The 59278-nt window shown below is 43.1% G+C and overlaps 3 protein-coding genes and 1 non-coding gene across 4 annotated transcripts; 2 read left to right on the forward strand and 2 right to left on the reverse strand.

The window, feature by feature from the left end:
- Positions 1-25980: 25980 nt before the first annotated feature.
- On the reverse strand, positions 25981-28060 carry LOC127327787 (uncharacterized). The gene is made up of 5 exons (XM_051354584.2): positions 27765-28060; positions 27579-27689; positions 27158-27475; positions 27029-27085; positions 25981-26286 (listed from the first exon to the last, which is right to left on the reverse strand). Exons 1-5 carry the CDS (start codon positions 27873-27875, stop codon positions 26176-26178), a joined length of 708 nt encoding a protein of 235 aa, XP_051210544.1. The 5' UTR covers positions 27876-28060; the 3' UTR covers positions 25981-26175.
- A 5074-nt stretch (positions 28061-33134) lies between these two features.
- On the reverse strand, positions 33135-34646 carry LOC127327695 (serine carboxypeptidase-like 50). Its single transcript, XM_051354487.2, has one exon. It carries the CDS (start codon positions 34578-34580, stop codon positions 33228-33230), a length of 1353 nt encoding a protein of 450 aa, XP_051210447.1. The 5' UTR covers positions 34581-34646; the 3' UTR covers positions 33135-33227.
- A 4031-nt stretch (positions 34647-38677) lies between these two features.
- Positions 38678-40639, forward strand: LOC127327788 (serine carboxypeptidase-like 50). Its single transcript, XM_051354585.2, has one exon. It carries the CDS (start codon positions 38693-38695, stop codon positions 40046-40048), a length of 1356 nt encoding a protein of 451 aa, XP_051210545.1. The 5' UTR covers positions 38678-38692; the 3' UTR covers positions 40049-40639.
- Positions 40640-43745: 3106 nt separating this feature from the next.
- On the forward strand, positions 43746-43880 carry LOC127327964 (small nucleolar RNA Z247). The gene has a single exon (XR_007868880.1). It is a non-coding gene; the product is annotated as a small nucleolar RNA Z247 (small nucleolar RNA).
- Positions 43881-59278: the final 15398 nt, after the last annotated feature.

Below are 59278 nucleotides of genomic sequence, written 5' to 3' on the forward strand. Positions count from 1 at the left end.
GCAATGATCACCAATTCTAACAGATAGCATAGGAACACTAGCTTGCTTGGGTTTATTAGGATGTGAAACAATATTAGAAGCATCTTCACAGAAAATAATATGACCATCCTCCAAATTTTCAGTCACAAGATCTTTAACTATTGCAACAGCAGGTTCAACTTTTATTTGTTCTTCAGGTTCTATAGGTTTCTTTTCACTTTTATGAACCGCACTATTTATAACAGAGTACTCCTTCATTTTAGCAGGGAAAGGAGTTTTTTCAATATAAGCTTCAGGAATAACATGATCAACAGTTTCAACTACAACGCATTTATTAATAGATGAATCAATTTTATCTTTATACGGTTCATGATACTTATCAAAATTCTTTTTAGGCAATTCATAATGAGAGGCAAAAGCTTTATAAAGATTTGCAGCAACTTGAGAATCAAGACCATAAGTAGCACTCATATTACGAAATTTATCAGTATCCATAAAAGCTTCAATGCATTTATAATCATAATTTATACCTGATTCTCTATCTTTGTCGTTCCCCCATCCTTCAGTATTTTCCTGGATCCGATTGAGAAGGTCCCTTTTAAACTCTTCTTTGTTGCGCGTGAATGATCCAGAACAAGAAGTATCCAGCAAGGTCTTGTCTTCAAAAGAAAGTCTTGCATAGAAATTATCAATAATAACATTACCAGGAAGCTCATGAATGGGGCATTTGAGCATTAAAGACTTCAATCTCCCCCACGCTTGGGCAATACTCTCTCCATCATGAGGCCAAAAATTATATATGCGATTCCGATCCTTGTGAATTTCACTTGGAGGATAGAACTTAGAATAAAACCGGGGCACAATATCATTCCATTCAAGAGAATCCCCATTATCCAGTAATTTATACCAATGCGCCGCTTTACCAGACAGCGATATAGAGAATAGTTTCTTCCTCACTTCATCCATAGCAATACCTGCACACTTGAATAAGCCGCATAATTCATGCAAGAACAGTAAATGATCTCCAGGGTGGACAGTTCCATCCCCTGTATAACGGTTACCCACTACGCGTTCAATAATTTTCATAGGTATTTTGTATGGTATCTCTTCCTTACCTGGCGCCTCATCCACTACCTTTGCAGTAGTAGCAGATTTCCCAAATAAACATTCAAAAGGAGATCTCTCCATAATGAATTATGGCAGCAGGCAGAAATAAAATCAGCACAAACAGTAGAAATTTCCCTTACCAATTCCACTTACCAATAGCGCTTCACTCCTGCAAGAACGGCGCCAGAAAATAGTCTTGATGACCCACAAGTATAGGGGGTGTATCGCAGTATCTTCGATAAGTAAGAGTGTCGAACCCAACGAGGAGCAGAAGGTGTTAACAAGCAGTTTCGATGAAGGATTCACTGTAAATGCTCACAGACAAGTATTCAGGGGGTTTTGATGTAGCAGTTGAATAAAGTACGCGTAAGTAAAGTGCGAGAGTAACAATTGCAGCGAGTGGCCCAATCCTTTTTAGCACAAAGGACAAGCCGGTTTGTTTACTTATAATGACCAAACGTTCTCGAGGACACACGGGATTTTAGTCTAGTGCTTTCGCTACATACGGCTAATTAATCTTCATTGTTTTGATAAGTGTTGTGTGGGTGAACCTGTGCTAATGTACCGCCCTTCCTAGGACTAATACATACTTGTGATTATACCCCTTGCAAGCATCCGCAACTACAAGAAAGTAATTAAGAATAAATCTAACCACAGCCTTAAACTCTGAGATCCTGCTATCCCTCCTGCATCGATATACCAACGGGGGATTAGGTTTCTGTCACTCCGGCAACCCCGCAATTGGCAAACGAGTACAAGATGCATTCCCCTAGGCCCATAAAGGTGAAGTGTCGTGTAGTCGACGTTCACACGACACCACTAGAAGAATAACACCACAACTTAAATATCATAACATTGAATATTACTCAACCATACTTCACTACTAACATTTAGACTTCACCCATGTCCTCAAGAACTAAATGAACTACTCACGAGACATCATATGGAACATGATCAGAGGTGATATGATGACAAATAACAATCTGAACATAAACCTTGGTTCAACGGTTTCACTCAATAGCATCAATAACAATGAGAAATCAATACCGGGAGAGTTTCCCCTATCAAACAATCAAGATCAAACCCAAATTGCTACGGTGGTGACGATGTCCAGCGGTGGAGACGGCGGTGATGATGGTGGAGATGATGATGATGGTGATGGAGATGATGTCCAGCTCGATGACGGTGGCGATGGCGTCGATTTCCCCTTCCCGGAGGGAATTTCCCCGGTGGATCTCAGCCCGCTAGAGAGCTCTTTTCTCTCTGGTGTTCTCCGCCCCGCAGAGGCGGCTGTAACTCTTCGCGAGGTACCCTCTGTGGCTTAGGTCTTCGGGACGAAGGATTTCGCGAAGAAAAGGAGGCGAGAGGGGCTGTGGGCCCCCCTCCTCACTGGGCAGCGCGGCCAGGCCTTGGGCCGCGCCGGCCCATGGTGTGGGCCCACCTCGGGTCTCCTCGGCTCCCCCTTCTGGCTTCCTTCGTCATCTGGAAAAATAGGATTTTTGGTATAAATTCCATCAGCTGTTGATCTTCCGAAATATTGCATTCTGACGGTGCTTTTTCCAGCAGAATCCTGGCTCCGGTGCTCGATCCTCCAATAATCATGAAACATGCAAAATAGATGAAATAACATAAGTATTATGTCCAAATATGAAATATATCAATGAATAACAGCAAATTATGATATAAAATAGTGATGCAAATTGGACGTATCACAAATCAGTAAGAGACATCATAGAACGAACCATATCTAAGAGAGTTCGATTACGACGTTCGGACACACCGTTTCGTTGTGGTGTTCCCGGCGGTGTCAATTGTGAAAGTATTCCGCATTTCTTTAAATGCATGCCAAACTCATAACTCAGATATTCACCTCCACGATCAGATCGTAGAAATTTAATCTTCTTGTTACGTTGATTTTCTACTTCACTTTGGAATTCCTTAAACTTCTCGAAAGTTTCGGATTTATGTTTCATGAAATAGATATACCCATATCTACTCAGATCATCTGTGAAGGTTAGAACATAACGATAACCACCGCGCGATGCTACACTCATTGGTCCGCACACATCGGTATGTATGATTTCCAATAAGTCAGTAGCTCGCTCCATCATACCAGAAAATGGAGTCTTAGTCATTTTTCCCATTAGACATGCTTCACATCTATCAAGTGACTCAAAGTCAAGTGATTCAAGTAATCCATCGGTATGGAGTTTCTTCATGCGTTTCACTCCAATATGACCAAGACGACAGTGCCACATATAAGTAGAATTATCATTCAATTTAATTTGCTTAGCATCTACGTTATGTATATGCATATCACTACTATCGAGATCTAACCGAAATAAGCCATTCTTTTGTGGTGCTCGACCATAAAAGATATTATTCATAAAAATAGAACAACCATTATTCTCAGACTTGAATGAATAACCGTCTTGCATTAAACAAGATCCAGATATAATGTTCATGCTCAACGCGGGTACAAAATAACAATTATTTAGGCTTAAAACTAATCCCGAAGGTAGATGTAGAGGAAGTGTGCCGACTGCGATCACATTGACCTTGGATCCGTTTCCAACGCGCATCGTCACTTCATCTTTCAGTAGTCTTCGTTTATTCTTTAGTTCCTGTTTCGAGTTACAAATATGAGCAACCGAACCAGTATCAAATACCCAGGTACTAGAACGAGAACCAGTGAGATAAACATCTATAACATGTATATCAGATATACCTTCTTTCTTCTTTTTGACAAGGCCGCTCTTCAGATCAGCCACATACTTGGAGCAATTACGCTTCCAGTGTCCCTTCTCCTTGCAGTAATAGCACTCAGCATCAGGCTTAGGGCCGTTCTTAGGTTTCATAGTAGGCGTGGCAGCTTTCTTGCCACCCTTCTTGAATTTTCCCTTAGACTTGCCCTGTTTCTTGAAACTGGTGGTCTTGTTGACCATCAACACTTGGTGCTCTTTCTTGATCTCAATCTCAGCAGCTTTTAGCATGCCAAAGAGTTCAGGTAACTCCTTGTTCATGTTCTGCATATTGTAGTTCATCACAAAGTTCTTGTAACTTGGTGGCAGTGATTGAAGAACACGATTAATCCCCAGTCTGTTAGGAATCACTATTCCCAAGTCACTGAGTTTCTTCGCATGCCCGATCATGGCGAGCATGTGCTCACTAACGGAGCTGCCTTCTTCCATCATACAGCTGAAGAAATGTTTCGATGCTTCATAGCATTCCACGGCCGCATGAGTCTCAAAAATAGCTTTCAGCTCTTTCATCAACTCATGAGGATCGTGGTGCTCAAAACGTTTTTGAAGATCGGATTCTAGACTGCACAGGATGGCACACTGAACTTGAGAGTACCTAATTTTCCGAGTCTCGTAAACAGCTTTTACTTCATCGGTTTCAGTTTCTGCAGGAGGGTCACCTAGCGGTGCATCAAGCACATATTGCAGATTTCCGCCAGAGAGGAAGATCCTCACATGACGGAACCAGTCGGTGAAGTTGCTACCGTTGCTCTTAAGTTTTTCTTTCTCTAGGAACTGGTTAAAATTGATTGGGGACGCCATCTCTACACATATATTTGCAAAAGTTTAGACTAAGTTTATGACAAATTGAGTTCAAATTTTAATTCAACATAATTAAAAATCTAGGTGAACTCCCACTCAAAACAATATCCCTCGCATTGTCTTAGTGATCACACGAACCAAATCCACCGCACCTAAGTCCGATCATCATGAGACAAGGTGTGATTTCAATGGCGAACACTCAAAGTGTTCATCATATCAACCATATGATTCATGCTCTACCTTTCGGTAACACGTGTTCCGAGACCATGTCTGTACATGCTAGGCTCATCAAGGCCACCTTAGTATCCGCATGTGCAAAACTGTCTTGCACCCGTTGTATGTACTTGTTGATTCTATCACACCCGATCATCACGAGATGCTTCGAACCGACAAGACTTGGTAATGGTGCTACTAAGGATGAACACTTTATTATCTTGAGATTTTAGTGAGGGATCATCTTATAATGCTACCGTCGCGATCTAAGCAAAATAAGATGCATAAAAGGATTAACATCACATGCAGTTCATATGTGATATGATATGGCCCTTTTGTCTTTGCGCCTTTGATCTTCATCTCCAAAGCACGGACATGATCTCCATCATCTTCGGGCATGATCTCCATCATTGTCGGCGTAGCGTCAAGGTCAATGGCGCCGTCTTCATGATTGTCCTCCATGTAGCAACTATTACAACTACTTTGAAATACTACTCAACATGAAATTTAAAGACAACCATAAGGCTCCTGCTGGTTGCCACAATACAATAATGATCATCTCATACATATTTATCATCACATTATGGCCATATCACATCACCAAACCCTGCAAAAACAAGTTAGACGTCTCTAATTTGGTTTGCATATTTTACGTGGTTTAGGGTTTTCGAGAGAGATCTAATCTACCTACGAACATGAACCACAACGTTGATACTAATGTTTTCAATAGAAGAGTAAATTGAATCTTCACTATAGTAGGAGAGACAGACACCCGCAAAGCCTCTTATGCAATACAAGTTGCATGTTGAACGAGGAACAAGTCTCATGAACGCGGTCATGTAAAGTTAGTCCGAGCCGCTTTATCCCACTATGCCACAAAGATGCAAAGTACTCAAACTAAAGATAACAAGAGCATCAACGCCCACAAAACCATTGTGTTCTACTCGTGCAAACATCTATGCATAGACACGGCTCTGATACCACTGTAGGATAACGTTGCATAGAAAACAAAAAATTCCTACGGCGAACACGCAATCCAAGCCAAGATGCAATCTAGAAGACGGTAGCAACGAGGGGATTATCGAGTCTCACCCTTGAAGAGATTCCAAAGCCTACAAGAGGAGGCTCCTGTTGCTGCGGTAGACGATCACTTGCCGCTTGCAAAAGCGCGTAGAAGATCTTGACCACGATCCCTCCGGCGCCACGAACGGGCAGCACCTCCGTACTCGGTCACACGTTCGGTTGTTGATGAAGACGACATCCACCTCCCGTTCCAGCGGGCAGCGGACGTAGTAGCTCCTCTTGAATCCGACATCACGACGACGTGGTGTCGGTGGCAGTGGAGAACTCTGGCGGAGCTTCGCTAAAGCACGCGGGAGCTATGGAGGAGAGGGGGGCGGCTAGGGTTTGGGAGGGGGTGGCCGGCCACTTGAGGGGTGCGGCCAGCTTGTGGTCTTGAGGTGGCTGGCCCCCTCCCCTTGTCCCTCATTATATAGGTGGAAGCCCCAAGGGTTGGACTACAAGTCTCCGAATAAGACCCGAACCCAAAACCTTCCATATGATAGGGAAACCTACCCAAGCTAGGACTCCCACTAGAGGTGGGAGTTCCACCTTCCATGGAGGGGGTGGCCGGCCCCCCTTGGGGGAGTCCACTTGGGACTCCTCCCCCTCTAGGGTTGGCCGGCCATGGAGGTGGAGTCCCTCCGGGACTCCACCTTCCTTGGTGGTTTCTTCCGGACTTTTCTAGAACCTTCTAGAACCTTCCATAGAACCTTCCGCATCATTTTAATTCACATAAAATGACATCCTATATATGAATCTTATTCTCCGGACCATTCCGGAACTCCTCGTGATGTCCGGGATCTCATCCGGGACTCCGAACAAATATTCGAACTCCATTCCATATTCAAGTTCTACCATTTCAACATCCAACTTTAAGTGTGTCACCCTACGGTTCGTGAACTATGCGGACATGGTTGAGTACTCACTCCGACCAATAACCAATAGCGGGATCTGGAGATCCATAATGGCTCCCACATATTCAACGATGACTTTAGTGATTGAATGAACCATTCACATACGATACCAATTCCCTTTGTCACGCGATATTTTACTTGTCCGAGGTTTGATCTTCGGTATCACTCTATACCTTGTTCAACCTCGTCTCCTGACAAGTACTCTTTACTCGTACCGTGGTATGTGGTCTCTTATGAACTTATTCATATGCTTGCAAGACATTAGACGACATTCCACCGAGAGGGCCCAGAGTATATCTATCCGTCATCGGGATGGACAAATCCCACTGTTGATCCATATGCCTCAACTCATACTTTCCGGATACTTAATCCCACCTTTATAACCACCCATTTACGCAGTGGCGTTTGGTGTAATCAAAGTACCTTTCCGGTATAAGTGATTTACATGATCTCATGGTCATAAGGACTAGGTAACTATGTATCGAAAGCTTATAGCAAATAACTAAATGACGAGATCTTATGCTACGCTTAATTGGGTGTGTCCATTACATCATTCATACAATGACATAACCTTGTTATTAATAACATCCAATGTTCATGATTATGAAACTAATCATCTATTAATCAACAAGCTAGTTAAGAGGCATACTAGGGACTCTTTGTTTGTCTACATATCACACATGTACTAATGTTTCGGTTAATACAATTATAGCATGACATATAAACATTTATCATAAACATAAAGATATAAATAATAACCACTTTATTATTGCCTCTAGGGCATATCTCCTTCAACAATATCATCAAAGTACCAATTACGGACACTAGGCACTATGCCCTAACGATCTTATGCTATTACATGACCAATCTCATCCAATCCCTACCATCCCCTTCAGCCTACAGCGGGGGAATTACTCACACATGGATGGGGGAAACATGGCTGGTCGATGGAGAGGCGTCGGTGATGATGATGGCGATGATCTCCTCCAATTCCCCGTCCCGGCGGAGTGCCAGAACAGAGACTTCTGGCCCCCGAGACGGAGTTTCGCGATGTGGCGGCGTTCTGGAGGGTTTCTGGCGACTTCGACTTCCTCTTCGCGATTTTTAGATCGAACCCTTTAAGTAGTCCCGAGGGGAGCGTCGGAGGCCAGCCGAGGGGGTCACACGCTAGGGCGGCGCCCCCCCCCCCCCCCGGGCCATGCCGGCCTGGTGTGTGGGTCCCTCGGGCCTCCACCTGGCTTGCCCTTCTGGCTCCCTAAGTCTTCTAATAAAATAGGCCCATTGATATAAATTCCGAGGATTTTCCCGAAAGTTGAATTTCTGCACAAAAACAAGACACCAGAGCAATTCTGCTGAAAACAGCGTTAGTCCGTGTTAGTTGTATCCAAAATACACAAATTAGAGGCAAAACAATAGCAAAAGTGTTCGGGAAAGTAGATACGTTTTGGACGTATCAACTCCCCCCAAGCTTAGCTTATTGCTTGTCCTCAAGCAATTCAGTTAACAACTGAGTGCGATAAAAGAACTTTCACGAACACATTTGCTCATATGATGTAAATATTCTCATGATATGGCTAACACTTAGGCAATTCATAATAAGGTACATGCAAATAAGATCATCTAACAGCTATGTCAATCATGGAAAGGTACCAACAATTGATAATAAGCATCATGAATCATGTCTATAAGCAGGATTGCAATGTTCATAAAAGAATATGATAAAGTGGTATCTCGCTTGCCCATATTTGATCAGCAAAACATAAATGCTCAGGCACCTCTGAAGTTCATAGAAAGACTAGAAATAGTGATTGTCAAAGATAAAAGCATCAAAGTTATACCGCAATCAATCATATTTTGGGACAAGCATATTATACTAAGAATGACAGTTGTGCTCTCAAGATAGTGCTCAAAGAAAGGATGGAGACACAACATAAAAGTAAAAGATTGACCCTTCGCAGAGGGAAGCAGGGATTAACATGCGCTAGAGCTTTTCATTTTTAAAACATGAGTAAAATAATTTTGAGAGGTGTTTGTTGTTGTCAACGAATGGTAATGGGTACACCAACTACCTCACCAACCGGACTTTCAAGAGCGGCTCCCATGAAGGTGAAGGAGATATGCCCTAGAGGCAATAATAAAGTGGTTATTATATATCTTTATGTTTATGATAAATGTTTATATACCATGCTATAATTGTATTAACCGAAACATTGATACATGTGTAATATGTAAACAACAAAGAGTCCCTAGTATGCCTCTTAACTAGCTTGTTGATTAATGGATGATTAGTTTCATAATCATGAACATTGGATGTTATTAATAACAAGGTTATATCATTGTATGAATGATGTAATGGACACACCCAATTAAGCGTAGCATAAGATCACGTCATTAAGTTATTTGCTATAAGCTTTCAATACATAGTTACCTAGTCCTTATGACCATGAGATCATGTAAATCACTTATACCGGAAAGGTACTTTGATTACATCAAATGCCACTGCATAAATGGGTGGTTATAAAGGTGGGATTATATATCCGGAAAGTATGAGTTGAGGCATATGGATCAACAGTGGGATTTGTCCATCCCGATGACGGATAGATATACTCTGGGCCCCCTCGGTGGAATGTCGTCTAATGTCTTGCAAGCATATGAATAAGTTCATAAGAGACCACATACCACGGTACGAGTAAAGAGTACTTGTCAGGAGACGAGGTTGAACAAGGTATAGAGTGATACCGATGATCAAACCTCGGACAAGTAAAATATCGCGTGACAAAGGGAATTGGTATCATATGTGAATGGTTCATTCGATCACTAAAGTCATCGTTGAATATGTGGGAGCCATTATGGATCTCCAGATCCCGCTATTTGTTATTGGTCGGAGTGAGTACTCAACCATGTCCGCATAGTTCGCGAACCGTAGGGTGACACACTTAAGGTTGGATGTTGAAATGGTAGAACTTGAATATGGAATGGAGTTCGAAGATTTGTTCGGAGTCCCGGATGAGATCCCGGACATCACGAGGAGTTCCGGAATGGTCCGGAGAATAAGATTCATATATAGGAAGTCATATTCCAAGTTTGGAAATGATCCGGTGCATTTATGGCAGGTTCTAGAAGGTTCTAGAAAAGTCCGGAAGAAAGGCACTATGGAAGGTGGAGTCCCGGAGGGACTCCACAAGCTTGGCCGGCCAAACCCTAAGGGAGGAGTCCTAGGTGGGCTCCACCTGAGGTGGCCGGCCACCCCACCTAAGGAAAAGGTGGGAGTCCCACCTTGGGTAGGACTCCCTCCTTGAGTAGTTTTCCCACCTTTGGGAAGTTTTGGTGTTGGGGTGTTATTCGAAGACTTGGACTACAACTCTTGGGGCTTCCACCTATATAATGAGGGGCATAGGGGAGGGGGCCGGCCACCACAGAGCCATAGCTTGGCCGCACCCCTTGAGGCCGGCCACCCCCTCTCCCAAACCCTAGCTGCCCCCTCTCTCCTCCTCTTCTCCCGCACGCTTAGCGAAGCTTCGCCGGAGATCTCCAGCGCCACCGCCACCACGCCGTCGTGCTACCAGATTCAAGGAGGAGATACTACTTCCGCTGCCCGCTGGAACGGGGAGAAGGACGTCGTCTTCATCAACACCGAACGTGTGACCGAGTACGGAGGTGCTGCCCGATTGTGGCACCGTGATCAAGATCTTCTACGCGCTTTTGCAAGCGGCAAGTGATCGTCTACCGCAGCAATAAGAGCCTACTCTTATAGGCTTTGGAAATCTTCAAGGGTTAGTCTCGTTCATCCCCTCGTTGCTCCCATCTTCTAGATTGCATCTTGGCTTGGATTGCGTTCTCGCGGTAGGAAATTTTTTGTTTTCTATGCAACGAATCCCTACAGTGGTATCAGAGCCGTGTCTATGCATAGATGGTTGCACGAGTAGAACACAATGGTTTTGTGGGCGTTGATGCTCTTGTTGTCTTTAGTTTGAGTACTTTGCATCTTTGTGGCATAGTGGGATGAAGCGGCTCGGACTAACTTTACATGACCGCGTTCATGAGACTTGTTCCTCGTTCGACATGCAACTTGTATTGCATAAGAGGCTTTGCGGGTGTCTGTCTCTCCTACTATAGTGAAGATTCAATTTACTCTTCTACTGATAACATTAGTATCACCGTTGTGGTTCATGTTCGTAGGTAGATTAGATCTCTCCCGAAAACCCTAAACCACGTAAAATATGCAAACCAAATTAGAGACGTCTAACTTGTTTTTGCAGGGTTTGGTGATGTGATATGGCCATAATGTGATGATGAATATGTATGAGATGATCATTATTGTATTGTGGCAACCGGCAGGAGCCTTATGGTTGTCTTTAAATTTCATGTTGAGTAGTATTTCAAAGTAGTTGTAATAGTTGCTACATGGAGGACAATCATGAAGACGGCGCCATTGACCTTGACGCTACGCCGACGATGATGGAGATCATGCCCGAAGATGATGAAGATCATGTCCGTGCTTTGGAGATGAAGATCAAAGGCGCAAAGACAAAAGGGCCATATCATATCACATATGAATTGCATGTGATGTTAATCCTTTATGCATCTTATTTTGCTTAGAACGCGACGGTAGCATTATAAGATGATCCCTCACATTAATATCAAGATAATAAAGTGTTCTCCCCTCGTATGCACCGTTGCCAAAGTTCGTCGTTTCAAAGCATCTCGTGATGATCGGATGTGATAGATTCAACGTTCATATACAACGGGTGTAAGCCATGTTGCACACGCGGAATACTTGGGTTTGCTTGACGAGCCTAGCATGTACAGACATGGCCTCGGGACAACGGAAACCGAAAGGTTGAACACGAGTCATATGGATGATATGATCAACATGTTGATGTTCACCATTGAAGCTACATCATCTCACGTGACGATCGGTTTTGGTATAGTGGACTTGGATCGTGTACCACTTAACAACTATGAGGGATGTTGTGTTAAGTGGGAGTTCATTAGTAATTAGATTAAAACATGAACTAATTATCATAAACATAGTCTGAGTAGTATTTTGAATTAATTTTGTAGTATTGGCATCCGTATTCTACCATGCGCTAGTCTTGTAATTGAGATGGAAATACTGTTATAATCTGACAAGAAACTTTACGGTTTGGTACCGTATTGTTAAAGAATCAAGAATTGATTAAGTCCTATTGCAAACTTTTAGTAAACCTCACATTGTTGATTCAAAGAGCTATGTTTTCAATTAGTACCTAAAGTTATCTTGTCTTCGTTCAAATTTGTTTGAAAAGTAAGGAGCTGAAAAATTAGTTTTCAGAAATAATCAAGGTATGAGATATATGTGATATCTAAGACCTTATTGCAAGATGATAGAATATAATTTGGTGAGACTACATAAACTCATAAGTTTTATGGGAATGTACGAAGGTTCAAGACGCAAGGCGTCCCAATCCTTCAACTATTGGGGCACTAACAATATTCGCATATCCATGAAGTTATCATCCTTAGTATGCACCGTTGCTAAGACTCGTCGTATCGAAGCATCACGTGATGATCGGGTGTTATAGATTCTACGTGTGCATACAACGGGTGCAAGCTAGATTTGCACATGCAAATACCAAGGTTAAAACTTTATGAGCCTAGCATGTACAGACATGGTCTCAGAAAGTCATCATGATACAATGGATAAAATTATGAGTGAAATTGTTCATCATATTACAAGGTTACTAATAGTGAAATCCGGAACACTTGTCATATGATGATCAACTTCAAAGTAAGAACCTCAAGGTTATTGGTATTTGACCAACAAACCGAGAAGTTATTGAAGTTGATGTGTTTTTCTGAATAATGAGGAAAGCTAAAAGAGAAACTACAAAAGATTATTGGCAGAAAGAAAGAAAAGACTAGAATGTCTAGCTCAGGTGTATATAAATGATATACATGTTATGGTTATATTCCTAGTTAGGTCACACAATGAAATTCTTGGGTATTTGTACCATATTGGTTGGTATGAAGTGTCATACAAAACAACGCAATACAAGAATACAATGGCCTAAGTGACTGACAAGGAATATGATAGGAATGCATGACTGGAACAAAATAAAGTGTTATTATGTTCGTCGTTAGCATTCTATCTAGCCCTTAGAATTTATAATAAAGAACTTAATAATTGTTATTTTGCTCTGGTCAAATGAAAACAATGAGTTGTTTAAATTATGACATTACTCCATGTAAGATGGATAAGTTATTATAAATCTTAATGGTGAAACACACATACATAACACTGACACTAAAATGCCATAAGGCAAATGATTTGAATTCCACTTATTTGTGGAACCGCCATTTAGGTCATGTTAGAAAGGAACGCATGAAGGAACTCCATGCAAATCGATTTTTGGAGTCATTTGATTTTTGAATCATTTGGCGCTTGCAAATCTTTTCTAAAGAGAATGATTAAAATACCGTTCATAGGCCAAGAGTTGAATGGGCAACTAACTTAGTGAAAACATACATGATGATATATGTGGTTCACTGGGCATAGTTGTGTGCGGGAGATTCTTGTACTTCATGAAAACTTTCAACAATAAATTGAGTATATATAAGTGGATATATTCGATAAGGAAGCAGTTTGAAACATTTGAATGGATTCAAATAAATTTCAGCATGAAGTGGAAATCATCGTAATAGAAAAATCAAATATCTATGATTGGATCATTGGGAAAATATTTGAATTACGAGTTTTAGCGAACATCTAAGAGAGTCATGAAATTGTTCTACAACTCACATTTCTTGGAGTATCATAATGATGATGTAGTATCCGAGAGACGTATCCAAAACTTGTTGGATTAATGATGAGATAAAATATTATGACGCCATTATTTTTTTGTGGATTATGCTTTAGTGACTACCGCTTTTACACTAAAAAGAGCATCATCATGATCCATAGAAATGACACCATACGAGTTATGGCATGGGTATAAACCCTAATAGTCCTTTCTTTAAATTTTGGTCTAAAAGTTTACAACCAAAATCGGATAAATGTCTTTGTTGGTTATCCCAAAGAATTGATTGGTAATTCTTTCCACTATGAAGTAAACGACAAAAGTGTTTGTTAATGTTACTTGCTTATTTCCAAGAAATTGTTTTCTAGCGAAATATTTGAGTGGGAGGACAATAGAACTTGATAAGGTTTATGAACCTGAGCATAATGATCAGAGTAGCGCAGCATCGGAAATTGGTTCCGGAAGCGACCACAATGATCATGACTCCCATGACTACAAAGTGTTTTAGCCATGGAGATCAAAGTACATATTGAACCTTGTAGGTATGGTTTACTTTGTGATCAAATAAATGATTTGTGGACAAAGGATTGATTGTGAACAATGATAAACCAACTACAAACAAAGAAGTTATGATGGGCCCTGACTCCGTTTAAAATGGCGATACGCCATGAAATCCAAGATAGATGAATACTTATTGAAAGTAAATGGATCTATAAAATAGATGAAGCTTGACTTGTCGAAAAGTTGTTTGCGACAAAGTTCAAAGAGTTGAATACAATAAGATTAGATCTTCTGTAGCAATGCTTATAGTCTATGTGGATTATTCTAGTAATCACTACATATTTCTTTTATGAGATATGATAGTAGGATGGCAAAATACATTACTTATCAGAAGTGTGTATTAAAGGTGTATACAAGATACAACCAAGAGTTTTGCTGGTCCATGGAATACTAGATAGGTATACAAACTTCAATTGGATGAAGTAAGTATCATGGAGTTGGAATCTTCACCAGATGAAATAGTCAAAGAGTTTTTGATTTCATCAGAGACGAGGAAGAGACTTGCATTTGCAAAAAATTAAGTGGGAGCGCTGAGACATATTTATAATACTTTATGTAGATGACATATAGTTGGTTATAAATAATGTAATTATATACTTGATTAAAAAGGTTTCATTGAGAAATTAACTTCAATGAAAGGATATGGACTAAAACAAATTTAGTGACAAAATCTATGAAGATAGATTTAAACACATAATAAGTTTAAGTCAAAGTACATAGAATGGATATTGAAGTAGTTCAATATAGAAATATTAAGAAAATGTTCTTGTCATGTGAAGTTTTAACAAGACTTGAGTGTATCTGACACTCAATGAGTAAAAACACATGAGTGATTATAGATCACAAATAATATGTACACAATCAGATGTCATGTGCTCTTAAAAAGGTTATGAGCATGTACCAGAATGATTCATGTGATGATCATTGAAAAACAGTAAGAATATTCTTGAGTACTTAAGAAGAACCAAGTATATATATATAGTTTTGTATGGAGAAATGACAAACAAATCACTGTAAGATGTTACCCCGATATTTGTTTTGTCACATATGAAAATAAAATTTCAATCTCAAATTAGACTAAGTGTTGTTTAAAAGGTAGCACAATGAGCTAGAAGTTGTCTATGCTAGATTTAGAAGAGTTCTAAATATTGTGACGGATTCTACAAAAGAAGGCAGAGTATGTCATTGTTTTGACAATGGCAAAGGATGTTAAGTCAAGAGTTTCTTTGAGAACTTGGTGTAGTTCCGACAGTCAGAACTTTGAAGCTATATTGTGTGTGACAATATTAGTGACATATTTCAGACCGCGGAATTAAGGTTCCACCAAAAGACCAAACATATTTAATGCCGACTCATTTGGAAATGAGTGATGCGTTGAGACGCAAATGAATTACAAAATACATACGTTTCTGAGCGTGTCAGATCCGTTGACTAAAACCTCTCCCGTGAGCAATACATGATAAAGCACCGGAAGGCCAAGGTGTTATATCTTTACAACTGTAAACTAGATTATTGACTCTAGTGCAAGTGGGAGACTGAAGGAGATATGACCTAGAGGCAATAATAAAGTGGTTATTATATATCTTTATGTTTATGATAAATGTTTATATACCATGCTATAATTGTATTAACCGAAACATTGATAGATGTGTAATATGTAAACAACAAAGAGTCCCTAGTATGCCTCTTAACTAGCTTGTTGATTAATGGATGATTAGTTTCATAATCATGAACATTGGATGTTATTAATAACAAGGTTATATCATTGTATGAATGATGTAATGGACACACCCAATTAAGCGTAGCATAAGATCACGTCATTAAGTTATTTGCTATAAGCTTTCAATACATAGTTACCTAGTCCTTATGACCATGAGATCATGTAAATCACTTATACCGGAAAGGTACTTTGATTACATCAAACGCCACTGCGTAAATGGGTGGTTATAAAGGTGGGATTATGTATCCGGAAAGTATGAGTTGAGGCATATGGATCAACAGTGGGATTTGTCCATCCCGATGACGGATAGATATACTCTGGGCCCCCTCGGTGGAATGTCGTCTAATGTCTTGCAAGCATATGAATAAGTTCATAAGAGACCACATACCACGGTACGAGTAAAGAGTACTTGTCAGGAGACGAGGTTGAATAAGGTATAGAGTGATACCGATGATCAAACCTCGGACAAGTAAAATATCGCGTGACAAAGGGAATTGGTATCATATGTGAATGGTTCATTCGATCACTAAAGTCATCGTTGAATATGTGGGAGCCATTATGGATCTCCAGATCCCGCTATTTGTTATTGGTCGGAGTGAGTACTCAACCATGTCCGCATAGTTCGCGAACCGTAGGGTGACACACTTAAGGTTGGATGTTGAAATGGTAGAACTTGAATATGGAATGGAGTTCGAAGATTTGTTCGGAGTCCCGGATGAGATCCCGGACATCACGAGGAGTTCCGGAATGGTCCGGAGAATAAGATTCATATATAGAAGTCATATTCCAAGTTTGGAAATGATCCGGTGCATTTATGGCAGGTTCTAGAAGGTTCTAGAAAAGTCCGGAAGAAAGGCACTATGGAAGGTGGAGTCCCGGACGGACTCCACAAGCTTGGCCGGCCAAACCCTAAGGGAGGAGTCCCAGGTGGGCTCCACCTGAGGTGGCCGGCCACCCCACCTAAGGAAAAGGTGGGAGTCCCACCTTGGGTAGGACTCCCTCCTTGAGTAGGTTTCCCACCTTTGGGAAGTTTTGGTGTTGGGGTCTTATTCGAAGACTTGGACTACAACTCTTGGGGCTTCCACCTATATAATGAGGGGCATAGGGGAGGGGGCCGGCCACCACAGAGCCATAGCTTGGACGCACCCCTTGAGGCCGGCCACCCCCTCTCCCAAACCCTAGCCGCCCCCTCTCTCCTCCTCTTCTCCCGCACGCTTAGCGAAGCTTCGCCGGAGATCTCCACCGCCACCGCCACCACGCCGTCGTGCTGCCGAATTCAAGGAGGAGCTACTACTTCCGCTGCCCGCTGGAACGGGGAGAAGGACGTCGTCTTCATCAACACCGAACGTGTGACCGAGTACGGAGGTGCTGCCCGATTGTGGCACCGTGATCAAGATCTTCTACGCGCTTTTGCAAGCGGCAAGTGATCATCTACCGCAGCAATAAGAGCCTACTCTTATAGGCTTTGGAAATCTTCAAGGGTTAGTCTCGTTCATCCCCTCGTTGCTCCCATCTTCTAGATTGCATCTTGGCTTGGATTGCGTTCTCGCGGTAGGAATTTTTTTGTTTTCTATGCAACGAATCCCTACAGAAGGACGTTATCTCTACCAGCAAGGTAGATCATCCCTCTTCTCTTTTGTTTACACACGTATTTTAGTTTTATTATGAGTGACACTCCCCCCAACCTTTGCTTACACAAGCCGTGGCTAATCGAATCCTCGGGTGCCTTCCATCAATCACATACCATGGAGGAGTGTCTATTTGCAAAATTAAGTTGCTTACTGATGAATCAGAGCAAAACATGTGAAGAGAATTATTAATGAAGTTTGATTAATCGGGGCTGGGAACCCCATTGCCAGCTCTTTTTGCAAAATTATTGGATAAGCGGATGTGCCACTAGTCCATAATGAAAGTCCGTCAAGAGTAAATGACAAGGTTGAAAGTTAAACACCACATACTTCCTCATGAGCTATGAAACATTAACACAAATTGAGAAGCATTTTGAAGGTTTAAAGGTAGCGCATGAGAATTTACTTGGAATGGTTTGAAATGCCATGCATAGGTATTTATGGTGGACACTTTGGAACAACTTGGTTTTCAGGTGTTTGGAAGCACGAGCAGCGTTCCCGCTCAGTACAAGTGAAGGCTAGCAATAGACTAGGGAGCGACAAATCAAGAGAGCAGTAACTGTCATAATCATGCTTGCGGCAAAATAAATTAACGGAGGCATAAAAGTGATACAAGAACTCTGAAGCAATGTAGATCATAGAGGCTTAATTGACTTTTGTTCAGTCATATGCATGCGTGAGCATGCGCCAAGTCGATACAAATGAATTATTCAGAGGAGGATACCACAATGTCATACCTACTTATGAATAAAACAATGCAAGCAAACATCCATGACATGCTACTCATATTAATAAATTGGAGCTAAACATGAGAGATCATGAACTACTAGAATTTCTTAAATGACATATACCTCACATGAACCAACTAAGCATGCTCACATGGATGAGTATATGTACAAAAATGAAAACAAATAGAGTTCATACCAGCCTCTCACCACAATCGAATTGTCGTAGATCGTCATTATTGCCTTTCACTTGTGTAGCTTGGATAATATGAAATGAAAACAACTCTCCAGCCACCGAAGACCATTGAACTCATAATGAACTTTACAAAACCAAAGAAGAACAGCAAATATTTTTGGTGTTTTCGAATTTGAGAACAAGAACAAAAGGAAACAAGCAAACAAAGCAAAATCTTTTTGGATTTTCTTATAGCAAACCAACGATCGCAATTAAACAAAATAAAAGCAAGAAACCAAAACAAGCAAATGGTGAAGAGAAACAACAGAAATATTTTTGGTCTTTTTGTGTTTTAGGAAAGAAACAAAGCAAAAAACAAGAAAATGGAAACTAGAAGAGTCACATAAACACAAAGCAGCAGAAATTCATCAAACTTGACAGCAGTACAGTACTCGATTTTTAAGAAATTCTTCCACTGCTCAAATTGAAAAGTGTTCAACTAATGAAAGTTAGATAACAACCTGGGGAACATGCACAAAAATTGGCTTCGCAAAATATCGTTCTGGCTATTTTTGAGAATGTTTTCGGTAACAGTCCAGAATCTGTTTTCAGGCAGCACTTCCCCAAATATCATCTCCCTCTCATTAGAAAACCACTCAAAGAAACTAAACAAGTATATACAAGTATCCAGCAACCATAATATGCAAAGAATGAGTGATGCCGGTATACCTCCCCCCAAGCTTAGGCTTTTGGCCTAAGTGGAGTTCAACCCCAGCGAGGGTCGCTGTTCCTCGCCGGTGGATCATACATGGCGTAGTCATAGTAAGGTCCCTGTGCAGAAGAAAAGCGTGGAGGCTCCACATGTCCAAAATGTTGATGCGAAGAACTTGCTGCATCGGATGACGAGTCGAGGTGTTCCTCGGCCTCCTCCGTGTTGTCTCTTGCATGATGGCCTCCTCCCTCTATGTGTGCATTCAGTGCACCTTCTGTGACTGACCAATCCTCCCACCATCCTCTGAGAAACTCCTTCCATGACAAATCATCTCGAAGAGGTTTAAGAGCTCTCGCGGCGATCCCCTTATCTTCTCGCATGATCCCCATTGCGGTACTCTAATTGCTGTACAAAAATCATTGAATGGCAAGTTGACAGTTTTATTATAAATCTTGTACTGAACCATGGGGTTAGATTGCGACCAATTGAACTTAAAATCCCGCACAACAGACATAGTCAATTTTGCATATTGGCATGGTTCTCCATCAACAAAATCATTCAACCCTGCACGAGAAATTAGATTCTGAACATCTTCCAATATTCCTGCACTTCTCATGAAATCTGTGCACGGGTAGTAAGAGGGGTATACTCCCTCTTCGCGGTTCACTCTCATGACTTGTTGCACCTCCAATTCTTGTTGGTTTAGTTGATATCTATTCCACTCCATTTTCTGAAATTTTCAACAAACAATATAAATTTTTGATTTGGTGACATCTAATTGAGGGGAACTACCATAGGAACTTGCTAGAGTACTAATCATGCATCAAGACTAGTTTATTCATCTTAGAACAAGCATGCAAGCTCACTAAACATGTTACCTACAGCAACAAAATATTCAAGATATACTCAACCAAACAAAATTCTACTTGGATAATCGGAGGAGTCACATACCGTAGAGCAAATGTGCCAAATTTCAGACAGAAATCTGGGCTGAGCAAAGAGATCGAGAAATCCTGAGCTCTTGAGCAAAAACGCGAGTGAGAGAAAGCTGGTGCTGATTTTTTCGGGAGAGAGAAGAGTGTGGGAGGAAGAGATGCTGAAGTGGGGCAAAGGGGGACCCACACACCAGGGTGGCGCGCCCCCCTTCCAGGCCGCGGCGGCCTGTGGGGTGCCACCCTGGGGTGCCCCACTGGTCATCCCCAGGTGCTCCCGGGTGCATTTTCGAAAATAGGACCAACGGTATAATTTTTGTGAATTTTTGAAAACTTTGAAAAATGCACATTTCTGGGTATTAAGTTTATTATTACTGGCCAGGAAATTTTTTGAAATCTCTAATTAACTAAGGAACTTTGCAAAACAAAAGTGCCACAGCAAGTAGAACAAGTGGAGGAAGAAAGAAATGTTGTTTACCTCCTCTATGCATATAAAAAGTATTTGTTAACAAGGTTGATCAAGTCTTGCTACCAAATAAATTTTACATAGCATAAGAAGAAATAAACCCCAAATCAATCATGTTACCTTGAATTGTATTGATATGGATCCAATCATAAGGCTTTGATATCCTTCTTTAGGCTCATATATAGGACAATCGATAGTTCCAACTTTGATAGTTCTCACATTAGAAATAGTATTAACTCCACATACTTTATCAATCCTCTTGGGGAAATAGACGGTATGCTCCTTATTATCAACATTGAAAGTAACCTTTCCTTTATTGCAATCAATAACAGCCCCTGCGGTGTTAAGAAAAGTTCTCGCAAGAATAATAGACATATTATCATCTTCAGGCATTTCCAACACAACAAAATCAGTTAATATCAAACAGTTATTAGTAACTTGAACAGGAACATCCTCACATATACCAACAGGAATAGCAGTAGATTTATCAGCCATTTGCAAAGATATATCAGTAGGTATCAACTTATCTAAATAAAGTCTCTTATAAAGAGAAAAAGGCATAACACTAACACCGGCTCCCAAGTCACATAGAGCAGTTTTAACATAATTATTTTTAATAGAACAAGGAATAGTAGGTATACCTGGGTCGCCCAGCTTCTTTGGAACTTTGCCATTGAAAGAGTAATTAGCAAGCATAGTGGAAATCTCCTCATTGGGGATTTTCCTCTTGTTAGTGACAATATCTTTCATATACTTTGAATAAGGAGGCAATTTAATAGCATCAGTCAAAGGGATTTGCAAGAATAAAGGTTTCATCCAATCGCAAAATTTATTATAGTGTTCTTCTTCCCGTGATTTTAGTTTCTTAGCAGGAAAAGGCATTTGCTTTTGCACCCAAGGTTCCCTTTCATTACCATGTTTCTTAGCAATAAAATCTTCTTTAGTATACTTTTTATTTTTAGCATGCTTTTCAGGTTCATCTTCAACTTCTTCTTTATCAGAAGCATCATTCTTATCCTTATCATTATCATTATCATGTTCATTACCATTTTCAGTTTCAGCATCAGAAATAGAAATACTATTAGGATCATTAACAGGTTCAGAGGATTCTACAACATTTTTATGTTTCTTCTTCTTTTTCTTAGAAGGAGCACTAGATTCAATTCGTTGAGAATCTTGTTCAACTCTTTTGGGATGCCTTTCAGGATATAGAGGATCCTGGGTAGAGAGACCGCCTCTAGTTGTTACTTCATAAGCATGTTTCTCTTTAGAATTATTTTTTAACAGGTCACTTTGCACTTTAGTGAGTTGATTTATTTGAGTTTGAACCATTTGAAAATGTTTAACAAGCATCTTAACATCATTGGAGGTTCTCTCCACAATATCATGCAAATTGCTAATAGCTTGAGAATTTTTCATTAGATGATTCTCTACTCTCATATTAAAATTTTCTTGCTTAACAATATAATTATCAAACTCATCTAAGCATTGAGCGGGAGGTTTTGAATACGGAATGTCTTCCCTAGTAAAGCGTTGAAGGGAGTTTACCTCAATCATGGATGAAGGGGGAATTATCTCACATATATCTTCTATGGGAGGTAGATTCTTCACATTTTCGGATTTAATACCTTTCTCCTTGAGAGACTTCTTGACTTCCCTCATATCTTCATCATTCAATTTAATTAAACCCCTCTTCTTCAATATTGGCGTTGGAGTTGATTCAGGTGTAGTCCAATCATCATGATTCCGGCCTATTTTAGCCAATAATTCTTCAGCTTCGTCTGGAGTTCTTTTCCTGAAAACACAACCAGCACAACTATCCAAATATGCCATAGACTCAACGGTTAGTCCACTATAGAATATATCAAGTAAATCATGCTTTTCCAATTCATGTCTAGGTCGAGCCCTGATAAGAGAGCAAAATCTTGCCCATGCTTCAGGCAATTTCTCTCCATCTTCCTGGTCAAAGCTATAAATTTTCTGTAAAGCAGCATGTTGAGCACTAGCAGGAAAGTATTTCCTAAAGAAAACATCAAGCAAATCACCTGCACTTTTAATAGAACCAGGAGGCAAATTATTATACCAAGTTTTAGCATCATCCTTTAATGAGAAAGGAAAAAATTTAGCAACGAAATAAGTACGCATCTTGACATCATCAGAAAACAAGCTACTCATAGAAGAGAGTTCATTCATGTGTTCTACAACACTTTCTTTTTCAGTACCACAAAAGGGTGTTTTCTCAACAATAGCTATATGAGATAGATCGAGAGAAAAATCATAATCTTTATCCTTAATGCATATAGGAGATGTGGCAAATTTAGGATCAGGAGATAGCTTATGTCTAACAGTATATTGTGTGAGAAACTTTTTAATTTTTCTTGCATCAGTAATAGCATTGCATTTATCAATAAAATCATCATTAAGTTCCACATAATCCTCATCAGGATCATCACTAGAATAATCAAGTTCAGGTGAATTAACAGGTGTAGCAGCATTAGGAGTTTCAGTATTTTCAATTTGTCTAGACCTAGCAATTGTAGCATCTAGAAAGGATCCCAATGAACCACTATCATCAAGCACAACAGAAACATTATCAATATTATGAGAATTTTCAGATTCAGCAGAAGTACCCGCAAGTGAAGCTTGCGGCGGTGAAACAAGTTGACTTATCACAAAGGGTGAATCAAGAGTAGCAGAGGTACTCAGAGTTGTACCTTTTCTTGTAGTGGATGGTAATATGGAGACTTTAGAATCGCGAGGTTTACCCATTATGGAGAATTTGCAGCGAACAATATCAATCCAAGTGAACTTCCAAATAAAGCTATGCTCCCCGGCAACGGCGCCAGAAAACAGTCTTGATAACCCACAAGTATAGGGGATCGCAGCAGTCTTCGCGGGTAGTAAAACCCAATTTATTGATTTGACACAATGGGAGACAAAGAATACTTGAAAGCCTTAACAGCGGAGTTGTCAATTCAGCTGCACCTGGAAACAGACTTGCTCGCAAGAGTTTATCAGTAGTAACAGTTTTATAGCAGTAGCAGTAGTGAAATAACAGCAGCAGAGTAACAGAGACAGCAGTAGTGATTTTAGTAAACAACAGGATTAAAATACTGTAGGCACAGGGATGGATAACGGGCGTTGCATGGATGAGAGAAACTCATGTAACAATCAAAGCAGGGCATTTGCAGATAATAATAAAACGGTGTCCAAGTACAAAGCAATCAATAGGCATGTGTTCCATATATAGTCGTACGTGCTCGCAATGAGAAACTTGCACAACATCTTTTGTCCTACCAGCCGGTGGCAGCCGGGCCTCTAGGGAATCTACTTGATATTAAGGTACTCCTTTTAATAGAGTACCGGAGCAAAGCATTAACACTCCGTGAACACATGTGATCCTCACATCACCGCCATCCCCTCCGGTTGTCCCGATTTCTGTCACTTCGGGGCCTTTGGTTCCGGACAGCGACATGTGTATACAACTTGCAGGTAAGATCATAAAACAATGAATATCATGATGAAACAATAACATGTTCAGATCTGAGATCATGGCACTCGGGCCCTAGTGACAAGCATTAAGCATAACAAGTTGCAACAATATCATCAAAGTACCAATTACGGACACTAGGCACTATGCCCTAACGATCTTATGCTATTACATGACCAATCTCATCCAATCCCTACCATCCCCTTCAGCCTACAGCGGGGGAATTACTCACACATGGATGGGGGAAACATGGCTGGTCGATGGAGAGGCGTCGGTGATGATGATGGCGATGATCTCCTCCAATTCCCCGTCCCGGCGGAGTGCCAGAACAGAGACTTCTGGCCCCCGAGACGGAGTTTCGCGATGTGGCGGCGTTCTGGAGGGTTTCTGGCGACTTCGACTTCCTCTTCGCGATTTTTAGATCGAACCCTTTAAGTAGTCCTGAGGGGGGCGTCGGAGGCCAGCCGAGGGGGTCACACGCTAGGGCGGCGCCCCCCCCCCCCCCCCCGGGCCGCGCCGGCCTGGTGTGTGGGGCCCTCGGGCCTCCACCTGGCTTGCCCTTCTGGCTCCCTAAGTCTTCTGGTAAAATAGGCCCATTGATATAAATTCCGAGGATTTTCCCGAAAGTTGAATTTCTGCACAAAAACAAGACACCAGAGCAATTCTGCTGAAAACAGCGTTAGTCCGTGTTAGTTGTATTCAAAATACACATATTAGAGGCAAAACAATAGCAAAAGTGTTCGGGAAAGTAGATACGTTTTGGACGTATCATTGGGTAAATGGATTTTTAAGCTCCTTACCGAGGATGGGATTTGGCAAACTATTCTTCGGAGAAAATATATCGGCTCCAAGACGGTATCCCAAGTGGTTTGGAAACCTAGGGATTCTCACTTCTGGGCTGGTCTAATGGCGACAAAAAATGTCTTTTTCGTCATGGAACTTTCTCAATTAAGAATGGAGCACAGATACGGTTTTGGGAAGATGCTTGGTTAGACAATGCACCCCTAAGTGAACAGTATCCTGCGTTGTATAGTATCGTTCGTTGCAAAGGAGATACCATTGCCACAGTAATGGCTACCTCTCCACCGAATGTGACGTTCAGACGAGTTTTGCTAGGACAAAGGTTATTGGCATGGAATGCCTTAATTCAAAGGCTGGGGGATATTAATCTATCACCTGAGCCAGATGAATTTAGGTGGAATTTACATGCAGATGGCTCTTTCTCAGTCAAATCTTTATACAACGTCATACATCATTCTGACTTACCAGTTGATAATAATAAGGAAATTTGGAAGATGAAGATACCATTAAAAATAAAAATATTTGGATGGTATCTTCGTCGAGGTGTCATCCTCACCAAAGACAATCTTGTTAAGCGGAATTGGCACGGAAGTACTCTATGTGTTTTTTGTCATCATGATGAAACTATTAAACACATTTTCTTCCAGTGTCAGTTCGCGAGATCTATTTGATCTGTCATCCAAGTAGCGTCTACCTTGTATCCTCCGACTAGTGTGGCCAATATCTTTGGCAATTGGCTTCATGGTATAGATTCAAGGTTCAAGTTGCTTCTTAGGGTGGGGGTGCTAGCAGTTATCTGGGCGCTTTGGCTGAGTAGAAATGCCAAGATTTTTAATAATAAAACTTGCTCTTTGTTGCAGGTCATCTACAGATGTACAGGTATTCTCCGTTTGTGGTTACCTCTTCAGCGCATGGAGAATCGAGACCTATTTACGGAGGTCTGTAAACGGTTGGAGGCTACGACGAGGGATACTTTTTTCCTACATGGATGGCAACATAGTCTACGGATTGAAGCCCCACCCACACCTTAGGCATTATATGATTCATCGTTTCCATATGTATTCCGCCTAGTTCTTTTTTAGTTTGGCATCTTTTTGGACTTAAGACTCATAAACGGCTGTGTGCATCCTGGTTATGCAGAGGCTGGATGTAATTGCTTATCAAAAAGTAATAAAGCATCCTTTATCGAAAAATACATAGGCATGAAAGCAATCACTACAACAAACGTAAGAATTCCCAAGAGAATATATGCGTTGGGGGTGCTAGGATAATCCTTGGGGATGCTAATAGCAAAGGGGTACTCTTGCAATTGCTGCCTTGGAGTTAATAGCGTAGCAAATGCTACTATCTACAACGATCTCGTTGGGGACAAGTTCTGCAAGGACATAATTGCAAGGGTTGTTCTTGGTGATGAATGGTCTCGGTTTCCACATAGAATGCTACTATTCTCAAGGACCCCCTGCACGCAAATAGATTAATTTGACTAATTAATTAAATATTAATCATATTTCCTATAGGAAGGACTGTGAATGCATTTATTTATTATTTTTATTATTAATTTATCGAGGTTCCATATTATTTAATTATGGATAACTGAATATTTTAATCTACATCTATTTAGCACGCACTAGGATTCAGCTTCACGTATCATGTAGGCACAGTGTATGTAAACAATAATTTAACCAATCAATAATCTCACTTTTAGCAATTTTTTTCCTTGGCCATGTCAACACACTTTGGTCATTGATGGATTACACAAGAGAAGAAATGATAATTTAACATGGTAAATAGGTCCATACTGGCTAATCTAGTAACTATACTACATATATCTGGGGTTTCTTGATCATCACATCACTATGATGCTCCAGATTGATATCACATCCTAGAAACCCCAATGATCATCATTCTCCGGAGATCTTTCAGATTGTGGTCGTTGGTCTTCATGTGTAATAACATGATGTATTTTAGACTTACAAATAGGGATACAAGAATGTATGTCAACTTCCACTTTCAAAATAAACTTCATTATAAATGATTCCAAAACTTATGAATAATGAGACCTTTCGATTTGATCGAACAAAACTGGATCTATACTCAAAAACTTATATGCCAAGGACTCATTCAATTTGTGACTTGACATTTTCTCTTGAATGTTAGCACTTGTGCATGTGTTGAAGCATTCAATAGGTTCATTCACATACCATTGTAAGTGCTTGAAGGAATTCCGGGACTGCAGAAGACTGTGGTTCTTCAAGAACCTTTAATTAGAAAACAATGAACTGTTAGCATTCTATTGTTTGTAGCCAATCATACTAGCATTTTTTACTTACATGAGAGTGAGATTCCGTATTTGGCTTGTCAAATATCCGCTCCAGCGATTGTATCCTTGTGCCAAGTTCTTCACGAACCTCACGAACCGCACTAGTTACAGCCTGGCTAACAATATCTTGCACTTGTTGTTGGGTGTACATCGGTTGTGTCCCATTGATCAACACTGGAGTGGATGAACGATGGGCATGATCTTTGTCAATTATACCAAGAAGCCCATAGTACCTCCCACGTTTATGACCTCGTGTGAGCTGTACCCAAACTTTCTGCTTGTCAACCTGGGTGTTACCACTTTCCTTAACACAATTATTAAATTCATCCTGAAATTCGAAATACAAAAGAATGCAATTATATAGTCAGTGATGACTTCTCATATTATGAATGAAATGCTGAAACTATTTAATGCTTGAGTAAAATACACACCACTAGCTTTTCAGCTTTCTTGTTTGCATATTTTCCCTTGCCCTTTTCATGTCGATGTGTGCGTGCAAATACTTCTAGATCATCCACATCCTCTCCACCATTCTCAATTTTCTACACAAAACCATGAATAAGCATTGTTAGTTTTGTTGAGTGTACAGTAACAAATAACTCAATGATTTTATTTACCATAGCTTGTTTGTGCACTGCAACGCCTCCGCGACCCGCATGTGTGATGGACACCTCCTCCTTCCTTCCGATTTTTACTATTTTGAGCTGACACCTTCTTGACATTTTCATCAGACAACAAGTCACACAACTTGCCCCACCATTTTTTCTCTATCCAAGAGGGAGGAAATTCCTTCCAAAGTTGAGGATCATCACCATCAAAGTCATCTGCTACATTGTCATCAGGATGACTTAACACTACCCCTTCACTACGAGATGCATCAGTATGCTTATCTAAAATACCATCAGAAATCTGTTATGACTTATTAGCAGCATGCTTCTCCTTCATGAACTTCACCAATGAACGCTTTGCTTGAAATTTTTCATGTGATAAAGCTTGGCTAAAACGCTCAATAGCTTTGCGGTCAAATAACAGAGCGCACTCGTCTTCTCTTCCAGCAGCAAAGTTAAAACGTTTCTGCAAAAGAAAAGATTTGACCATCGACTATTTAACAAATATCTTTGCCCAGCAAAAGAATGTAATGAATGTTTACTGGCCAGAAATTCAGCTAAAATAGTTTTCCTTGTAACAACTGGATAACTGTGGTATCTCAGTCGAAAGGATGCACCACTACTTGTTGAATGAATGAAAATCACTTATAAATATGGTGTATAAAATCCTAAAGTGAACAACGTATCACTGAACTACTTTCTTGTACAGTACATATCAGTGGTTGTATCCTCTCCTTTTACTTGCATTTTTCTTGGCATGCCAGTTAATGATCTTCTGCTTTATCAGATAAATGCTCTTCTTTGTCTACGGTTCAGTAATAACTCTGAACTAAAAGATGTGCTAGCACGTGGATATAGATCATTACTACCATCTAAATCCACCAACGTTCAGCAGAACCAAGTTGCATAATATGTTAGACAGTCAGAGCATGTTAACTTATCAAATTCAGTTTCTCCTGGTACTTTCTAGTACATAAGGAAAGAATAACAACTTCGATTATAACATGTAAAAACTACCGAATCACCCACATCATGTATGCATACAATACAATCACCAGGAGTTCGTACAGAACGCCTACTGAGGTGAACAACAAAACAACTAGAAGCATGTATATTACTATAGACCAAGGGGAAGATATTATCTGCAATATACGAGGTAATGGCTAACCTAGAATTTATTTGCTTGCGGTCGGCCGGCCGGCGACGGGCATCAGGTCGTGCACGAGCAGGGGAAGCGATGTAGCCGACGCGCTTGGATCCGACGGCGGCTGGTGGACGTTCTACTGCGACTGAGGCGCCGGACTCCGTCGTGGTTAAGGATGGAGGGGGAGGAGATATGGCGTGGATGAAGAAATCCCCAATATGGGATGCAAAAAATGGCAGCAGCGGAGAAGAACCCGTGAGTGGGGGAGATGGGATTGTGGGGGCGTGGCGTGGATGGATAATTAGAAATTTGCGGGAACGGGGAAGAGGGAGATTAACCAGAAATTTTGGAGATCGGATGGAATAAAGAAAATTCCAGTCTCCTTTTCTCTCGGATGGTGGAAGAAGCTCTGTATTTCACCCAGTTTTTTTTCTGAATAACTCACCGAGTTTGTTGGGAGTGGGAAGATAACATTTGCCTGGTCAAACAGGGGTAATCTGCTAGCTAGAAATTCAGTAATCAATAGCCTATTATTTTATACTTCAATCCAAAATGGTCATGATAATTTTTGATAGTTTTTCTATTTCACTTGTCCCATTTACTTTAGTATAAATAAATTTATGTGCATCTCTAAAAATACATATTGCCCAAAACTTTGAGAAAAATGCTGCGTGGTATTGATTCCTTCCGAACAAATAAAAGCTGAATAATTTATTTGCACTTAAGTAGACTAGCACCAGCTGCCCCAACGGCTGCTTAGTTTTCCTTGGAGATGCTACACTTTTGCAAGGGGAGCATTTGTCACCTTTCTAATAGTACTTTTCAGCAAGGGTACCTCCTGTGTCCTAGCAAATGACAATTAATAGCAACGAATTTAGTGGTGGTAGCAGATAGGTACTAACTGCAAGGCATAGTTTTAGCAACGAAGATTACTCTTGGGGCTAATCACATTTCTTGTAGTGAATATAAACAAATAAATACGGATGGTTCGACTACATGTCTTTCTTATATATTTCATTTGCTCTAGAGTTTTCTATTTATTATGTTGATTAGTACCCCTTCTATTTAATTAACTACAATAAAAATGGGCACTGTGTCGACATCAGAACTCTCTACTATATATTAAGCCTACTAAAATAGACATAAACTTGTGTATATAAAAAGACATAAACAAATATATATTCTTTCCATTCATTTAGATGGCACAAGCTCCCTTTTTAAAATCCGATCTAAGATAATTTTATTGCATAAAAAATTGATATGCAATGTCTCTAAAAGAAAAGAACTAACACAACTTTCTTTGCAATACGTGCTTTATACTTGTGGATTTGATAATACAATAGCCGAATTTTCCATCACTAAGATCAAAATTATACAGTAACAATATATTATTCTAATAGTGTTGTATTATAATATGGTGAACTTTCATTATATAATAACTAAATTATTTTGTAAAGATTGTATATCCTGAGAGAGAGACAATTATAAACAAATAAAAAAATTCAATGTAAATATGGGAGAATAACGTTTTTGCCACCACAAAGTATAAAACGCGAAGTAATTGGTAATATCTTGTTACAAATTACTTCGCGTTTTATACTTTGTAGTGGCAAAAACGCCTCAGAGACTACAAAGTATAAAACGGGAAGTAATTGGTAACAAGACTTATGTATGTCATGTGCAATCATGACCTGTAAGGACTGTTCGGTGATGAAGATCTTCTTCGGTGCAGGTCTTGCGCATCTTCTCTTCAGATCCCGCCTCAGAATTGAAGCTGCCTGTCTTTGCGTGAGGAGTCACATGTTTGGTATAGGACAGATTGAGCTCTGTGGTACCGCTTCGGCGAGTATCCCTTGGTGGTTGTTTCTTCGGTGAATTCGGAGTCGCCGAAGGATGATGATGATGCCGCTGATGGACAACCTCAACGACGACCATCTCTTTGATGGTGTGCATGCTGGTTGTGTGGGTAGCCAGGGTGGCTGTGGTTTTTTCCATATTTCCCACTAATAAAGTGGCTAATATATGTACTTCTGCTTTATTAATTATGGTTCGTCTTTTGACTCATTTCAAAAAAAATCATCTACCAAGTTGTTTAGCAAGTAGCTTGTTAGCATCTCCATCGGCGCGCCCCAAATAGTCGCTGACACTTCTGTATGGGAGACGCCGGCAGTGCAACCCCTATTTGGGGACGTTGTTCCCACACCGGCGCCTCCCATATGACGACCCTCAATTTTTTTTTAATTTTTATAATATTTTGAAACAATATATCAATCATAGTTTATTCATACTATATTCAATTATTCATACAATCATACAAATAGTACTTAAATTATTCATACAATCAAACAAATGGAAATTAAATTATTCTTACAATCAAACAAATGGAAATTCATTTTTTTTCATACAATCCAACAAATAGAAATTAAATCATGCATTGTTGGCGGCTCCTCTCCTCACCCACAATGCGCAGCTAGATCCGCCCGAAGTTGAGCATGAAGACCTGCATCTCGAAATTCATTATGCATGTGACGAAAATCGGCAAATTCTTGGGGTACATGCTCCACCTCACTAAGAGGCCCTTGATAATCAAATGGTTGATCATCATGCACAGGTTTGTCATGATCGCTCTCAATGATCATGTTGTGCATGATCACACAGTCGTTCATCACCTCCCGCATCTGAGACTCAGACCAAGTGAGAGCAGGGTATCTGACAACGGCGAAATGCTGCTGAATCACCCCAAAAGCACGCTCAACATCCTTGTGTGCTGCTTCCTGGCATGTTGCACATAAACGTCCATCTCCGAAGATGGAGCCGTGATTGTCTTCACAAATGTAGCATACGTCGGGTAGATACCATCAACTAGATAATACCCCTTGTTGTATGCGTGACCGTCTACCTCAAAGTTCACGGCATGAGCTTGACCCTCAGCTAGCCTGGAAAACACCGGAGAGCGTTGCAGCACGTTGATGTCATTGTTTGTTTCTGCCATGCCAAAAAATGCATGCCAAATCCAAAGGTCATGGTCTACCACCGCCTCAAAAATGACATTGCACTCACCAGTATGCCGCTTGTAGATCCCCTGCCAAGCAAAAGGGCAATTCTTCCAGCCCCAATGCATATAGTCAATGCTTCCGAGCATCCCAGGAAACCCTCTTGCTGCATTTTTTCCAGGATCCGAGTTGTATCATCTGCCCTTGGTGCTCTCAAATAGTCTTTAGCAAACACCACTATGATGGCTTGGCAAAACCTGTAGAGAGTCTCTGTACATGTCGACTTCACCATCTGTAGGTAGTCATTGGTGTATCTGGAGGAGCTCCGTATGCAAGACAGCGCATTGCAGAAGTGTAGTTCTGAATTGAGGTGAAACCACACAAACCTGTGCAATCTTGATTGGCCATGAAGTAGTCGTCGTACTCCCTAAGAACGTAGACAATCTTCAAGAACAGATCCTTGTTCATCCTAAACCGGGCTGAAATTCCTTCAGCAAATAAGGCGCGTCATCGTTGAAGTAGTCGACGTCAAGCCGCATTGCGTCGGCTTGACGATGCCGGTTGATGTTCCTCCTCTTGCCTGGCTTTGAGCCGTCGCGCCGAGGCACGGCGAAGAAAGGCTGGCGAACGCGCAGGAAGCTCGTCAGAATCAACAGCTGATGTTGCCACCAGACAACCTCAGCGTTCTTCTCCTCCGTGAACAGTTGCACCATCATCTTGTTGTCGATGTCCATCGCGGCAATCCGACGAACACCTTGCAGGCGGGGTTTGTGCGGCTGTGGCAGCGAGCTCTGTTCCGAGCGAAAAAGCGGCCACCGGTCGAGGGGTGGAGGTCGTGTCGATGGACGACGATTCCTCGACAGTCGGCGGTGTCTGTTGGAAGCGGGGGCGCGGCGGTGACGGCGATGGTGGCGATCTAGAGAGGTGAGAGTCGGCTCGGGCGTAGGTAAGAGGTGGGGAAAGCGGTGTGTCTGGTTGCCAGGCGAAGCCCACGCTCATTTTCTGTCGTGCCGCGAGGTGCCAGCGCGCCCGATCCGCGCCCTCTACGAAGGGGCCGCCATGGGTTACCGGCGATTATATTGGGCTCGAAAACTAGCCGGTATCTTTTGGACGTACCGGTGCAGGTCCAAAATCCACACTGGCCCCCAAAACGCTATCGCTGTGTGCCGGTGAAGATGCTCTTAGCAAACAACTATTGTTAACAGTTAACAATACAGTAAGAAAAAAGCTACACCGCTAGGATGCACTAAAGTCATTACCGATCCCAGAAACAAATGTCATTATTTAACAGTTACATCAGATAGGCAGTCGGGACATCGGCATCAACTTGCCGCCTCAATCCGAACGCCGGCCGGCGATCCCAGGCCGCGTGCGCCCAAACAAACCCGTCTGCGTCACCCAGTCCTCGATCATCTCCTGCGCGGCGCGCCCGTTGTCCGCCGGCACGAGGTGCCCGGCGCCGTACACCACGGCGTGCGTGAGCATCCCCGACCGCTGCACGTACCCGGCGAGCTCCTCCTCCCCGCCCTCTCCAGAAACCCGCCACACGGCGTGCTCGGCGTCCTGGAACGCGCGCAGCCCGCTCCACCGCAGCTCCTTCAGCCACGCCTCCGTCGGCACCACGCCGATCCGGAGGTCCCGGATCCCCTGGTACAGCAGCACGCGCGTCCGCCCCCGGAGCAGCACCGCCTCCACCTCCGGCTTCACGCTCTTCATGATGTCCTCGTGCATCGCCGCCCTCACCAGCTGGTTGCACTCCTCCCACACCACGTCCGTGCGCGCGCCGAGCGCCGCCTTGACCTCCTCGCCGTTCACGAGCTTCCCGACGGCCGCCGACGCGTACGGCCTCTGCTTCGCGTAGTCGTAGAGCGTGGCGAGCCCCGTCGCGTTCTCCAGCCACGAGAGCGCCGCCCCCCTCGCGTCCGACGCCTCCCGCCACCGCGCCGCCTCGGCGAGGGCGACCGCCTCCGCCTGCATCGCCTCCAGCTCCCGCTTCTGCCGCGCGTTGATGAAGCCCGTGAAGTAGGCCGAGTCGGCGTGCGTGGCCACCTGCGCCACCGGGTGCGTGAGCCCGTTGCCGATAGCCACGCCCAGCAGGTTTATGCGCCGCCCCGCCGGTAGCCCTGGGTTCACGGCGAGAATGCGCGACGCCGCCGCGGGGACGTACTTGCCGGCGTAGCTCTCGCCGGTGAGGAAGAACGGGCGCGCGCGGAAGGACGCCGGGCTGGCGTCGAAGAAGGACTGGAGCGCGGCGAGGACGTGCTCCGCGATGACGGACTGGTTGGTGGGGATGAGGGCGGGGGAGGGCGCGGCGCTGAAGCCGGTGCCGAGCGGGCTGTCGAGGAAGAGGAGCCCGAAGCGGCGGTTCCAGGCGAAGGGGTTGCGGGAGAGGGAGGCGCCGTCGGGGGTGACGAGGTAGGGGCCGAGCTCGAAGAGGTCGCCCAGCAGGCCGGAGCAGCCCGGGCCGCCCTGCAGCCAGAGGAGCAGCGGCGTGGCAGGTGGTGCGGTGACGGGGTCGGTGGCCTCGTAGAAGGCGTAGAAGAGGGACGCGTTCGTGGCCGGGTCGACGGGGAGGTAGCCGGAGCTGGTCGGGAGCGCCTCCTTTGGGAACACCACCGAGGCTGTGGGCGAGACGGAGGTCGTCGCGAGGAGGAGGACGATGGCGAGCTGAAGAAGTGGCGGAGCCATCGATGGGATCAGATGCTCAGTGACAGTGAGGCTGGTAGTGGAAGCAGAGTGTTTTGACGTAGACTGACCCTGACAGGCACGTGACATGGTTTGGGTCTGCACGCCGGATGTAGTTTTGCCGAGTGGTGCCAGGTGACGTCGATTAAGCGCAACCCAACTGCGCAATTCTACTAGGGCATCTCCAGCGGCGCGACGCAAACGGTCGCTGAGCGACTATTTGCGTCCACCGTGACCGAAAATACGTCTGGGGTCTATTCCAGCGGGGCGACGTAAAGTGACCAGGTCGTCCGCGGAGACGCAAACTTGGTCCAAATATGCGCCAGGTTTGCGTCTCCGCGGAGGCTCGGCGGTCGCTCCGAGTGTCCGCCGAAAAAGACGTAGGACCCACGCGTCAGTGGCTGGAGGGCGATATTATTCCCGCCACTGGCCATTCCCCCGCGCCAAATTGGAAACTAGACCGGCGCGAGCAGGCCAGAAGCGATGGACGTCCTCGCCGCCGCAGGTACCGCCATGGATGCGGAGCAAACCCTCGCACCCGCCGCCGCCCCACACTCCCCCGTAGCCACGGCCATAGCCACAATGGACACTGCAGCTCCGGCGGAAGCAAAGCGGACGACGACACCAGGGCATGGTTCATGAAGAGGCGCGTCGCAATCCGCGCGCGAGACGCCTAATCGCCGGCGCCGGCGCCATGCGCCCAGCACCTTGGCCTCCTTTTGGACTTTTTTTTATTGCTGTTCAGGCCTTGTTGTGCCCCTTTTGCTCCACTTTGCGCCGTACGAGCTGCAAAGTGTGATGAACTTGTTTCAGCCCTCAATTTGCGGCTGTAATTTCGTGCAAAGTCGACGCTATTTCATGTTTTTTGAATTCTGGTTTGCGCTCAAAATGCGTCGCGCCGCTGGAGTCAACCCCAGACGCAAACGGACACACGACCATTTCCCCGTCCGGCAAGCGACGCAAACGGACGCCCGCGGACAATTTGGGCGTCCGAAATGCGTCGCGCCGCTGGAGATGCCCTAAGTAATACTACTTTATTTAATAAAAAATGTCTTGAAGACATCAGAATGTACACAACCTTACTATAAAAAGAAGAAAGAAAACAAAAGATACCGCTACGGTTCGGCGGACCTCAGAAGCATATACCATATACCATACTGTGTATACATGTAAGGTCTTATTTGTACCATTTTGCATACGCTATATGTTGGATAATTAGGCACAATTTCCATGATTAATTCCAGAGTATTAAGCATGACGACAGTAACTACTAACATGTGAAACTCGAACATACTAGATGCATTAATCAACATGAATAGTAGCAGGGCAAACAGTACAACATCCATCGCTAAACAGATCGAGATTTGTCGTGCGTACCGATCTGGTGGTGGTGGCGGTGGCGGTGTAGCAGATACGTCGCATTAGTAACGTTGTTGATGACAACGTTGTTGACGACGGGAACGACGGGTCGAAGTAGATGGTAGGCAGCACCGCCCGACTTGGACGAAAGGCGACCCGTGATGAATAACTTGAGCAGTCGCGCAGAGCGCTTCCCAAAAACCTAATTCGCCCTCTCCCGTACAGGATCGCAAAGGCGAGTGGTTCCGGAGACCTGCTCTCCCGTTTGCTGATGCACGTCGGCGCGCGGGATGGAGTAGGCTACGATGGCGGTGCAACCAGGGAGAGGTGGAAACCCTAACTTGTGTATCAGATCGCTTTCTGCGGTAGCCGGGCAAGAGATTATATAGGCTCAGGAAACCCTAGGCAACGTGGGGCACGCCCATGTCGCGCGCACGTTTCGAGTCGGTTACAGATAGCCCACGGTCCGGGAGCGACCCGAACCGACTAACTGTGACTCGTCCGTCTAGGACTCTGTTCGTTTTCCTGAGCTGCAAAAAGTAAGGAAAGACTCGGCTCGAGGCTCAATCCACTCACCACGAGCACGTCGTGTGTCGTGTCGTGTCGACTCGAGTCGAGCGAGGAGGAGGAGGAGGATGAGCGCGTGTAGCACTCCTATTCTCACTCACTTAGTAGTGGTGGAACAATCCATCTTATAAAGTGGTCTAACTTCCTCCCAACTTTTCACGTGCTTGCCACTCCCTAGTGAGCTACCACCCACTTGAACTCAAACTCACAAGGCTGCCACTATGTGGGCTTTAAGATTTATAGGGAAAATTAAAATCTAATTTGGACCACTAAAAGTGAGCCCAATATTTCAACACTATATAATGAAACGATCTCTACCGGACCAGGCATGTAGAGGTGCTTCAAGACATTTTGAGCACATTAATAGAGGTGGGTGCGTGTAAATGATGCTTGAAGCATGGTACAAACATAAACTAAATACGAACCTACAAAACAAAAGACTGGGCACATATGCTTGAAAACTATTACACAAAAATAGCAAGTCAACTCCATTCTTGCACGTAGAAACCTTTTTTCTACGCCAATCTTGTCAAAACTAATAAACGTTGTATTGTTTAAATAAATAGGTAGCTTTGAGATTACAAAATAAATTTCAATCTTTAGTTTGCCACACTGTCGTGTCTTTTTTTCCAACTAGGATAGTATCAAACTCTGTATTGAGATGATAAAGGTACCACGATACATATCAGGACACGAGTAAAATACTACAGTACGTACTATCAGATTAATATACCAAACCATGTACCCATCCGCCTTAAAGAAACTACTACTGCTAGAGGAGCACGATTGCACGAAGTTAGTGGTACTAATTGTTAAGTAATCGACGTCATCTCTCATCTCTCCCTCCGCCTTAATTAACCATAGAGGGCGTGCGTGCGTCCGTCATTTTGTCTCGTTGCATTCTCATCGGGAAAAAGTCCGTTTCAAACCCTGAATTTGTAGAGGTTGGACGGATCAAATCCTGAAGTCGAAATCCCTGTCGTTTGTACCCTAAACTTACTAATTCCGGTCTAAATCAAACCCTTGAGCCATTTGGAGCACCGGGAATGCACCGATCCCGGTTGGGATTACAAGCTACTCTCACTGACAGTGGGACCCAATTGTAATATTCATCTCTCTCCTCCGGCTGGGATTACAAGCTTCTCGTCGTGTCGTCCGCTGTCGTCGACCTCGCCACCGTCCACGGTGCCGCCGTCGAGGTCGTCGAGGACTTCCAGCGCCGGGAGGCCGCTAGCGGCCCTCTCACCACCGAGGAGCCCACCTCCAGCGATTCTTCGGTAGCATCCACGCCTGACAATGGCGGTTCGTTGAGGACGTCGGAACCTCCCGCCCATGGAGTGCTCGATGGCAGCGATATGTTCAGGCTTGACTTATTCCGGGAAATCAACATGGGCTCGTACTACGTACATGAGCCTGGCGGAGGCCCTGCTCATGGACCCGCCGCCGCTGGCCACTGCCAACAGTTCGTCCTGGGACAACGGAGACTGCGGCGACGGTGCAACCGATTTCTCGCTCTGGAGCTACTAGCTAGTGTCGATAAATTTCCCCCGCTGATTCTATACTCTGCTCTCACTCTAGTTTTTTTCTCTGCAAAGTTCTTTTGTGAGCAGACTCTGTAGCAAGTAAATTGAAGCTGATTCAAATCCAGAACTGAACTATGAAAACAATTTGGTTCCTCAAAATTGGACTGCCACCCTGACTCATATTTTTCTCTTCCTAAAACGTACATGTGATTTCAAACAATAAAAGCAACATGAAAAAGGACAAATCAAAGCACCTACATATTTTTCTGGTTGAGACATCCTGAAAAGGATTCCAGAAAAAGGAAGGGTCCCACTATCAGTGAGAGTAGCTTGTAATCCCAGCCGGGATCGGTGCATTCCCGGTGCTCCAAACAATTTCAGGGTTTAATTTAGACAGGGATTAATAAGTTCAGGGTGCAAACGACAGGGATTTCAACTTCGAGGTTTGATCCGCCGAAGCTCTACAAATTCAGGGTTTAAAATGGACTTTTTCCTTCTCATCGCCTAGTGTACATCCCATCGATCGATCCTCCGTCACGTGTCCGCCATTGTCAACCTCCGTGCTCCCACATGCAGTAAAAAAGCAAGCTCATCCTGCCAGTTGGGCCCCACGTGGGATGCTACTCATTGAAAGCTTAACCAACCACGAATTTCGTCAGTAGTCCCATGGCTCCGCCGCCGCCGCCGCCGCTTCTTGCTCTCCTCCTCCTCCTCCTCCTCCTCGCCGTGTCGCCCGCAGCCTCATCAGCGCTGTTCCCGAAGGAGGCTCTCCCGACCAGCTCCGGCTACCTGCCCATCGACCCCTCCACCAACGCCTCCCTCTACTACGCCTTCTACGAGGCCTCAAACCCGCTCACGCCGCCGGCCGCCACCCCGATCCTCCTCTGGCTGCAGGGCGGGCCGGGATGCTCGGGCCTGGTGGGCAACCTCTTCGAGCTCGGCCCCTACCTCGTCGCCCCGGACGGCGCCTCCCTCTCCCGCAACCCCTTCGCCTGGAACCGCCGCTTCGGGCTGCTCTTCCTCGACAGCCCGCTCGGCACCGGCTTCAGCGCCGCGCCGTCCCCCGCGCTCATCCCCACCAACCAGTCCGTCGTGGCCGCCCACATCGTCGCCGCGCTGCAGGCCTTCTTCGACGCCAGCCCGCCCTTCCGATCCCGCCCCTTCTTCCTCTCCGGCGAGAGCTACGCCGGCAAGTACGTCCCCTCCACCGGCGCGCACATCCTGTCCACCAACCCCACCCTGCCGGCGGGGCGGAGGATCAACCTCCGCGGCGCGGCCATCGGGAACGGGCTCACGCACCCGGTGGCGCAGGTCGCCACGCACGCCGACTCGGCCTACTTCACGGGCCTCATCAACGCCAAGCAGAAGCGGGAGCTGGAAGCGCTGCAGGAGGCGGCGGTCGCGCTGGCCGAGTCCGCCCGGTGGCGGGAGGCCGCGGACGCACGCGGGGAGGTGCTCTCGTGGCTGCGGAACGCCACCGGCCTCGCCACGCTCTACGACTACGCCAAGCAGCGGCCGTATGCCACCGACGCCGTGGGGGCGTTCGTCAACCGGGCGGAGGTCAAGGCGGCGCTGCGCGCGCGGGAGGACGTGGCGTGGGAGGAGTGCAGCGGCGCGGTCGGCGCCGCGATGCACGAGGACGTGATGAAGAGCGTGAAGACGGAGGTGGAGGCGCTGCTCCGGCGGCGGACGCGCGTGCTGCTGTACCAGGGCGTCCGGGACCTCCGGGACGGCGTGGTGTCGCAGGAGGCCTGGATGAAGGACCTAAACTGGGGCGGCCTGCAGGCGTTCCAGGACGCCGACCGCGCCGTGTGGCGGGTTGCGGGGTCCGGCAAGGAGGCGGAGCTCGCCGGGTACGTGCAGCGGGCCGGCGCGCTGACGCACGTGGTGGTGTACGGCGCCGGGCACCTCGTGCCGGCGGACAACGGCCGCGCCACGCAGGAGATGATCGAGGGCTGGGTCACGCAGACAGGGCTCTTCGGCGGCAGCCGCCTGGGCTCGCGGGGCCTCATGCCGGCCTGAGATTCACCAAGCTGATGATCCCATACTATGCCAAAATTGTGCAATAATGGCATTTTTCTCTGAAAAAATCAGTGATGATTTCGTGGATTGTTCTCTAACAGTTTGGTGATGAATAGTACAGGCAAACATGAATGTCTCGCCCAAACATTCAGGAACCCCAGTCCCCGTGATCAAAGAACCAAGTTTTGGGCTTTGCGAAACAATCTGAGCCCTGTTGTACAACACCGAGGAGTGGAAATGTTGAACACACCACACTATGTTTTGCATTTTCCCTTGAAGCTCAAGCTCGCCATTTCGGCGCTGAGAATTTACAATGAACCATCGGCGGTGAGAGCTGAACCCAGCCACCGACGCGCGCCCGAGCTCCCACCCGGTCGCCATGGACGTTGTGGGTAGAGCTCACCCTGGCCACATGCCACCAGACCCGGAGAAGAATCCACGGAGCAGCATTTTCCCTTTAAGCTGAAGCTTGAAGCTCTACGGAGCAGCACCAACCTCCTAAGCTTTTATGTTTGTAACCAACAATTGTTGTAAACAAATTTTTAATGAGTGATGTTCAGCAGAGTTCTGTTCACCATGTAACTTTGCTTTTGTCGATACAGTTTGCAAGAAGTGTGTTGTGAACATCTCCCAGGAACACATTGTGTGATGTTGATGCAACAAATTTCTAATGCACCGGTTACAATGGCAGGGAATGGCGTTGTTAGCTAAAAAATATATGTTACCTGGTTAGCGTGGTTAATAATATGGTCTGCAGGGTACATGCGTCCAATTCGGAGGGTAGAATGGAGAAGTTCAATCTATATAGAAATCCTTGTGTTCCTCTACCACCATCGGATTGTACATCTTCACAACCTTTCTTAAGGACCCTATAATAATTCTATCTCTGTACATCTTTATAATCCGTCTCCTATGTGAAAGAATTTACCAACAAGAACTCAACACCAACAAAAGATACGCCAAACGGCGCGGAATATAACCCTTTGTATTACAGTACGGGCGCCGCACCAGCTTCTGCTAGTTATACGTACATCTGAACCATCTCAACAAAAGAAACCAAACAACTTCATCAATCGATCCTAGAATAGAGGGTGAGACTAAGCACACGCTTTGAACAGATTGATCTAGCAAAGTAAAACACATAATTTTTAACTTTATTTTGTTCTCATATTCTGTAAAATAGAATCACGCGAACGAAAAAGTTCCTCTATTACACTCGTTCGGAAAAGTATTTTTCAGTTGCAACTTGACTTGCAAACGGGAAAAAATTCGGATGCAACTACACTTGCAACTAAAGAATATCTTATTTGCAACTCGAGTCTCGGTTATAACACAATTATAACTAAAATAATCTTAATTACAATCCCACTAGGGTCTACACAAAATTGAAAAAATAACAAAGCAAGAAAAAGCACACACAAAAATCACAAGGACAAAAAAGAATGTCGGCTCAACACACAAAACAAAATAAACGTTTCGCCAAATGGACACATCAGCTGGACAAAGAATGCAGCCCAAATAGATGCGGACCATTCTAGCCCATTCGGCTGCCACTTGCCGAGAAAGGAAAACATAATCACACGACTCTCCTTACAACATTTGATGTCTAAAAGAAGATTTGATGTCTAGAAGAACTAGAACATTCCCATAATTTATCTTTTTACCTCTCATATTTGGTGGAATGAAACCATGAAATCGAAAAAATGCCAGGTGCACAACCAATTTTCTTTTTTGTAGTTCCGACCCACTTGCAACTGAAAAGTCTATTTTGCAACCCCCGCCTGCAACAACTGATAAATCTTGGTTGCAACTTCACTTGCAACTAGATAATACATGAGTTGCAACCTCACTTTCAATTGGACAAATCTTAGTTGCAACCTCACGACAACCTCACTTGCAACCGGAGAAATCTAAGTTGTAAAAAATCATGTTTGCAACCCTACTCGAAAATCTCGGTTGCAACCATACTTGCAACTGGAAAAATATTTCAGTTGCAACCTCACTTACTACTGAAGAAATCTCAGTTGCAGCCTCACTTACTACTGAAGAAATCTCAGTTGACTGAATTTTTTTGCAACCCCACTAGCAATGGAAAAAAATCTTAGTTATAATCTAACTTGTCACAAAAAAATTTCCAGTTGCAACCTCACTTGCAGCTGGAAAATATTAGTTGCAAACACACTTGTAATTGGATAAATATCTCATTTTTAACTCCACTTGCAACTGGCATAAAAATCTCAGTTGCAACCCCATTTGCAACCAAAAAAGTTCTGTTGAAACCCTACTTGCAACTAGAAAATACCAGTTGCAAACACGTTGCATCCAAACAAATATATTATAAGCAAACTCACTTACAAACTCTAAACGCACATACAAAAGTAAAAAAAAAATAGAGGAACCCAAGCCCATAAATGACAAAAGCCAACTTGGATCACTAGGCGCCCGGAGACAATATACTTTCCACACTGACTAGAAAACAATTTTAGAGTTGAGAGATCATGAATATAAAATATTAGAAGTATAAGTTATCACATCAAAATAAAAATGCAGAGATAAATATGAGCACATGTAGATTTAGCAAGGAAATGAAAAACGAAAGTACAAAATGATTTACAAAAAAGATAAATACTGCAAGTTCCGGTCTCCCTTTTTATAGAAAAAACTTTGCAAACAGGACACAAGGAAAATGCCATCTGGATACGGAAAATGATCGAGTTTATAGCATGGAAAAGGAACGGGAAAAAAACCTACATGTCGTAGATGTGCATGAGGAGGTAGAAAAAGAAAATAAAAAAAGGAAAATGCAATCAAAACTGCCGTCCATCTGCGTGTACAGGTAGAACCTCCACGAAGGCAACAATACAAACGACAAAATCCTACACGAATCTCAAAGCAAAGGATCAGACAGTTATAAACTTGACGGAGCACTAAGCTATAACTAGCAATTCCCATATAAATAACATGCAACCGGGCCCTGGAAGGTGCCCCCATCCCCGCAAGTCAACATGGCATCAGAGCCGCTTCTTCCAAAAGTCTAGCTAGTACGATCTCGTACCGAGAAAACAGTGATCGTTTTCCTTCCTTTCAAAAATAGCGATCTCGCATTGTGCCTATCTCCTCCCTCCCAAAAAGAACCCCGATCAATGGATCGTTGATCCTCTTGATCTCCTCCTTCCTAGAAAGAAAACACGATCGCTAAATGAACATCCCTTGCATCTTCCTTCCTCTCTCCGCATGGGGGCCTCAACCTCGACAATGTCCTTGGCAACGCTTCTGGGATCTCCTCCCTCGGAGAAACTCTCACGACAAAACCACATTTATTGGGATGCAAGTCCTTCCTTCACTTTGTGGTGCTCGCTTCATGGAGTTACTTGATTGCCGACTCGACACCAGCAAAAACACATGAGGTTGATGGAAACATTGTGTCTAATCCGGCCTATGAAGCTTGGATCGAGCGGGGTCAACAGGTTGTGAGTTATCTCACCAACTCAATGAGTAAGGATGTTCTATCTCAACTTTTTGGATTAGAGAATGCTACAGAAATTCGGGTTGCTATTGAGGCATCATTTGCTTCACTATCCAAGGCGTGTATCAATATGTTGCACGGAAAACATGTAAATACCAAGAAACATGATATGCAGATCAATTTATTGCTTTGATAAAAATCTTTGCCTTAGAACTTGCTACTACTGGTCGGATCATTGATGATGAAGAGCTGAAGGATATATCCTTGGTGGTCTTGATGGAGAATATAATTCAGTGGTTGCATCCATTAAAGTTGTCTCTACAACTACTCTTGGAGATGTATGTGCAAAATTTATGGAATATGATTACCGACAAAAAAAATGCTAGCTGAGATAGACCAAGTGTACGAAGATTTCAATCATCTCCTAATGCGTCTACAAATGGTCATCCCTTCAAAAATAATTATCGTAAAAATACTCTTACTGGAGGGATATGGGAAGTATATTGGTCGCTAGTAGTAGACACAGAATAATGGTCCAACACAAGGTCATGGTGCTAGAAAAGTGGCCATGGTTGTGGCCGCACACTTTCCCCTTGACTCGATGTTACATGTGAGATGTGCAAAAAAAATGGATACCCGGCCCACGATTGTTGATGGAGATAATTCTTTAATAATGACACAAATTAGTACATTGATACATCGGCAACAAATCACATCACCGGAGAATTAAACAAGCTGACAACTCGGGAAAATTATGAATGACGTGACCAAGTTAATAAGGCAAGTGACATTGGCATGGCAATAACACATGTTCATTCAACTTTGCACAACCCTTGCCATTCTTTTTTTCTTTTACTAACATCTTGCATGTTCCTAGTGCGTCCAAAAAAACTTTTATCCTTTCATAAACTTGCCTAGGACAATCCTATTTTTCTTGAAATTCACCCATTTTTTCTTTTGATCATGAATCATACAAGTTATCTTTAATGGTCATTTCCATGGTGGTCTCTACCCGAGTATGCTTTTCTTCACGAGGTCTCCCAAAAATGTGCTTTTGTCACCATCAAGTCCACTTAATCCACATGGCACAATCGTCTAGGGCATCCAACCTCCTTCATTATTTGACAATTGATCTGGAAGAATAACCTCTCTTATGACCCTCAAATAAATTTTTACATATTTGATCCATGTCAACAAGCTAAGAGGCATCCGTTTCCCTATCATATTTATATTTTTACTAGTCTGTATTGTTCCATTGGAACAAATATTTAATGATGTATGGGGTTCTACTCCAGCTTTTGTTTAGACAAACTTATATCATTGATGATTTTAGCAAGTTCATGTAGGGGGTTCGTAGCAGAAAACAAAAAAACTCTAACTAGGGTACTCCGATTGCTCATGATCTATCTGAAAGTAATGATGTAGCGAAGATGGTTTCGGTGCATACCTTGTAAACCAAAAGCGATTAATGTGTGGTGACCCTGCATGCCACTGCATGTTGTAGTATGCCAGTCATTAACATAACATGTGTGAAGTACCAATCCGCAAATATTACATCCCTCAGAGTAGTACAACAGAAGCATAGCTAGTCTTTATTTCACTCACTTAATATTACAAGCCATATATGTACATCACATTGGATCTCCTCCTGGGTCCATAGAGGATAACTCCAAGGTTCCAGGTGAACCCTACTTTAACTTATACAATATAGGTCTAAGAAGGCTTAACACCATTTCTACTCGAGTAGCTAAATACTATAGAGTTCGTGCTGCTCGACTACTACTACTAGTGTTACTCAAGCATTGTCTTCTTCCGGAACTTCCCCGGTTCTGTACACGATAAGGTAGTCTACCCCCTCTACTCCTCCATAGAGGTCTGGTTCTTCATAGCAGATCCCTGATACGCGTACAGCACGCGACCGTTGGGAACCCCAAGAGGAAGGTGTGATGCGTACAGCGGCAAGTTTTCCCTCAGTATTAAACCAAGGTTTATCGAACCAGTAGGAGCCAAGAAGCACGTTGAAGGTTGATGGCGGCGAGATGTAGTGCGGCGCAACACCAGGGATTCCGGAGCCAACGTGGAACCTGCACAACACAACCAAAGTACTTTGTCCCAACGTAACAGTGAGGTTGTCAATCTCACCGGCTTGCTGTAACAAAGGATTAGATGTATAGTGTGGATGATGATTGTTTGCAGAAAATAGTAGAACAATTGCAGTAGATTGTATTCGATGTAAAAGAATGGACCGGGGTCCACAGTTCACTAGTGGTGTCTCTCCCATAAGAATAAGCATGTTGGGTGAACAAATTACAGTTGGGCAATTGACAAATAGAGAGGGCATGACCATGCACATACATGATATGATGAGTATTGTGAGATTTAATTGGGCATTACGACAAAGTACATAGACCGTGATACGTCTCCGACGTATCGATAATTTCTTATGTTCCATGCCACATTATTGATGATATCTACATGTTTTATATACATTTTATGTCATATTTATGCGTTTTCCGGAACTAACCTATTGACGAGATGCCGAAGGGCCAGTTGCTATTTTCTGCTGTTTTTGGTTTCAGAAATCCTAGTAAAGAAATATTCTCGGAATCGGACGAAATCAACGCCCAGGTTCCTATTTTGCCCGGAAGCATCCAGAACACCCGAGAACCGCCAGAGAGGGGGCACAGGCCCACCAAACCCTAGGCCGGCGCGGCCAAGGGGGGGCCCGCGCCCCCCTATAGTGTGGTCGCCCCTTCGACCTCCTGACGCCGCCTCTTCGCCTATATAAAGCCCCTGGACCTAAAACCTCGATACGAAAAAGCCACGGTACGAGAAACCTTCCAGAGCCGCCGCCATCGCGAAGCCAAGATCTGGGGGACAGGAGTCTCTGTTCCGGCACGCCGCCGGGACGGGGAAGTGCCCCCGGAAGGCTTCTCCATCGACACCGCTGACATCTCCACCACCATCTTCATCACCGCTGCTGTCTCCCATGAGGAGGGAGTAGTTCTCCATCGAGGCTCGGGGCTGTACCGGTAGCTATGTGGTTAATCTCTCTCCTATGTACTTCAATACAATAATCTCATGAGCTGCCTTACATGATTGAGATTCATATGATGATGCTTGTAATCTAGATGTCGTTATGCTAGTCAAGTGAATTTTACTTATGTGATCTCCAGAGACTCCTTGTCCCACGTGTGTAAAGGTGACAGTGTGTGCACCGTGTGGGTCTCTTAGGCTATATTTCACAGAATACTTATTCACTGTTATGAATGGCATAGTGAAGTGCTTATTTATATCTCTTTATGATTGCAATGTGTTTTGTATCACAATTTATCTATGTGCTACTCTAGTGATGTTATTAAAGTAGTTTTATTCCTCCTGCACGGTGTAATGGTGACAGTGTGTGCATCCGTGTTAGTACTTGGCGTAGGCTATGATTATGATCTCTTGTAGATTATGAAGTTAACTATTGCTATGATGGTATTGATGTGATCTATTCCTCCTACATAGTGTGAAGGTGACAGTGTGAATGCTTGTTAGTACTTGGTTTAGTTGTGTTGATCTGTCATGCACTCTAAGGTTATTTAAATATGAACATTGAATTGTGGAGCTTGTTAACTCCGGCATTGAGGGTTCGTGTAATCCTACGCAATGGTGTTCATCATCCAACAAAAGAGTATAGAGTATGCATTTATCTATTCTGTTATGTGATCAATGTTGAGAGTGTCCACTAGTGAAAGTATGATCCCTAGGCCTTGTTCCTAAATACTGCTATCGCTGCTTGTTTACTGTTTTACTGCGTTACTACTGCTGCGTTACTACTGCTTGTTTACTGTCCTGGGTAAAGCACTTTTCTGGTGCCGTTGCTACTGCTACTATTTATTCATACCACCTGTATTTCACTATCTCTTCGCCGAACTAGTGCACCTATTAGGTGTGTTGGGGACACAAGAGACTTCTTGCTTTGTGGTTGCAGGGTTGCATGAGAGGGATATCTTTGACCTCTTCCTCCCTGAGTTCGATAAACCTTGGGTGATCCACTTAAGGGAAAACTTGCTGCTGTTCTACAAACCTCTGCTCTTGGAGGCCCAACACTGTCTACAGGAAAAGGAGGGGGCGTAGACATCAAGCTATTTTCTGGCGCCGTTGCCGGGGAGGAAAGGTAAAAGGCACTCATACTTCAGTTCCAGGTAACAGTACTTTTCTGGCGCCATTGTATTTGTGCTCGAAGCTATTTTCTTTAGATCCTGCAATTGCAACCTTTTGTTTCTTGTTTACACTAGTTAGGCATAATGGAAAACAACAAAAATATGAGAGATCTTTATGAACTTTATCTTGAATTAGGACATGATGTGTTTGAAGAGAGAATTAAAAAACCCATGGAACTTTATATGCATGCTAATGGGAATGTTATTAATATGAATGCTTTGAACACTATTGTTGCTAATGCAATGGAAAATTCTAAGCTTGGGGAAGCTGGTTTTGATGAGCATGATCTTTTTAGTCCCCCAAGCATTGAGGAGAAAATTTACTTTGATGATACTTTGCCTCCTATTTATGATGATTATAATGATAGTAGTCTTTTGGTACCATCTGTTATGGAGGATAAATTTGATTATGATTATAATATGCCTCCTATATTTGATGATGAGAATAATAATGATAGCTACTTTGTTGAATTTGCTCCCACTACAACTAATAAAATTGATTATGCTTATGTGGAGAGTAATAATTTTATGCATGAGACTCATGATAAGAATGCTTTATGTGATAGTTATATTGTTGAGTTTGCTCATGATGCTACTGGATATTATTATGAGATAGGAAAATATGGTGGTAGAAATTTTCATGTTACTAAAACACCTCTCTATGTGCTGAAATTTTTGAAGCTATACTTGTTTTATCTTCCTATGCTTGTCACTTTACTCTTCATGAACTTGTTTATTTACAAGATTCCTATGCATAGGAAGCATGTTATACTTAAATGTGTTTTGAATTTGCCTCTTGATGCTCTCTTTTGCTTCAAATACTATTTCTTGCGAGTGCATCATTAAAACTGCTGAGCTCATCTTAATGGCTATAAAGAAAGAACTTCTTGGGAGATAACCCATGTGTTATTTTGCTACAGTACTTTGTTTTATATTTGTGTCTTGGAAGTTGTTTACTACTGTAGCAACCTCTTCTTATCTTAGTTTTGTGTTTTGTTGTGCCAAGTAAAGTCGTTGATAGTAAGGTTCATACTAGATTTGGATTACTGCGCAGAAACAGATTTCTTTGCTGTCACGAATCTGGGCAAAATTCTCTGTAGGTAACTCAGAAAATTATGCCAATTTACGTGAGTGATCCTCAGATATGTACGCAACTTTCATTCAATTTGAGCATTTTCATTTGAGCAAGTCTGGTGCCTCAATAAAATTCGTCTTTACGGACTGTTCTGTTTTGACAGATTCTGCCTTTTATTTCGCATTGCCTCTTTTGCTATGTTGAATGGATTTCTTTGTTCCATTGACTTCCATTAGCTTTGGGCAATGTCCAGAAGTGTTAAGAATGGTTGTGTCACCTCTGAACATGTGAATTTTGATTATGCACTAACCCTCTAATGAGTTTGTTTCGAGTTTGGTGTGGAGGAAGTTTTCAAGGGTCAAGAGAGGAGGATGATATACTACGATCAAGAAGAGTGAAAAGTCTAAGCTTGGGGATGCCCCGGTGGTTCACCCCTGCATATATCAAGAAGACTCAAGCGTCTAAGCTTGGGTATGCCCAAGGCATCCCCTTCTTCATCGACAAATTATCAGGTTCCTTCTCTTGAAACTATATTTTTATTCGGTCACATCTTATGTACTTTACTTGGAGCGTCTGTGTGTTTCTATTTTTGTTTTTGTTTGAATAAATGCTTGTGTGGGAGAGAGACACGCTCCAATGTTGCATATGGACAAGTATGTCCTTAGGCTTTACTCATAATATTCATGGCGAAGTTTCTTCTTCGTTAAATTGTTATATGGTTGGAAATGGGAAATGCTACATGTAGTAATTACTAAAATGTCTTGGGTAATGTGATACTTGGCAATTGTTGTGCTCATGTTTAAGCTCTTGCATCATATACCTTGCACCTATTAATGAAGAAATACATAGAGCTTGCTAAAATTTGGTTTGCATAATTGGTCTCTCTAAGGTCTAGATAATTTCTAGTATTGAGTTTGAACAACAAGGAAGACGGTGTAGAGTCTTATAATGTTTACAATATGTATTTTATGTGAGTTTTGCTGCACCGCTTCATCCTTGTGTTTGTTTCAAATAGCCTTGCTAGCCTAAACCTTGTATCGAGAGGGAATACTTCTCATGCATCCAAAATACTTGAGCCAACCACTATGCCATTTGTGTCCACCATACCTACCTACTACATGGTATTTCTCCACCATTCCAAAGTAAATTGCTTGAGTGCTACCTTTAAACAATTCAAAATTTATCACCTCTGATTTGTGTCAATGTTTTATAGCTCATGAGGAAGTATGTGGTGTTTTATCTTTCAATCTTGTTGGGCAACTTTCACCAATGGACTAGTGGCTTCATCCGCTTATCCAATAATTTTGCAAAAAGAGCTGGCAATGGGATTCCCAGTCCCAAATTAATTAACAAAAATAGACACTCCTCCATGGTATGTGATTGTTGGACGACACCCGAAGGATTCGGTTAGCCATGGCTTGAGAAAGCAAAGGTTGGGAGGAGTGTCATCATAATAAAACTAAAATGAAAAGGCACTCCTTCATGGTATGAGATTGTTGGCAGGCACCCGAGGATTCGGTTAGCCATGGTTTGTGAAAGAAAGGTTGGAAGGAGTGCCACCCAAAAATAAAATAAAATGGGAGCCGCTCTTTGAAGGTTTGTCTGGCAAGGGGGTTAGAGTACCCGCTACCATTCGTTGACAACAACATACACCTCTCAAAACTTTATTTTTATGCTCTCTTTATGTTTTCAAAATAAAAGCTCTAGCACAAATATAGCAATCAATGCTTTCCTCTTTGAAGGGCCATTCTTTTACTTTTATTGTTGAGTCAGTTCACCTATCTCTCTCCACCTCAAGAAGCAAACATTTGTGTGAACTGTGCATTGATTCTTACATATTTGCATATTGCACTTGTTATATTACTTTGCATTGACAATTATCCATGAGATATACATGTTACAAGTTGAAAGCAACCGCTGAAACTTAATCTTCCATTGTGTTGCTTCAATGCCTTTACTTTGAATTATTGCTTTACGAGTTAACTCTTATGCAAGACTTATTGATGCTTGTCTTGAAGTACTATTCATGAAAAGTCTTTGCTATATGATTCATTTGTTTACTCATGTCATTTACCATTGTTTTGATCGCTGCATTCACTACATATGCTTACAAATAGTATGATCAAGGTTATGATGGCATGTCACTCCAGAAATTATCTTTGTTATCGTTTACCTGCTCGGGACGAGCAGAAACTAAGCTTGGGGATGCTGATACGTCTCCGACGTATCGATAATTTCTTATGTTCCATGCCACGTTATTGATGATATCTACATGTTTTATATACATTTTATGTCATATTTATGCGTTTTCCAGAACTAACCTATTGACGAGATGCCGAAGGGCCAGTTGCTGTTTTCTGCTGTTTTTGGTTTCAGATATCCTAGTAAAGAAATATTCTCGGAATCGGACGAAATCAACGCCCAGGTTCCTATTTTGCCCGGAAGCATCCAGAACACCCGAGAACCGCCAGAGAGGGGGCACAGGCCCACCAAACCCTAGGCCGGCGTGGCCAAGGGGGGCCCGCGCCCCCCTATAGTGTGGTCGCCCCTTCGACCTCCTAACGCCGCCTCTTCGCCTATATAAAGCCCCTGGACCTAAAACCTCGATACGAAAAAGCCACGGTACGAGAAACCTTCCAGAGCCGCCGCCATCGCGAAGCCAAGATCTGGGGGACAGGAGTCTCTGTTCCGGCACGCCGCCGGGACGGGGAAGTGCCCCCGGAAGGCTTCTCCATCGACACCGCTGACATCTCCACCACCATCTTCATCACCGCTGCTGTCTCCCATGAGGAGGGAGTAGTTCTCCATCGAGGCTCGGGGCTGTACCGGTAGCTATGTGGTTAATCTCTCTCCTATGTACTTCAATACAATAATCTCATGAGCTGCCTTACATGATTGAGATTCATATGATGATGCTTGTAATCTAGATGTCGTTATGCTAGTCAAGTGAATTTTACTTATGTGATCTCCGGAGACTCCTTGTCCCACGTGTGTAAAGGTGACAGTGTGTGCACCGTGTGGGTCTCTTAGGCTATATTTCACAGAATACTTATTCACTGTTATGAATGGCATAGTGAAGTGCTTATTTATATCTCTTTATGATTGCACTGTCCTGGGCAAAGCACTTTTCTGGTGCCGTTGCTACTGCTACTATTTATTCATACCACCTGTATTTCACTATCTCTTCGCCGAACTAGTGCACCTATTAGGTCTGTTGGGGACACAAGAGACTTCTTGCTTTGTGGTTGCAGGGTTGCATGAGAGGGATATCTTTGACCTCTTCCTCCCTGAGTTCGATAAACCTTGGGTGATCCACTTAAGGGAAAACTTGCTGCTGTTCTATAAACCTCTGCTCTTGGAGGCCCAACACTGTCTACAGGAAAAGGAGGGGGCGTAGACATCAGACCGCTATCCAGCATGCATCTATGCCTAAAAAGTCCACCTTCAGGTTATCATCCGAACCCCTTCCAGTATTAAGTTGCAAACAACAGACAATTGCATTAAGTATGGTGCGTAATGTAATCAATAACTACATCCTCAGACATAGCATCAATGTTTTATCCCTAGTGGCAACAACACATCCATAACCTTAGGGGTTCCTGTCACTCCCCCAGATTCACGGAGACATGAACCCACTATCGAGCATAAATACTCCCTCTTGGAGTTAAGAGTAAAAACTTGGCCAGAGCCTCTACTAATAACGGAGAGCATGCAAGATCATAAACAACACATAGACCTAAATTGATAATCAACATAACATAGTATTCTCTATCCATCGGATCCCAACAAACACAACATATAGCATTACAGATAGATGATCTTGATCATGTTAGGCAGCTCACAAGATCCGACAATGAAGCACATAAGGAGAAGACAACCATCTAGCTACTGCTATGGACCCATAGTCTAGGGGTAGACTACTCACTCATCACTCCGGAGGCGACCATGGCGGTGTAGAGTTCTCCGGGAGATGAATCCCCTCTCCGGCAGGGTGCCGGAGGCGATCTCTTGAATCCCCCGAGATGGGATTGATGGCGGCGGCGTCTCTGGAAGGTTTTCCGTATCGTGGCTCTCGGTACTGGGGGTTTCGCGACGAAGGCTATTTGTAGGTGGAAGGGCAGGTCAGGGGGGCGTCACGAGGGGCCCACACGCCAGGCCGGCGCGGCCAGGGCCTGGGCCGCGCCGCCCTAGTGTGGCGCCGCCTCGTGGCCCCAATTCGTTAGTCCTCCGGTCTTCTGGAAGCTTCGTGTGAAAATAGGCCCCTGGGCGTTGATTTCGTCCAATTCCGAGAATATTTCCTTACTAGGATTTCTGAAACCAAAAACAGCAGAAAACAGCAACTGGCTCTTCGGCATCTCGTTAATAGGTTAGTGCCGGAAAATGCATAAATTTAACATAAAGTATGCATAAAACATGTAGATATCATCAATAATGTGGCATGGAACATAAGAAATTATCGATACGTCGGAGACGTATCAGCATCCCCAAGCTTAGTTTCTGCTCGTCCCGAGCAGGTAAACGATAACAAAGATAATTTCTGGAGTGACATGCCATCATAACCTTGATCATACTATTGTAAGCATATGTAATGAATGCAGCGATCAAAACAATGTAAATGACATGAGTAAACAAATGAATCATATAGCAAAGACTTTTCATGAATAGTACTTCAAGACAAGCATCAATAAGTCTTGCATAAGAGTTAACTCATAAAGCAATAATTCATAGTAGAGGCATTGAAGCAACACAAAGGAAGATTAAGTTTCAGCGGTTGCTTTCAACTTATAACATGTATATCTCATGGATAGTTGTCAATGCAAAGTAATATAACAAGTGCAATATGCAAGTATGTAGGAATCAATGCACAGTTCACACAAGTGCTTGTTTCTTGAGGTGGAGAGAGATAGGTGAACTGACTCAACAATAAAAGTAAAAGAAAGGCCCTTCGCAGAGGGAAACATTGATTGCTATATTTGTGCTAGAGCTTTGGTTTTGAAAACAAGAAACAATTTTGTCAACGGTAGTAATAAAGCATATGTGTCATGTAAATTATATCTTACAAGTTGCAAGCCTCATGCATAGTATACTAATAGTGCCCGCACCTTGTCCTAATTAGCTTGGATTACCGGGATTATCATCGCAATGCACATGTTTTAACCAAGTGTCACAAAGGGGTACCTCTATGCCGCCTGTACAAAGGTCTAAGGAGAAAGCTCGCATTGGATTTCTCGCTATTGATTATTCTCAACTTAGACATCCATACCGGGACAACATAGACAATAGATAATGGACTCCTCTTATATGCATAAGCATGTAGCAACAATTAATTTTCTCATATGAGATTGAGGATATTTGTCCAAAACTGAAACTTCCACCATGATTCATGGCTTTAGTTAGCGGCCCAATGTTCTTCTCTAACATTATGCATGCTCTAACCATTAAATAAGTGGTAAATCGCCTTACTTCAGACAAGACGGACATGCATAGCAACTCACATGATATTCAACAAAGAGTAGTTGATGGCGTCCCCAGGAACATGGTTATCGCACAACAAGCAACTTAATAAGAGATAAAGTGCATAAGTACATATTCAATACCACAATAGTTTTTAGGCTATTTGTCCCATGAGCTATATATTGCAAAGGTAGAGGATAGAAATTTTAGGGTAGCACTCAAGCAATTTACTTTGGAATGGCGGAGAAATACCATGTAGTAGGTAGGTATGGTGGACACAAATGGCATAGTGGTTGGCTCAAGGATTTTGGATGCATGAGAAGTATTCCCTCTCGATACAAGGTTTAGGCTAGCAAGGTTATTTAAAACAAACACAAGGATGAAGCGGTGCAGCAAAACTCACATAAAAGATATATTGTAAACATTATAAGACTCTACACCGTCTTCCTTGTTGTTCAAACTCAATACTAGAAATTATCTAGACCTTAGAGAGACCAATTATGCAAACCAAATTTTAGCAAGCTCTATGTATTTCTTCATTAATAGGTGCAAAGTATATGATGCAAGAGCTTAAACATGAGCACAACAATTGCCAAGTATCACATTATCCAAGACATTTTAGCAATTACTACATGTATCATTTTCCAATTCCAACTATATAACAATTTAACGAAGAAGAAACTTCGCCATGAATACTATGAGTAAAGCCTAAGGACATATTTGTCCATATGCAACAGCGGAGCGTGTCTCTCTCCCACACAATGAATGCTAGGATCCATTTTATTCAATCAAAACAAAAACAAAAACAAACCGACGCTCCAAGCAAAGTACATAAGATGTGATGGAATAAAAATATAGTTTCAGGGGAGGAACCTGATAATGTTGTCGATGAAGAAGGGGATGCCTTGGGCATCCCCAAGCTTAGACGCTTGAGTCTTCTTGATATATGCAGGGGTGAACCACCGGGGCATCCCCAAGCTTAGAGCTTTCACTCTCCTTGATCATGTTGTATCATCTCCCTCTCTTGATCCTTGAAAACTTCCTCCACACCAAACTCAAAACAACTCATTAGAGGGTTAGTGCACAATCAAAATATACATGTTCAGAGGTGACATAATCATTCTTAACACTTCTAGACATTGCACAAAGCTACTGAAAGTCAATGGAATCGAAAAATCCATCAAGCATAGCAAAATAGGCAATGCGAAATAAAAGGCAGAATCTGTCAAAACAGAACAGTTCGTAAAGACGAATTTTATTGAGGCACCAGACTTGCTCAAATGAAAATGCTCAAATTTAATGAAAGTTGCGTACATATCTGAGGATCACTCACGTAAATTAGCATAATTTTCTGAGTTACCTACAGAGAATTCTGCCCAAATTCGTGACAGCAAAGAAATCTGTTTCTGTGCAGTAATCCAAATCTAGTATGAACCTTACTATCAACGACTTTACTTGGCACAACAATGCACAAAACTAAGATAAGGAGAGGTTGCTACAGTAGTAAACAACTTCCAAGACTCAAATATAAAATAAAGGTACTGTAGTAAAAACATGGGTTGTCTCCCATAAGCAGCCCCGTCGATGGGCGTGTTCGAGGAGCTCGACCGAACAGAGCCCCCAAATCCGTGGGGCCCCCAAATACTTGATACGTTGCTTGACTCAGCTTGTGTGGCCCAGGCCCAGCACATGGTTTCGTTGGTTTTGATGACGATCGGGAGACGCGGATCGAAGGAGGTTCAAGACTTCACGTTCCGTCGTTTCCGCTTCGGCAGTTTCAGCGCAAGACGCTCGCCGTCGCGTGTCGCGCCGTATCGTCCACCGTGCGCCCGGCCCGGCAGTGCCCCGCGATTCCTTTTCCCCTGATCATGTCCTTGCTTGCTAGCTGGCAGATTAATTGATGATTAGGAACAGGGAGCAGCTGCAGCCTGCAGCAAATCAAGGCCCCCGTTTTGCCGATCGATTGCTGCCCAGTCACGAGTTTCATCCATCAAGGTAAGACAAAAACTGCTGTGTTGATCTAGACATCTTAGTGAATTATTTTGTTAAACTATTAGCTTCTGGAACAGGAGGAATCATCCATCATGAGAAGGATGAAGTGTTTATCAGGTGCTGAAAAGAAGAAGAAAAGAAAGAGATTGGATGCAGTAATTCGATCTCATGGATATTGATGGAGAAGAATTGTGGAGGGAATTAAGTTTTATCCAGGATTTACTTGAGAAATCTATGGATCCTCTTGATATTCTATTTTTTTTGGAGAAACGCCCCTTTTATCCATTTGCTAATATTGCATACAAAATTTTGTTAACCATCTGTTGCATCTGCGGAAAGGAGCTTTTCTAAACTCAAGTTTTTGAAATCCTACATGCGTTCTACTATGACCCAAGAAAGACTCAATGGATTTGCGACAATAGCACTTGAAAATGATATCTTGGAGACAATTAATTATAAAGATATGATCGAAGATTTTATTTCAAGAAATACCAGACGGATGATGCTTTTCGGTACATTTCTGAGCATTGTACTTGGCATATTTACTCTTTTACTTTTAGAATGAATACTTGGTATATTTCTGAGCATTGTACGGAATAGAAGTTATAAAATTAAGCAAATATATGATTTTTTTCCTAGTGATCAAGTTTGAACAAAAAAAGTGGCCCCATTTTGTAAGTCGAACCAGGGCCCCCAAATCCTGGAGACGGGGCTGCCCATAAGCGCTTTTCTTTAACGCCTTTCAGCTAGGCGCAGAAAGTGTGTATCAAGTATTATCAAGAGGTGAAGCATCAACATTGGTGTTGGGAGTTTTCTCAACTATGCATTTTATCTTATCTATGTGAGTTTCAGAGGCTGCCTTTTCATTATTCTTAGGTTTGCTATCCTCGTCAAACAAATTTTCAGGTACAAGCCAACCATAGTTATTTTCTAGAGCGTCACTCATTCCTAGGAGCTTACAAGGTATTGTTGTCTTAATCTCCCCACCATCATTAATATTATTAGTGTACCTTACTCTCTCCATGTCCATCTTTTCAAGGATACTAACAAAATTGGTATAAGAGCCAAGCATCTTATATTTAATAAAGACCTTTCTAGCCTCTCTTGCTATACCACCAAATTCTTTAAGAAGGGTTTCTAAAATAAAATCTTTCTTTTCCCCTTCTTCCATATCACCGAGTGTAAGAAACATGTGTTGGATTATAGGATTGAGATTAACAAATTTAATTTCCAACATGCGAACTAGAGAAGCAGCAGCAATTTCATAAGTAGGAGCAAGTTCTACCAAGTGTCTATCTTCAAAATCTTCGACGGTACTAACATGAGTGAAGAATTCTTCTATATTATCTCTCCCAATTATAGATCCACGTCCTACCGGTATGTCTTTTAGGGTGAACTTAGGAGGAAACATGATGAAATAAGTAAATGCAAGTAACTAATTTTTTTGTGTTTTTATATATAGAGTATGCAAACAAGACAGTAAATAAAGTAAAGCTAGCAACTAATTTTTTTGTGTTTTGATATAATGCAGCAAACAAAGTAGTAAATAAAATAAAGCAAGACAAAAACAAAGTAAAGAGATTGGGATGTGGAGACTCCCCTTGCAGCGTGTCTTGATCTCCCCGGCAACGGCGCCAGAAAACAGTCTTGATACACGTACATCACGCGACCGTTGGGAACCCCAAGAGGAAGGTGTGATGCGTACAGCGGCAAGTTTTCCCTCAGTATGAAACCAAGGTTTATCGAGCCAGTAGGAGCCAAGAAGCACGTTGAAGGTTGATGGCGGCGAGATGTAGTGCGGCGCAACACCAGGGATTCCGGCGCCAACGTGGAACCTGCACAACACAACCAAAGTACTTTGTCCCAACGTAACAGTGAGGTTGTCAATCTCACCGGCTTGCTGTAACAAAGGATTAGATGTATAGTGTGGATGCTGATTGTTTGCAGAAAACAGTAGAACAATTGCAGTAGATTGTATTCGATGTAAAAGAATGGACCGGGGTCCACAGTTCACTAGTGGTGTCTCTCCCATAAGAATAAGCATGTTGGGTGAACAAATTACAGTTGGGCAATTGACAAATAGAGAGGGCATGACCATGCACATACATGATATGATGAGTATTGTGAGATTTAATTGGGCATTACGACAAAGTACATAGACCGCTATCCAGCATGCATCTATGCCTAAAAAGTCCACCTTCAGGTTATCATCCGAACCCCTTCCAGTATTAAGTTGCAAACAACAGACAATTGCATTAAGTATGGTGCGTAATATAATCAATAACTACATCCTCGGACATAGCATCAATGTTTTATCCCTAGTGGCAACAACACATCCATAACCTTAGGGGTTCCTGTCACTCCCCAGATTCACGGAGACATGAACCCACTATCGAGCATAAATACTCCCTCTTGGAGTTAAGAGTAAAAACTTGGCCAGAGCCTCTACTAATAACGGAGAGCATGCAAGATCATAAACAACACATAGACATAAATTGATAATCAACATAACATAGTATTCTCTATCCATCGGATCCCAACAAACACAACATATAGCATTACAGATAGATGATCTTGATCATGTTAGGCAGCTCACAAGATCCGACAATGAAGCACATAAGGAGAATACAACCATCTAGCTACTGCTATGGACCCATAGTCCAGGGGTAGACTACTCACTCATCACTCCGGAGGCGACCATGGCGGTGTAGAGTCCCCCGGGAGATGAATCCCCTCTCCGGCAGGGTGCCGGAGGCGATCTCCTGAATCCCCCGAGATGGGATTGGCGGCGGCGGCGTCTCTGGAAGGTTTTCCGTATCGTGGCTCTCGGTACTGGGGGTTTCGCGATGAAGGCTATTTGTAGGCGGAAGGGCAGGTCAGGGGGCGTCACGAGGGGCCCACACGCTAGGCCGGCGCGGCCAGGGCCTGGGCCGCGCCACCCTAGTTTGGCGCCGCCTCGTGGCCCCACTTCGTTAGTCCTCCGGTCTTCTGGAAGCTTCGTGTGAAAATAGGCCCCTGGGCGTTGATTTCGTCCA

Source organism: Lolium perenne, chromosome 1, assembly GCF_019359855.2.
Source record: "Lolium perenne isolate Kyuss_39 chromosome 1, Kyuss_2.0, whole genome shotgun sequence".
NCBI lineage: Eukaryota > Viridiplantae > Streptophyta > Magnoliopsida > Poales > Poaceae > Lolium > Lolium perenne.

Excerpts from the sequence above, each read along its gene's own strand:
- LOC127327788 (XM_051354585.2), top strand. The coding sequence starts at position 38,693 with ATGGCTCCGCCGCCGCCGCCGCCGCTTCTTGCTCTCCTCCTCCTCCTC.
- LOC127327787 (XM_051354584.2), bottom strand. The coding sequence starts at position 27,875 with ATGAAAATGTCAAGAAGGTGTCAGCTCAAAATAGTAAAAATCGGAAGG. Across the intron at positions 27,476-27,578 it reads AGAAAGCTGAAAAGCTAGTG|GATGAATTTAATAATTGTGT; the intron begins GTGTGTATTTTA and ends TTCGAATTTCAG. Across the intron at positions 27,086-27,157 it reads ATACGGAATCTCACTCTCAT|GTTCTTGAAGAACCACAGTC; the intron begins GTAAGTAAAAAA and ends TTCTAATTAAAG.
- LOC127327695 (XM_051354487.2), bottom strand. The coding sequence starts at position 34,580 with ATGGCTCCGCCACTTCTTCAGCTCGCCATCGTCCTCCTCCTCGCGACG.